Source organism: Muscardinus avellanarius, assembly GCF_963383645.1.
Source record: "Muscardinus avellanarius genome assembly, chromosome: 11".
Classification (NCBI taxonomy): domain Eukaryota; kingdom Metazoa; phylum Chordata; class Mammalia; order Rodentia; family Gliridae; genus Muscardinus; species Muscardinus avellanarius.
The window spans coordinates 71,524,336-71,594,414 of record NC_137797.1 but is presented as its reverse complement, the minus strand read 5'-3'; the positions used below and the strand labels follow the sequence as shown (position 1 = coordinate 71,594,414).

The following is a 70,079-nucleotide window of genomic DNA, read 5'->3' as shown; positions in this document are numbered from 1 at the left end:
AATGCCCCTGGTTCCATTCCCAGACCCACAAAACAAAAGAAAAAAATAATAATAAATAAATAAATACACAAAAAAGGCTAGGTTTGTCGCTTAGGTGTAGAATGCCCCTAGGTTCAATCCCAATTCATAAAAAAGAATTTCTGATTTTTTTTTTTTAATGTTGACAGTGATCTTCACTGCTTAGGTAATATTGCCTGGTAATTAGTCACACTGGGAGTCATGCACTCAAAGTAGACAAGCATTGAAAGTCAGTTTCTCTAGCATGTATATAAAAGCAGCAGCTCACCAGAAGTCTAATGTAAATATGTTAGGGGAAGAGAAAGTAAACCTTTTCAGTGGGGAGCAAACTCTAGAAATTGGAAGAGTAATCTGTAGTTTTGTTTCCTTGATTTAAAGGAGAAACAAAAGAACAAGCCAGGCGTGGTGGTACATGCTTGTAATCCCAGTACTTGGGAGGCTGAGACAGGAGTATTGCACAGGTTCAAAGCCACCTCAGCCACTTAGTGAGGTCCTGTTTCCAAATAAAATATAACATAGGTCTAGGAGTATAGCCCGGAGGTAGAAAAGCCCCTGGGTTCCACCCCCAGTACCACCACAAAAAAAAAAGAACCAAGGCAGTGAGTGCTCTCAGTGATTTTTCCAAGTCGGTATATTAGAATTGGAGGATAAAAAAGAAATTCCATAAGGCATGAGCTTTTTGGATTATGATTAAAAACATGTACTAGTTGTCACACAGCATGACTTAACCTATGGCTCATGATATTTAGCAAAGTAGAAAATACTGATCCTTTTTTATTATTCCAAATGTTCATAATCTTAAATGCCTTCTGATCTGCAAAGTTTGGACTTGAGATAAGATACTTGTCCAATTGAGAGTTTGTAACAACTCAAATAATTTTCTTTCTTCCATATTAGCATTCTTCCTATGCTCATATAAAGAGAAATAAAGTACTCTATAGGAGAGGCCTAGGCGTGAGAAACAAGGAAAGATTAGTAGAAGATGTATTAATTGTGAAAGAGTGACTAGGTCAGATTGGCTGACAGAATTCTCTGAATCCTAAACATGGGATACCATGAGTATACGTTCAGATTACTCCTGTAAACTAAGCTAGAACAAAAGGGGCACTATAATGCCAAAGCACCTGAACACTATATTCTTTTATCCTTAGGTGTTGCCTGGGAACAGACGAGGAGGACAAGGCTACAGGTCACAAGGCCAAAAGTCCAGTGACTCCGTGAACCAAGGGAGACATGATAGTGTGGGTCGTTACAAAAACAGCTCCTGGTATTCATCTGGTTCCAGGTATCAGAGCGCTCCACCCCAGGCACCAGGAAATACTAACGAATGGGGCCAGGCTCACTCTGCAGGGATCAATGGAACTGGAGCCAGCATGGAGTCTTGCCCACCCAATCCCTTATCCAAAAGGGGACTCCCCCAGCGCAAACCCAGGACCTCTCAGCCTGAAGCTGTGAACTCTTGAGAGAATTTCCAGTTGGCCTTTCTTCTGTCTCACACAATTCAACTTGATAACTGGACTTTAGGAAACATATAGGTAGATTTAATAACAAAGAGAAGTTTATGCCTCTTTTTGTGCCATTCTAAATATCTTTTGTTCTTTCCTTATTTCCTCTTTATCATTTTTGGAGGGGAAACTGTTCTTTCCCTTGACCTTTCCCAGTGACATGGACTGATTCTGATTGGTCATTTCAGCCAGGATTCAGGGGCAACTATTTCTACGTTTCTCAAGGGTAGGAAACATTCTTCCCAGTGTACCAGGTCTTCCAGCTACCTGCAGAGGCCTTACTCAGCAAGTCCCCATTGTTGAGGCTGTCTCAGGAGGAAGTGGGTCAGAGCTAGTCCTATCACCTTTTCATCCTAACCAGAAGCCACAGAAGCCTGCCAGGTTCCCTCTAGACAGTAGTTTGACCAGGAGAGGCAGTGAGGGGATTGTATACTGAGCAGGATTAGACAGAAAAGGGAAATGTTAGCTGGTGAAAAGATGAGAATCTGCCTCTCTCCCAGTATGTGCCTGAGATTTGACACTTGAATCAGGGTTTCAGTCCCCTGCTTGGCATCGTAGCTTAACCTGCATTTTCTTCAGAATGCCCAAAGCCATGTTTCCTGTTACCTTAGGCTATACCTTAGGCTGCAAACCAGTCCAGGGAAGTCTATAGGAAAGTAGCATTTAATTAAAGTTTTTTAAAAGTTTAAAGAAAAGTCTTTCTTTGTTGTAAGTGTTTGGGGATTTTATAATTGATGTTCTCCCCCTTTACTGAATCCTGTTCTGATCCTGAACCAAATTTATAGCAATATAATTAGTATTATTCTAAAATGTTACCCATCAATAATTGCTACAGCCAATCTTTATAGATAAATAAAAGCAACTGCATAAATGTTGCCACATTTGTGTCACAGCAGCAAGCCACTTCATTTCAATATCTGTTTTGCTTTTAGCCACATGGGGTAGAAGTCACTCGGACAGCTTGTTCTGTGTTTAAATGAAAATGTCTGATTCCCAAGTCGTTTGTCCACTGTTGCTTAGCTTCGGGAACAAATTAAAATGTAAAAGCCAGCAGATGCATCTGTTCCTTGTGGGCAAGGATCCTTAGGATAGGGAATGGTGACGTTGCAAAGGAGGATTTAGCAGGTTAGAAAAACCACAGCTGCTAACCGCTCTCCCAGGCAACCAGAGGTTATCGTGGCACCCTTCTCCCTGCCTCTCTGCCCTTGACAGGCTGTATAATTGAGCTCCTACAAGTAGCAGGTGGTGCCAGAGCTGGACCCTCCACCCCAACTCACCCCCAGCATCTATGATTTAATAAGTTTTCCTTCCTCCAGCATGTGTTCTCCCGAGCCCAGCACAATGGCAGTGGTGCAGAACGTAGCTGCCTCAGGGCTTCCCATAGCTCTTTGGCTGAAGCTGAGCTGCCAGGGTTCAGGTTGGTTGAGCAGATTGAAAGAGAGAGCTTGTGTGTATGTGTGGGGGTGGGGTGGGAGTTTATGTCTGTGTTTGCATAAAGAAAACAATAGTCAAACCCTGTGTGGTGGTGCACGCTTGTAATACCAGTATTTGGGAGGCTGGGACAGGAGGGTCATGGTTCGCAGCCAGACTCAGCTACTTAGTGAGGCCCTCTGCAACTCAGTGAGACCGTGTTTTAAGATAAAGAATAAAAAAAATAGGGCTGGGGGTGTAGCTTGGAGGTAGAATCCCCCTGGGTTCAGTCCCTGGGAAGACCATTTTCCATGGGGTTGATCACCTATTTGGGGGAATTTGTTCAATACCACCATCAGCCTGCTAGGTGTCAGGGAAAAACCCTGCCTTCCTGATTAATTGCTTACCTATACTTCATAGGAAATACAGGTATTGAAGCAATCTTAAAGGATTAAGAGGCCTGTCGCTATTTACAGGCAAGACTGTATTTAACCACCCAGACAGATGGGAAAACACGTATTTGTCTAAATGATCTTGAAATTGAAATTAAAACCTTACAGAAAAATATTTTATTGTGTGTGTGTGTGTGTGTGTGTGTGGTACTGGGGTTCCTGGAAACCCTTCTACCTCCAGTCTACACTCCCAGACCTTCACCACGCCTGGCTGAAGATTTTTTTAATGACCATAAAAACATTGAAGATAAGCCTATGTGGTGGTACACGTTTGTAATCCCAATACAGCCAACCTCAGCTGCTAGTGAGGCCCTCTGCAACTTAGTGAGACCTTTTAAAAATAAAGAATAAGCTAGGAGTGGTGGCGCATGCTTGTAATCCCCGTGTTTGGGAGGCGGAGATAGGAGGATTGCGCAGGTTCGAAGCCAGTCGCGCTGGCTTAAGAGACCTTGTTTCCAAATTTTAAAGTATTAAAATAGGTCTGGGAGTTTAGCCCGGAGGTAGAAGGGTTTCCAGGAACCCCGGTACCACCAAAAAATAAAGAGAATAAAAAATAGAACTGGGGGTGTAGCTTGGAGGTAGAAAGCCCTGAGTTCAATTCCCAGTAACACACACACACAATCCCTAGTATCATAAAAAATTAAAATAGGCTGAGCATGGTGGCGTTCACTTGTAATCCCAGTACTTGAAAGGCTGAGACAGAAGGATTGTAGGTACAAGGACAGCCTCAGTAAATAGTGAGACTCTCATTAACCTAGTGAGACTCTGTTTCGAAATTAAAATTGCCCTGGAGGTGCTGGGCGTGGTGGCACACACTTATAATCCCAGCGCTTGGGAGGCTGAGTCAGGAGGATTGCACAGGTTTGAAGCCAGTCTAAGCTACTGAGTGAGACTCCCAGCAACCTAGTGAGACCGTTTCCAAATAAAGTATAAAATAGGTATGAGAGTATAGCCCAGAGGTAGAAAAGCCCCTGGGTTCTACTCCCAGTACCACACACATAGAAAAAATTGGGCTGGGGGTGTGGCTTGGAGGTAAAATGCCCCTGGGTTCAATCCCAGTGCCACAAAAAAAAAATAAAAATAGGAAGCTGGGCGTGGTGGCACCGGCTTGTAATCCCTGCCCTTGGGAGGCAGAGACAGGAGGATTGCGCAGGTTCAAAGCCAGCCACACTGGCTTGGCTTAAGAGACCCTGTTTCCAGCCAGGTGTGGTGGTGCACGCTTGTAATCTCCGCGTTTGGGAGGTGGAGACAGGAGGATCGTGCAGGTTCAAAGCCAGCAGTGCTGGCTTAAGAGACCCTTTTTCCAAATTTAAAAAAAAAAAAGTATAAAAAATAGGTCTGGGAGTGTAGCCCAGAGGGGTAGAAGGGCTTCCAGGAACCCCAGTACACAAAGAGACAGAGAGAGAGAGAGAGAGAGAGAGAGAGAGAGAGAGAGAGAGAGAGAAAGAGAGAGAGAAAGAGAGAGAGAAGGGAGAGAGGGAGGAGGGAGAGAGAGAGACACCCCCTGTTTCCAAATAAAAAAGTATAAAAATAGGTCTGGGAGTGTAGCCCGGAGGTAGAAGGGTTTCCAGGAACCCCAGTACCACCAAAAATATATATATATATATAATAAAAATAGGGCTAGGGGTATAGCTCAGAGGAAGGATGCTACTAGATTTTATTCTCAGTAACACATACACACACACACACACACACACACACACACACACACACACTACCACCACCACCACCACCATCACCACCATCAAATAATACAGAAATATAAAGCCGGGCGTGGTGGCGCACGCTTGTAATCCCAGCATTCAGGAGGCTGAGACCTGGAGGATCACAGTTCGTGGACAGCCTCAGCTACTTAGTGAGGCCCTCTGCAACTCAGTGAGACCCGGTTTCAAAATAAAGAATAAAAAATAGGGCAGGGAGTGTAGCTCGGAGGTCAAATGCCCCTGGGTTCCATCCCCAGACCCGCAAAAAAAAAAATAATAGTAATAATACAGAAATAGAAAAAGAATATTTTTACTTATTTTTTTTATTTCACTCCTCAGGGCTAATGACTATTAATAACTTAGCATACATCCTTCTAGACCTTTTTCAAAGCATAAATGTCATACACAAAAATATACAGGTTTAAAAATGTTTCTTTATTAAAAGAGATCTTAGCCAAGTGTGACACATGTAATCTCAGTATTTGGGAGGCTAAAACAGGAGGACCATAGGTTCAAAGCCAGCCATAGCTACTCAGTGAGCCTTTCAGCAAATTAGTAAGACTGTTTACAAATAAAAAAATAAAATAGGTCAGAGGTACCATAGCCTGGAGTTAGAAGGCCGCTGGGTTCCATCGCCATTAACACACACACACACACACACAAATTGTATGTAGTGTGTATGTGTGTGTGTGTGTGTGTGTGTGTGTGTGTGTACATGTGTATATATCAGTGTTAGAAATTGAACCCGGGGTTTGTTTTTTTAAATAACATGTCTAATACCATAATGCATTTAGGATCTCATGCTATATATATTCTCCTAAATTTTCCAGTTTGACTTTTCTTCAGTGAAGAGAAATTAGGTTTATCTTAAATTTGATTTACGTAGCCAGTAATAGCTCTGGGCTTCACAAGGAAAGGAGCACTACCACTGCTGCTCAAAGTAGCCTCACGTAACCATGACTTTTTCTTCTATTTTCCTTATAGACAAATGTCTTATCATTCACTAGAGATAGAACTGGAACTCCAAGTTATTTAACTGTCAGTTATATGCCACATGATAGGTTAAAAAAAAAATTTTTTTTTCCTGTGTGTGTGTGTGAGAGAGAGAGACAGACAGACTGGGGTGGAACCCAGGAGCTCTCCTACATCCGGGCCATACTCCCAGACCTATTTTATACTTTATTTGGAAACAGGGTCTCACTAAGTTGCTGAGAGCCTCACTAAGTAGCTGAGACTGGCTTCGAACCTGTGCCATCCTCCTGTCTTAGCCTCCCAAGTGATGGGATTACAAGTGTGCGCCACCACGCCCGGCTGATAGGTAAAATTTAAATTAGCCTAGTAGGAATGGGGATATAGCTCAGTGGTAGAATGCTAGTTTGGCATGCCTGAGGTCCTGGGTTTATTCCTCAGCACTACAAATAATAATAATAATTAGTTTAGCTTCATGAACATCAAAAATTTTCTGGATCCATAATTTTTTTGTATGTGTTGTACTGGGGATGGAACCTAGGGGCATTCTATCTCTGAGATATACCCCTAGCCTAATATTTTATTCTTGTTGGGGGGTACTAGGGATGGAACCCAGGGACTCTCTACCTCCAGGCTACACTCCCAGGCCTATTTTATATTTTATTTGGAAACAGGGTCTCACTAAGTTGCTGATAGCCTCACTAAGTAGCTGAGGCTGGCTTCGAACCTGTGCAATCCTCCTGTCTCAGCCTCCCAAGTACTGGGATTACAAGTGTGTGCCACCGTGCCCAGCTTATTCTTTATTTTGAAACAGGGTCTCAGTTGCAAAGGGCTTCACCAAGTAGCTAAGGTTGTCCACGATCCACCTCTCAGCCTCCCAAATGCTGGGATTACAAGCGTGTACCATAACACCTGGCCCATAATTAATTTATAGCCGTGTGAAAAGTACCAGTTGGCCAGGCTTGGGGCCCACATTTATAATCCCAGTACTTGGGAGTGTGAGACAGGAGTATATAGATTTGAAAACAGCCTGGCCAATTTAGTTAGACCCTCCTATTTTATTTTTATTTTGAAATAGGGTCTTGCTAGGTTAATGAGTCTCACTGCTTGCTGAAGCTGGCCTCAAACCTACAATCCTCCTGTCTTAGCCTCCTAAGTACTAGGATTACCTGGCCAAGGCCCTAAATTTAATCTCTAGCCACCAAAAGAAAAAAAAAAGATACATGGTAGAAAGTAAAAAGTATGCCGGGCGTGGTGGCGCACGCTTGTAATCCCCGCACTTGGGAGGCAGACAGGAGGATCGCGCAGGTTCAAAGCTAGCCGCGCGCGCTGGCTTAGGAGACCCTGTTTCCAAATAAAAATGTAAAAATAGGTCTGGGAGTGTAGCCCGGAGGTAGAAGGGTTTCCAGAAACCCCAGTACCACCAAACACACACACACACACACACACACACACACACACACACACACCCTAGCATGAAAAGAAAAGAAAAATATATTGGGCATGGTGGTGGACACTTGAAATGCTAGTACTTAGAAAACTGAGATGGTAGGAGGATCACAGGTTCACTGCCAGCCTTCATAACTTACTGAGACTCTGTTTCAAAAACTAGAAGTCAGTCATGGTGGCACACAGCTGTAATCCCAGTACTTGGGAGACTAAGGAGGATCACAGAGTCAGGAACATCCTCAGCAAGTAGTGAGACTCTACTTTGAAATAAAACAGTAAAATAGGGCTGGCAGATATAGCTTGGGGGTAGAATGTCTCTCAGTTAAATCCCCAATACCACACACAAAAAATAGAGCTTGGAAGCCAGGTGTGGTGGTTCATGCTTGTAAACCTAGCATTTGAGAGCCTGAGACCAGAGGATGGTAGTTCACAGACTGCCTCAGCTACTTAGCAAGGCCCTTCACAACTCAGTGAGAACCTGTTTCAAAAATAAAAAGACTAGCCGGGCGTGGTGGCGCACGCTTGTAATCCCCGCGCTTGGAAGGCGGAGACAGGATGATCGCGCTGGTTAGGAGCCAGCCTTGCTGGTTTAAGAGACCCTGTTTCCACATAAAAAGTTACAAAAAATAAAAAGACTGGCCGGGCGTGGTGGCGCAGGCTTGTAATCCCCGCGCTTGGGAGGTGGAGACAGGAGGATCACGCAGGTTTGAAGCTAGCCATGCTTGCTTAAGAGACCCTGTTTCCAAATAAAAATATAAAAATAGACTGGGAGTGTATCCCATAGGTAGAAGGGTTTCCTGGGGTTCCAATAAATAAATAAATAAATAAAAATAAAAAGACTATGCCAGGCGTGGTGGCGCACGCTTGTAATCCCCACGCTTGGGAGGTGGAGACAGGATCGTGCAGGTTCGAAGCAAGCAGTGCTGGCTTAAGAGACCCTATTTCCAAATAAAAAGTATAAAAAATAGGTTTGGGAGTGTAGCCTGGAGGTAGAAGGGTTTCCAGGAACCCCAGTACCACCAAAAAAAAAAAAAAAAAAAAAGACTAAAGCCAGGTGTGGTGGCACATGCTTATAATCCCAGCATTTGGGAGGCTAAAACAGGACCGTTGCAATGCGCAGACAGCCTAAGCTACTTAGGCCCTTTGCAACTCAGTGAGACCCTATTTAATACTAAATAATAAAAATAGGGGTGTAGCTTGGAGGTACAATGCCCCTGAATTCCATCCCCAGTACCACAAATAAACAAATAAAATAGAGCTTGGAGCAGGCGTGGTGGCGCATGCTTGTAATCCCAGTATTTGGGAGACGGAAACAGGAGAATCCAGGTTCTCAGCCAGCCTCACCTATTTAGTGAGGCCCTGTTTAAAAATAAACAATAGAGCTGGGTATGGTGGCAAACTCTTGTAATCCCAGCATTTAGGAGGCTGATTCAGGAGGATCTTGGTTTGAGGACAGCCTCAGCTATTTTGTGAGCCCCTTTGAAACTCAGCAAGACCCTGTTTCAAAATAAAGAATAAAAATAGGGCTGGAGCTATAGCTCGGAAGTAGAATGCCCCTGGGTTCCATCCCCAGTGCCACAAAAATAAAGAATAAAGCCAGGCATGGCACGCGCTTGTAATCCCAGCATTTGGGAGGCTGAGACAGGAGGATTGCGGTTCTCAGAAAGCCTTGGCTAGTCAGTGAAGCCCTTTACAACTCAGTGAAACCAAGTTTCAAAATAAAGAATAAAAAATAGGGCTGGAGTTGTAGCTCAGAGGTAGAATGCCTCTGGGTTCCATCCCCAGTATGGCGAAAGAAGGAAAGAAAGAGAAAGAAAGGAAAGAAAGAAAGAAAGAAAGAAAGAAAGAAAGAAAGAAAGAAAGAAAGAAAGAAAGAGAAAGAAAGGACAGGCTGGAGCCAGGTATGATGGCACACACTTGTAATCCCAGCACGGGAGGATTGCAGTTCGTGGACAGCCTCTACTACTTAGGCTCTGTTTCAAAATAAAGAATAAAAAATAGGGCTGGGGGTGTAGGTCGGAGGTAGAATGCTCCTGAGTTCGATCCCCAGCTCCACAAAATGGGGGGGGGGGAGGTGGGAGTATAGCTTGGAGGTAGAACGCCCTTGGGTTCAATCCCCAGCGCGCGCGCGCGCGCGCGCGCGCGCGCGCACACACACACACACACACACACACACACACACACACACACACAGCATGGTGGTGTATCCTGGTAATCCCAGTACTTGGAAGGCTGAGATGGGAGGATCTCAGGTTTAAGGCAAGCCTTAACAATTTAGCAAGACCCTGTTTCAAAACAGATTGAGGCCAGGCGTGGTGGCGCACACTTGTAATCCCCATGCTTGGGAGGAGGAGACAGGAGGATCTCGCAGGTTTGAAGCCAGCCTCATTGGTTTAAGAGACCCTGTTTCCAAATATAAAATAGGTCTGGAAGTGTAGCCTGGGAGTAGAAGGGTTCCATCCCCCCCAGTACCACCAAAAGAAAAAGCAAGCCAGGTGTGATAGTGCATGTCTGTAATCCCCAGTTAATTTGAAGTTGAGGTGGAAGAATTATAGGCTTGAGGCCCATTTTTGCAATTTAGTGAGACCCCATTTCAAAAAATAATGGGAGGCTGAGATGAGGATTGCAGATTCACAGCCAGCCTCAGCTACTTGAGGCCCTGTTTCAAAATAAAGAACAAAAATTATGTTTTATTGGGTTGGGGGTGTAGCTTGGAGATAGACCCTGAGTTCCATCCCCAATACTGGGGAAAAAAAATAGGGCTATGAATATAGTTCAGAATAGATCAACCATAGGTTCAATTGCCTGCACCAAAAAAAAAAAAAAAAAGCCTCAGCTACTTAGCAAGGCCCTTTGCAACTCAGTAAAACTGTTTCAAAAAATAAAAAGAGCTGGGCATGATGGTGCAGGTTTGTAATCCCAGCATTCAGGAGACAGAGACAATTCGCGGACAGCCTCAGCTATTTAGTGAGGCCCTTTGCAACTCAGTGAGCCCCTGTTTCAAAAATTAAAAGCCTAAAAACTAGGACTGGGGGTTTAGCTCGGAGGTACAATGGCCATAGGCTCCATCCGGGGTACCACAAAAATAAATAAATAAAAAGCCAGGCATGGTGGCGCATGCTTGTAATCCCTGCACTTGGGAGACAGGAGGCTCGCGCAGGTTTGAAGCCAACCACTCTGGTTTAAGAGACCCTGTTTCCAAATAAAATATAAAAAGTAGGTCTGGGAGTGTAGCCCGGAGGTAGAAGAGCTTCCAGGAACCCCAGTACCACCTAAACAAACAACAAAAAAACTGAAAAATAGGACTGGGGAGCCAGATATGTTGCCACACCCTTGTAATCCTAGCATTCGTAGGCTCAGACAGGAGGATCGCAGTTCGTGGACAGCCTCAGCTACTTAGGGAGGCTTTTTGCAACTTTGTGAGACCCTGTTTCAAAATAAAGAATAAAAAATAGGGCTGGGGGTGTTGCTCAGAAGTAGAATGCCCCTGGGTTGTCCCCTCCCCAGAGGCAACCACTGTTAAGTTTCTTGTATATTCCTTGAGATGTTCTATGCTAGTACAAGTATATCATAAGAATGTATACCATTCAGACCTCCTTTGATGTTGGTATTTATAAACATATCTGGTTCTTTCTGTAGCTGCATAGTATTGTGTTGTACAAATATTTTATAAGTTTAACCAGTCCCTAATTATGGTTTTCAGTTTTGAAAGTACATGTGCTGCTGAAATGAATATCCCATAATATATATAGTATTCTTTACATGTAAGTATACAGGATAAATTCCTAGGAATGGAATTGCTGGGTCATGTAAAGTATTGATGAAGTTTTTTGTTTTTTTTTCAATCTGACACTGGAGATTGAATTCAGGGGCATTTTTGCCTCTGAGCTACATCTCCATCCTTTTTTTTAAATTTTAATTCTTTTGGTGTGTGTGAAGGGGGTACTGGGGTTAAACCCAGGGACATTCTACCTCCAAGCTACACCCCCAGCCCTATTTTATTTTTATTTTAAACAGAGTCTAAGTTGATGAGAGTCTCACTACTTGTTGAGCCTGTCCTCAAACCTGAAATTCTCCTGTGTTAGCCTCCCAAGTACTGGGATTACAGGCATGTACCACTGCTCTTGGCATTTATTTATTTATTTATTTATTTATTTATTTATTTATTTATTGTGTGTGGTACTGGGGATGGAACCTAGGGGCCTTCTACCTCCGGGCTATACCTCCAGACCTATTTTATATTTTATTTGGAAACAGGGTCTCACTAAGTTGCCAAGAGGGTCACTAAGATGCTGAGGCTGGCTTCGAACCTGTGATTGTCCTGTCTCTCAGCCTCACAAGTACTGGGATTACAAGCATGTACCCAATTTAACTTTTCTTTCTTTCTTTCTTTCTTTCTTTCTTTCTTTCTTTCTTTCTTTCTTTCTTTCTGTGCTGGGGGTTGAATCCATACCCTCATGGTCCTGGGGATGGGACCCAGGGGCATTCTACCTCTGAACTGTACCCCCAGCCCTATTTTTTTTTTCTTTATTTTGAAACAGGGTCTCACTAAGTTGCAGAGGGCTTCACTAAGCAGCTGAGGCTGTTTGCGAACCAGGATCCTTCTATCTCAGCCTTCCAAATGCCAGGATTTTAAGTGTGCCAATACACCCGGCTTTATTCTTTATTTTGAAACAGGGTCTCACTAAGTTGTGGAGGGCCTCACTAAGTAGCTGAGGCTGGCTGTGAATCCGGATCCTATCTCAGTTGCACAGATTTACAATCTTAACCACCACTGTGTAGGGGTGCTTTGTACAGTTGCTGAGCTGTAAGCTAAACAGAAATAGAAATAACTAAAACATAGCCCCAGACTTCAAGTGGCTGATAAACTAGTTGGGAAAGGGTTGGGTATGTAGCGTAGTGGTAGAGCACTTTCCAAGCATGTGTGAGCCCCTGAGTTCTATCCGCAGTGCCTTAAAAAAAAAAAAAAAAGGCTCAGTGGTACATACCTGGCTGAGATAGGAGGACTGCAAGTTCAAGACCATCTTGGGCTATCACCCTGTCTCAAAATAAAAGGGATGGGGGATGAGAGTATAGTCCAGTGATAGGTTGTCCTCAGCAGAAAATTGGTTTGAGGCAACTTAGATATGCAGGTGAGTGCTAACAAGGGTAGTGTTGCATGATCACTGTGCTTTCTTTTTTTTTTTTTTTTTTTTTGCAGGTCTGGGGATGGAACCCAGGGGCATTCGACCTCCGAGCTACACCCCCTGCCCTATTTTTTATTCTTTATTTTGAAACAGGGTCTCACTGAGTTGTAGAGGGCCTCACTAAGTAGCTGAGGCTGTCCGCGAACTGCGATCCTCCTGTCTCAGCCTCCTGAATGCTGGGATTACAAGCGTGCGCCACCACGCCCGGCTGTGCTTTCTCTTAAGTAAGGTGGAAGAAGTGCTGCCAAAAGGGCCTAAGCTAGAATTTACTGACAGGTGTTCCCAAGCCAGAGTACAATCTTGGGAGAATACTTATGGGAGGAATAGGATAAGCTATTTGAGGTTCGGAGTGACCTGGAAAATCTGGGATGCAGGTCTTCGATCTGTAAAATAACCTGTGTACTCTTGGAGAAAGTCAGTATAGCAGTGATTTGTAGTACGTGGAAATCCTGCCACTGATCTAACAAAATGAGGGTTTATCTTATCTGATTTATAGAGTTCATCCCACCTGGTGAGGATTATATCAGTATGACAACACAATTTTTGGAAGAAACAGGTATCCAAAACACTACCTATACTAGCTGTTGGGAGGCCATTAACTGATGCAAGGAACTGTTTTGTCATCATTTTAATCAGTGAATCAGTGAGTTCAGAGTGCTGACCCTTAATGCTGGGACCAAAACAACAGACTATAAAAATCAAGTTTCTAAAAAGCCGGGCGTGGTGGCGCACGCTTGTAATCCCCGTGCTTGGGAGGCAGAGACAGGAGGATCGTGCAGGTTCGAAGCCAGCTGTGAGCGCTGGCTTAAGAGACCCTGTTTCCAAAAATAAAAAGTATAAAAAATAGGTCTGGGAGTGTAGCCCAGAGGTAGAAGGGCTTCCAGGAATCCCAGTACCACAAAAATAAATAAATAAATAAATAAATAAATAAATAAATAAATAAAAATAAACTAGCTTATGTCAAGCTAAATGTTCACTGCCTAACCTGTCCTTCTCCAGCTCTCTTATTAAAAAGAATGTTGGCCAGTTGTGGTGGTGCACGCCTGTAATCTGAGTATTTGGGAGGCTGAGACGAGAATTGCAGGTTCAAAGACAGCCTCAGCAACTTAGCGAGACCCTGTTCAAAATAAATAAAAAGCATGGTGGCACACACCTGTAATCCCAGTACATGACAGGCTGAGAGAGGAGGATCCCATGTTCAAAACCAGCCTCAGCAATATAACAATGCCCTCCACAATTTAGTGAGAGTCTGTTTCCAAATAAATAAAACAGGCTGGGGTTAATAAATAAAATGACCCTTGGGGTTAATCCCCAGTGCCATACACACACACACATACACACACGAGCTAGGAGTATAGTTCAGAGATAAAAAGCTCCTAGGTTCAATCCCTAGTACCACACACACACAAAAAGTATATATGGTGACAGTGGCCTGGTGGTGCACACCTGTAATCCCAGCACCTGGGAGGCTGAAACAGGAAGATCATGGGTTCAAAGCCAGCTTTAGCACTTAGTGACACCCTGTTTCAAAACAAAACAAAGCTGGGGGTGTAAGCATAGAGGTAGAATGCCCTGAGTTCAATCCTCCAAGCTATACCCTCAGAATCACAAAAAAAGGAGGAGGAGAAAAAATAAAAACTGTATTTATCCTAATCCATCTGGCTTTTCTCCCAGAGGTCTTATCTCTAGTATGGTGGGCTCTGTTCCCCCTCAGGAAAGTACACCTTCACCCAGTATTAATGCTGTGTGGGTGGGGCAGTTTGGGTGCTGATAGATTGACCACTATAAACCATCCCTACTACAGCAGCTTGCAGGAGTGATGCTGAGGCCAGGAGGAAGCCAAGGAAAGTTATTTCATACAGGTGATGATGGAGTTGTTTGTTTGCTTGCTTGCTTTTTTTGTGGAACGCAGAGGCATTCTACCTCCGAGCTACATCCCCAGCCCAATTTTCTTTTTTATTCTTTATTTCAAAACAGGGTCTCTGCCAGGTATGACGGCACACCCTTGTAATCCTCACACTTGGGAAGCGGAGACAGGAGGATCGCTCACAGGTTCAAAGCCAGCTGCGCTGGCTTAAGAGACCCTATTTCCAAATAAAAAAGTATAAAAATAGGTCTGGGAGTGTGGCCCGGAGGTAGAAAGGTTTCCAAAAACCCCAGTACCACAAAAAAAAAAAAAAAAAACAGGGTCTCACTAAGTTGCCTGGGGCCTCTGGTAAGGCCTCATTAAGTAGCTGAGGCTAGCTGTGAACCTGTAATCCTCCTGTAAGCCTCCCAAGTACTGGGATTACAAGCATGCTCCACCACACCCAGCAATAATGGAATTTTATTACCTGCCTTGATATTCTATACCAAGGAGGAACACCCATCTGAAGAAGATGTTTCTGGGTGAGAAAACTCACCTACCATCAGCAGCACAACTCTTCTGCCTGCCCACCCCTTCACTGCCGTCAAAACAGCAGGAACAAATACCACCCACCTCTCTGGTTCCTTAAGGAAAAGGCTGTCTCCTTTGACTCTTCAACTTAACCTAGTTAGTGGCTTTAAATTTTTTTTTTTTTTTTTTTTTTTTTTTGCGGGTCTGGGGATGGAACCCAGGGGCATTTGACCTCTGAGCTATACACCCCCTGTCCTATTTTTTATTCTTTATTTTGAAACCGGGTCTCACTGAGTTGCAGAGGGCCTCTCTAAGTAGCTGAGGCTGTCCGCAAACCATGATCCTCCAGGTCTCAGCCTCCCGAATGCTGGGATTACAAGCGTGCGCCACCACGCCCGGCTCAGTTAGTGGCTTTTAAAACTTGATTTAAAAAAAATTTTTTTTTCTGGTGCTGCTGAAAAACATGGATGGAAAGAAAGATTTCTGAGGTCAGGCACTCTCCCTTACAGATTTGAGACCAGCCTCAGCAATTTAATGAAGCCATCAATTTAGTGAGACCCCTAGGTTCACTCAGGCGTGGTGGCACACACTCGTAATCCCAGTACTTGGGAGGCTGAAACAGGAGGATCAAAGGTTCACAACCAGCCTCAGCTACTTAGTGAGACCCTCAGAAACATAGTAAGACCCTATTTCAAAACAATATCTTAGTACTTGGGAGGTTGAGACCAGAGAATCATAGGTTCACGGCCAGCTTCTGCTATTTAGGCCCTGTGCAATTTAGTGAGTCCCTATTTCAAAATAAAGAATAAAAAAAAAATAGGGCTGGGGGTGTAGCTCAGAGGTAGAATGCCCCTGAGTTCAGTCCCCAGTATCACAAAAAAGAAATAAGTAAACTCAGGCTGGGGATGTATCTCAGAACCCTGGGTTCAATCCCCAGTTCCACAAAAAAAAGTCCAGTTCCCTTTTTTTTTTGTACTCGGGATTGAACATAAGTCATTCTACCTCAGAACTACACCCAAGTACTGTAAGTACTGGGATTATAGGCATACATCACCATTTTTGGCTACTTTGTCACACACACACACACACACACACACACACACACACACTTTTGTGTGTGTGGAGTGGTTCTGGGGAGTGAACCCAGAGGCATTCTACCTTCAAGCTACACCCTCAGACCTTTTTTTTTTTTTTTTTTTAAACGGGTCTGAGAATGGAACCCAGGGGCATTCAACTTCAGAGCTACACCTCCTGACCATTTTTAATTCTTTATTTTGAAACAGGGTCTCACTAAGTTACAAAGGGCCTCACTTAGTAACTGAGGCTGTCCGCAAACCGCAATCCTCTTGTCTCAGCCTCCCAAATCCTGGGATTACAAGCGTGCACCACCATGTCTGGCTCCTGTTCTTTTTTTTTTTTTTTTTTTAATTTTGAAAGATGATCTCACTAAGTTATGGAGGGCCTCACTAAATTGTTGAGGCTGGAGGCTGTCCTCAGACCTGCAATCCTGTCTCAGCCTCCCAAGTACTAGGATTACAGGTGTGTATCACTATGCCTGACATCTTTATTCCCTTTTCCGTGTGTGTGTGTGTGTGTGTGTGTGTGTGTGTGTGTGTGTATGTGTGTGTTTGTGTGTAACTGGGGATGGAACCCAGCAGCATTCTACCATTCTACCTCCAATATATACTCCCAGCCTTATTTTTTATTCTTTATTTTTGAAGCAGGGTCTCACTAAATTGCAAAGGGCCTCACTAAGTAGCTGAGCCTGGCTGCAAATGCTGTGAACTTCCTGTCTCAGCCTCCCAAGTATTGGGATTACAAGCGTGCACCACCATGCCTGGCTTCTGTTCCCTTTTAGTAGGTAGTTTACTGCCAGCTGAGAGTAAGCACTCCTGTAGCATGTCACAAGAGTGAACTATTATCGCCCTGATCGCCCTGATCAAATTTTGGTTCAAGCCTGATTTTTTTATTATTATTTTTAAATAAATTTTTTATTTAGTGCATTATAATCATATATCTTAATGGGATAAAAATCAAGCCTGATTTTTTGGTACTGGGGATTAGGGCCAGGGGCAGGCCATTCTACCTCCAAGGTACACTTCCAGTCCTATTTTATTTTTTATTTTGAAGGTCTCTAGGTTGATGAGTTTCACTACTTACTGAGGTTGTTCTTGAACCTGCGATCATCTTGTCTCAGCTTCCCAAGTACTGAGATTATAAGTATGTGCCACCATGCCCAACTCAAGCCTGATTCTTGTACTTACTAGTCATAAAATGTATAATGGTTTATCTGTAAAACCATGTACTTTCCAGGATCCCCTTGTTTCATTTTATTTTTTTATTTTATTTTATTTTGTGTGTGTGTGTGTGTGTGTGTGTGTGTGTGTGTGTGTGTGTGTGTCTTCCTGGGGGTGGAACCCAGGGGCTTTTCTGCCTCCGGGCTATACACCCAGACCTATTTTATACTTTATTTGGAAACAGGGTCTCACTAAGTTGCTGAGAGCCTCACTCAGTAGCTGAGGCTGGCTTCAAACCTGTGTGATTCTCCTGTCTCAGCCTCACACGTTCTGGGATTACAAGCATGCGCCACCACGCCCGGCTTGATCCCCTTGTTTCAAAGTTTATGGTGGTCTATTCATTCCAGAGTTTTTCACTAAAAGAAAAGGAATAGCCTAGAATGAGCTAGATAAGGGGTGGCCATACTGGAGGCCTCAAGGAATTCTAAAATGTTACGTTTTGATGGGAATGAGGAACCTTCCTCTGGGATTCATTCTGAGTTATTTTCCCATCACCCACTGCCCAGGGGACTTGTAATAACAATCACTGAGGTTCATGTCACAAATGAGGTTACTGCAAGATAAAGTAACTTCACCCCACTGGGTCACACTGCCAGTGGCAAGGCTAGAGTTTGAACCTGGAATGTTGGACTTGAAAGCCCACAGTTTTCCTATCATACAACATAAGCTTAGAAGCAGAGCCTAGCCACATTGGCTGAGAGCCAGGCTTGAAACAGACCTGGAGACCTCTAGAAAAACCGGCGAAGAGAGTGGGAAGAGGGGAGGAGAAGGGAGGAGCCCTGCACTCTGTTCCTCGACAGCCACCTGTTCCCACCCCCTGCACAAAGTGTCTGACTCCGCCTGCGCTTTGTGGTTGGGAGGGGAGCTTTCTCCATCTTTTGTGTCTTGAGCATTTTTTTTTCCTTGCTCTGCTCTTCCTTGCTCTCTCCCTCCTTGTTCCTTTTTGTAGATAATACTCCCACAGGCCTCCCACAGCAGCTCCAGAATGCAGCCTCCTGAGTTTCTTGTTGACAAAGGCTTTGAGCTGTCTGCAGGGCTCCTCCTCAGCCTTCTCCTCCTTGTAATGCACTACCGTGGCCCAAAAAGATTACAGCGAGGACAGTAGTCCCTCGCCTCCTTCCGAACCCCCATCTGACTGTCTCCTAATCATTGTAGGTCCCCTATCCTTTTGTGTGTGTGTATGTCTTGGGGGTGGGTGGAAGAAGGTAGGGCATTAATCACTAAAAGCTGAGGTAACCTATATAAACAAATAAATGCCAGGCCTGGACAGAAAGATCTGAGGAGTTGGTAAGATGAAGAGAGAGACACAGTAGAACATGCTTGTAATCCAAATATTTGCAAGGCTGAGATGGTAGGATGGCACATTTAAGACCAGCCTCAAAAACTTAGCAAGACCCTGTTTCGAAATAAAAGAATAGAAGCTAGATGTAGTGGCACACTTGTAATCCCAGTACTTGGGAGGCTGAGACTGGAGGATCGCTGGTTCTTGGCCAGTTCAGCTACTTAGTGAGGCCCTCTGCAACTCAGTGAGAAACTGTTTCAAAATATAGAATAAAAATAGGGCTGGGATAGCCGGGCGTGGTGGAGCACGCTTGTAATCCCTGTGCTTGGGAGGCTGAGACAGGAGGATCATGCAGGTTCGAAGCCAGCCTCAGCTACTTAGGCTCTCAGCAACTTAGTGAGACCCTGTTTCTAATAAAAGATAAATGGGTCTGGGAGTATAGCCCGGAGGTAGAAAGCCCCTGGGTTCCACCCCCAGTTACACCAAAAAAAAAAAAAAAAAATAGGGCTGGGAGTGTAGCTTAGAGGTAGAATGTCCCTGGGTTCAATCCCCAGTACTGAAAAAAAAAATATATATATATATATGTATATATGTATATATATGTATATGTATATGTATATATGTATATGTATATATGTATATATGTATATATGTATATGTATATATAATAGAATGGGAGGCTGAGACAGGAGAGTTGCAGGTTCGTGGCCAGCCTCAGCTACTTAGGCCCTCTGCAACTTAGTGAGACCCTGTTTCCAAATAAAATAGAAAATAGGTCTGGGAGTATAGCACGAAGGTAGAAAGCCTCTGGGTTCCACCCCTAGTACCACCAAAAACAAACAAACAAACAAACAAAAATAAAGAATAAAAAATAGGGCTGAGAGCTGGGCATGGTGGTCCATGTTTGTAATTCCAGTACTTGGGAGGCTGAGACAGGAGGATTATAGGATCACATCCAGCCTCAGCAACTTAGTGAGGCTCTCCACAATTTACTGAGAACCCCTTTCAAAATAAAGAATAAAATAGGGTTGGGGGTGTAGCTCAGGGATGACTGTCCCTGGATTCAATCCCCAGCACCACACACAAACATACACACACAAAAATTTTTATATATAATAGGGATAGGGGTGTAGCCCAGAGGTAGAACTCCCCTGGTTTCAATCCCCAGTACAGGTGTGCTGGAAGCCTAGAAATATGAACATCTTTTGTTGGCTTTTATATGACTCTGGGACCACCTGGACCTGATACACAGTCCCGGATGACTGGTGCTCTGAGTGCCCGCACAGCCTGCGCTAGCCGTTCTGGGCCCTCAGAGTGGGAGATGGCTATGCTGGAGGGAAGCAGAATCTGGAGCTGGGAGGTTGTCAGGGATGGAACCCTGGCTCTGCCAATGAGCAGCTTTGTTTTCTTGAGTGTCTGTTTCTCCCGCCCCGCCTCTGTTCCTTTATTTTTAATTTTTTTAATTTTTATTTTTTCTGGTGGTACTGGGGATGGAACCCAGGGGCATTCCAACTCTTAGCTACACCCCTAGCCCTATTTTTTATTCTTTATTTTTTATTCTTTATTTTGAAACAAGGTCGTACTGAGTTGCAGAGGGCCTCACTAAGTAGCAATCCTCTTGTCTCAGCCTCCCAAATGCTGGGATTACAAGCGTGCGCCACCCGGCTTTTATTCTTTATTTTGAAACAGATTTGCATGTGTGTGTGGCACTGGGGATGGAACTCAGGGGCATTGTACCTCCGAGTCCAATTTTTTAGTCTTTTTATTGTTTTGGAACAGAGTCTCACTGAGTTGTGAAGGGCCTCCTTAAGTAGCTGAGACTGTCCCAAACGCTGGGATTACAAGCATGCGCCACCATGCCCAGCTGTTCCTCTTTTCTTGGCTCTTTCACAGGTATCCTATGAGACTCAAAATCAGATAATTAAAGATCTGTGTGATGCAAATGTCACTCTTATAGATAATACCTTATATAATTCTCATAAAAATTATCTGAGGTAGTTAACATCCCCATTTCACAGATGAGAAAACTGAGTTACTGTAAAGTTGATAACTTGCTGGAAAAATCACCCAGACAGCAAGTAACAGAGCAGTACCCTGGTTCCCCAGCTGGTAGGTTCCTCCTCCTTAGTTTCCTCTTCCTCCTTCTTTTGTGGTACTGGGAATTGAACTCAGGGGCATTCTACATCTGAGCTATACCCCCAGCCTTATTTTTTATTTTTTATTCTTTATTTTGAAGCAGGGTTTCACTAAGTTGCGGAGGGTCTCAATAAGTAGCTGAGGCTGGCAGGGAACCTGTGATCCTCCTGGAGTCTCAGCCTTCCAAGTACTGGGGGGTTACAAGCGTGCCCCACCACGCCCAGCTCTGGTGGGTACTTCCAATCACAGCCACACCGGGTCTCAAAGTAGAATAACCCCTCGGTTTAGCAGAATTCCCGGAGGGGAAGGGATGAGGGCTGGTCCCTGGCCCACTCAGAGATGGGGGCATGCCCTACGGATTCAGGCTCACCCCTATTCCTAGGAATCAGATTCCAAGAGTCAGAGCACGGGGTGGGGGGCTGCCTCCTCTGTTTCTTCCTGAAGCACCAGCTCATTTAGTTATTTATGGTGGTACTGGGGGTGGAACCCAGAGGCCTTCTACCTCTGGGCTATACTCCCAGACCTATTTTATACTTTATTTGGAAACAGGGTCTCACTAGGTTGCTGAGAGCCTCATTAAGTAGCTGAGGCTGGCTTCGAACCTGTGCGATCCTCCTGTCTCAGCCTCCCAAGCGCGGGCGCCACCACACCCGGCTGCACTAGCTCATTTAAATACAGGTGTCTTGGGCTTTGGCTTTCCTCGCTAACGAGGGGTAGGTGGAGCGGGGGACACTTCTTTCCTTCGCTGGTGGCTGTAGGTGTACCTCCCGGGGGCGTGGGAGGCGGGGCTTGATCCTCCAGCTTCACTTGCTAGGAACAAATTGCTGTTTTGGCCCCGGCGGTTCCTACTGGGCGCGGGCGGTAGCCGCGCTCGCTGGCAAATCGTGGGAAGGGGGAGGAGCAGGCGAGGCCGCCAGGACCCCAGCGGTGCCGGAGACCAACAGGAGACGCCCCCCCCCCCGGCCCACCCCGGCTCCGCATCTCCTCCTGGCAGCCCCTCAGCTGCGCCGGTCCAAGCTCTCCGGGACTGCCGCGAGTGGGGAGCTGGCCGGGTCCTCCTCATTTCCCACTTGCCAGGCCCGCACACGCCGTTAAGTTTTTCCAGCATCTGACCTCTAGAAGTCCCTCTAGCGCGGCCTGGGAGCGGCAAAGGTGACAGAGACCAGGGAGAAGCAGAGGAACGAGACAAAGGGTTCGGTCTCCTGGCTCCACGGCATGCCTCTCCGCTCCGGGTCACACGGAGGGCGTTCGCGCATCACTCCTAGGGCTACCCGGCCTCCAGTCTCCTCACAGCGCCTGCCTGCGCCTGCCTCTCCCAGGGGCAGCAACTCGGTTTTCCAGAGGGTCGAGCGGAGGCTGGACCGCTGAGCCCCTCCCCATCTCCCTTTAGATTTCCCTTTCTCAGTTGGAGCCGCTCTGGGGGCCGACCTCCACCAGCCCCCGGCGGTCACCTCTGCCTGGTCGCCAGTCCCCTTTCGCTTGACACTTTTCCTAGGGGAGCGCATCTCTTGCCACACACACTCCCGCGCCGGAGCCCTCCTCCTCCAGGCCCTCCGGGGGAGGAAAGGCTGCCAGGCGCCTCGGAGAACCCCCAGGCTACCGAGAAGACGCCGCGCCCTGCGGCTGAGGCTGAGTCAGCCCCAGCCTGCCAGGCCGTCGTTCTCCGAGGGGCGGGCGGGGCGGCCCGCGGGGCGGGGGCCGGGGGCAGCGGCCTCCCCCGCCTCACCGAGGCCCCCAGGGGAGGGGGATCCCTCGGCGGGAGGCCTGTCCCTTTAAGGAGGCGGCCCTAGCTGGGTGTGCCCCGTCTCCATGGTTACCTCGGTGCAGGCGGCGCGGGAGGCAGGCTGCCGCTTCTCCCCGACAGACGAAGGGAGCTGCGGGGACCCGGCGCCCAGCGGAGCCCGAGCGGGAGCCGCCGCCGGCCGGGCGGGTGCGAGGTGCCCAGAGGGCGCGGCTGCGGGGCCGGGAGCCGGGGGTCCGAGGGCGCGGGGGGCGGCGCGCCATGCCCCGGGCCCCGACGGCGCGGACGGCCCCCCGCGCGCCGGCGGCTGGAGGGGCCTGCGAGCCCGGGCGGCGCCCCGCGCCTCGACGGCCGCGCTAGGGGGCGCGGGGCTCGGCCGGGGGCGGGCGCTCTCCCCCGGCGCTGAGTCCCCGCGCCCCGGAGGGATGGGGTCGGCGGCCGTGGCCGCCTAAGATGCCGGCCATGCGGGGGCTCCTGGCGCCACAGAACACCTTCCTGGACACCATCGCCACGCGCTTCGACGGCACGCGTGAGTCAGACCCTTGCCCTGTAGCCCCCGGAAAAATGGTCCCCGGCTCAGGATCCCACCGGCCCTGAACCCCCAATATCGGCTTGGCGCCCACGGGTTCTCACCTTCTCCCTCTTGAGGCTGGGACCATCGTCTCCTTCTAGAAGCAGTTTACCCCGAAAGGGTTCAGGGTCGCTCCTGGCGAGGCAACACTGGCTAGAAGGTGTCCTAAGGTGTGGGGCCAGAGCTGCTCTCCCTGGAGTTGATAATTCAGACCTAGTCAGTCTGACCCATCCCATCCCTGCATTGCAGAAACTACCCTTGTACGCGCCTGGTGGGGTGAGGGGGGGAGCAAGCTCACCGACAACCAGGAGGGCTCAAAAAACAGATTTAGAAAAGAGATTTGCAAACGCAGATAGAGTAGGCGGGACTCAGGAGAGTACCATGTGTCCAAGCTCATCTCACAGCCTAAACCCTTGGGGAGCCTTGGGGAGTCCATCCAGACCAAAGAACATGGGCTTGGTGAGAGTTCCCACCAGGACTGGGGAAATTTGGAGAAGGCGACCTAAGTGTCTGGATCCTAGGGTTCTGGGTCTCTGAGCACAGGGAAAGTCGTGAAAACCAGGTCCTTCCTCCTTCCTTCCTATCCGCGATAGGGCTTCCCAGCTCTCTGCCTAGCATTCTCCATAGTCTCCCATTCTTGATAGGAGGTGGGAGCTCATCACCGAGCTCCCCCCTCCAGGTTTCTCCATCTGCTTTGCCAGTGTATTTGGCTCTTGCAGCCTGCTGATTCAGTGGCCCCCATTCCCCAATACATGCCTGGCTCCAGGCTCTGGTATTTAGCCACCATTCTTACACCCCCATTTTTGATCATATTCACTAGTTCCTGAGCCAGGTCAGGCAGCTGGAGCTCAAATACAGAGGGCAGAGGGTGGGATGGACACTGGATTGAGTTGCTTCCCAGTCCAGGTGAGTCTCAGCGGGAGGAGCCAGACAGCTAACCTGGTTACCTAGCTAGTGGATGCGACTGGCAGAAGTAGAGGCAGGGCTGAGGCTGGCCTAGGGCAGGTGGTGCAGTCCATCAGACATCCCTTATCTCAAACTGCTCTGGACACTCCAGAGGGTTCAGCGTTCCCGCAGGGCTGCATTCACCAACCTACGTTCTCAGCCCGCTGATTTGCAAATGGACTCAAACACATGCCTCTAGGAGAGGGCCCTTGAGAGGCACTGGCATACAGGTGAAACACAGAGTCCCATTCATAGGCAGTTCTCACCTGTGCGTACACACAGGATTCCTGGGGTTTGCAAAACTCACCCTTTGGTTATAGGCATTTGGGGAAGCAGGGGCAGTACACACTTGCCCCCTCACCCCATACCTCCTCTGAGAAGTGTTCTCTTGCAGACAGTAACTTCGTGCTGGGCAACGCCCAGGTGGCAGGGCTCTTTCCTGTGGTCTACTGCTCTGATGGCTTCTGTGACCTTACGGGCTTCTCCCGGGCTGAGGTCATGCAGCGGGGCTGTGCCTGCTCCTTCCTCTATGGACCAGACACCAGTGAGCTTGTCCGCCAACAGATCCGCAAGGCCCTGGATGAGCACAAGGAGTTCAAAGCCGAATTGATTCTGTACCGGAAGAGTGGTGAGGAGCTACCTCGCCCACTTGCCTCACCTCCACAGTCTCATCCACCCAGCCACCTACCCCATCTACTCTCCCTCGTCCTCTCCTGTGTTTCCATGCACTCATCGACCCTCCCACCCCCTCTTTCTCCACCCCACCTCTTGTCCAGGGCCTTTCCCTAGTTTAGCCTCTGCTCAGTACCAAGCTTGGGTTTTCTACCTCCAAAAGAAAAATATCCCCATCTCAGCAGGATGCATGGCTGACAGTCATACTCTCCCTTGCCCCCCTTCCATCAAGCCCTGTCCCAAGAGAACCAGTACTGCTTCTCCTTCCCCAGGAAGCCTGCTCCTGTTAGGTCTTGCCCATGATGTCAGTGGAGCCGTGGCCTCCATTGCCTTAGGCAGGGCCAAGAATGGAAGGTGGGCTGAATCTGTCTTTGTGCCCAGGGCTCCCGTTCTGGTGTCTCCTGGATGTGATACCCATAAAGAATGAGAAAGGGGAGGTGGCCCTCTTCCTGGTCTCCCACAAGGACATCAGTGACACCAAAAACCGAGGGGGGCCTGACAGCTGGAAGGAGAGAGGTGGGTGCCTCTGGGGTGTTGATTTGGCTTCCGTGGCTGAGCACTGGGTACCTCGGGCCTGGGCAGTGCCTTGGCACCAGTCTGGGTTTGTGGGTCCTCCTCCCCGCTTGTATCCATTGAGTTCTGCTCTGGCTGGCTGAGAGAATTGTGCTACTCACATCTGTGCATGCCCAGGAATAGAAATCTTTTTTCCAAAGAGGCCAATTGAGACAAAGTTGGAGTTTCCAAGTTAACTTTTTTGAGAAACTGAACTGAAAGCAAACAATTCTACTCGTTCCTGTGAAGCACCCCTTTCCCATAAGTTAGTAAGGTGGAGCACAGATCCACCTGGTTCCTTTCCCCATGGCAGACCTATGTAGGGAACCCCAGCCAAAGCTCTTTTTTTTTTTTTTTTTTTTTGGTGGAACCCAGGGGCCTTCTACCTCCGGACTACACTCCCAGACCTATTTTATATTTTATTTGGAAACAGGGTCTCTTAAGCCAGCTGAGGCTGGCTTTGAACCTCCGTGATCCTCCTGTCACAGCCTCCCAAGTGCGGGAATTACAAGCGTGCACCGCCATGCCCGGCCCAAAGCTCTTTTTTAAGTTCCTGAGGTCTTTTCCCTCTTGTATTCCTCCAAGGGCTGGGACAGGCCTTTGGGCAGGACACAGAGCTGTCATCAGACACTGCACTGAGGCCTCTTTGACATCTAGTGATGCTGGGGTGTGCTCCATCCCTGCTCCCCCACCTCCAGCTGTGGATCTGCCTGTCCACTACACCATTCTTCACCCTGCACCTGGACCCTGGCTTCCTCCTCTGAGCTCCTATACCTCTGCTGAGGGCCTCCTGTTCGCTCTGCTTCCCTTCCCTGTAACTATTCTTCAAACTCCCACTCCCAGGGCTTTCCCTATAGACAATCTTTTTTGCTTTGCTTGGTCCAGACTTTATCCTCCTGGAAGCAGGCCATGGGAATAATGTGTGTAAGCATCCCTAGGACTGCTCATTGCTGGGGTTGAAAGTGGTCCCAGGAAGTGAAGAATGCCTAATCCCCCAACTCTGGACAGACAAAAAATACCAATGAGCCAGACCAGTTCATGGCCACCCAAGACCCTATATCAGGGCACGTGCCCATTATCTTCATGGGCTCCTCTTCTTTTATAGGTGGTGGCCGGCGCCGATATGGCCGGTCAGGATCCAAAGGATTTAATGCCAACCGGCGGCGGAGCAGAGCTGTACTCTACCACCTGTCTGGGCACTTGCAAAAGCAGCCCAAGGGCAAGCACAAGCTCAATAAGGTGGATTGAGCACTCTGGGTGTGTTTTGGGTTTGGGAGGCAGATAGAGGAGCGGAAGGAAGGGAACAGATTCCACCACAGAGAAAATGTCCAGGGGAGCCGGGGCCCTATCAGCACTTCAGCGGTTGAGATTAAGGGGGGGAATGTCTCATGTCTAATCTATTAAAGTTATAGAAGAAAGTCTTAGCTTTGACATCAGATGGACTTTGGTTTCACCCTGGCCTCTCCCATAAACATCTGTGTGACCTTGGTTAAGTCATTTGATTTCCCTGAACCTGTTTTCTGATCTATAAAATGGGGGCTCTAATGCTCTCACCAGAGGTAGCTGTGAGAGTGCAGGGAGAGAAAAGGCTTGAACGCCCATCCCAGACACTATCCATACTCACTCTGTGCCAATTTCCTTTCCTCCCTGCCTCGCTCAGGGGGTGTTTGGGGAGAAGCCAAACTTGCCGGAGTACAAAGTTGCTGCCATCCGGAAGTCACCCTTCATCCTGCTGCACTGTGGGGCGCTGAGAGCCACCTGGGATGGCTTCATCTTGCTTGCCACACTGTACGTGGCTGTCACCGTGCCCTACAGCGTGTGTGTGAGCACAGCCCGGGAACCTAGTGCTGCCCGTGGCCCGCCCAGTGTCTGTGACCTGGCCGTGGAGGTCCTCTTCATCCTTGGTATGTGTGCTCTGCACCTTCCGCCCCGTGCTGGGCGCCGTGGGGCTTTGATGGGGGTCATCTTCATGGCTTTCAGTGCTCCACCAGTGCTCCCCTTACTTCCCCTGTTTGTGATCCATGAGCTCTATAATCAGATCTAGATTCCAAATGTGTCTCTACTTCTAATGTGTTATAGGACCCTAAGCCAGTTACAGCCTCTCCCAGCTTCAGTTTGTTCCCCCCATAAAAGAGGCATAAGCTGAGTGTAGTGGTGCGTGCCTGTGATCCCAGTGCTCCAGAGGCTGAGACAGGAGGATGGCAGGTTTGAAATCAGCCTCAGCAACTTAGTGAGACTCTGTTTCCAAATACAAAATAAAATAGGGCTAAGGGTTTAGCCCAGATGAAGAAGGCCCCTGGGTTCCATCCCCAGTACCACAAAACAAAAAAACAAACAAGAAGCAGAATAATGTAAGCCTGCTAGAGTTACTTTGACAGCAAGATCGGGGGTGTATGTAGAGGGCCTAGGATGGTGTCAAGAACTGAGCTGGTGCTCGGCAGTGATAAAGTAGATTCCCACCCCATGCTGACTGCCACTGATTCCCTGCAGACATTGTACTGAATTTCCGCACCACATTCGTGTCCAAGTCGGGCCAGGTGGTGTTTGCCCCAAAGTCCATTTGCCTCCACTACGTCACCACCTGGTTCCTGCTGGATGTCATTGCGGCGCTGCCCTTTGACCTGCTACACGCCTTCAAGGTCAACGTGGTCAGTGTGGCAGGGCTGGGTGGTTGGGCTTTGGGCTGCTGTCATCGGAGCAGGCCTGAAATGACCTCCGTTCCCCACCTCAGTACGTCGGGGCCCACCTGCTGAAGACGGTGCGGCTGCTGCGCCTGCTGCGCCTGCTGCCAAGGCTGGACCGCTACTCACAGTACAGCGCCGTGGTGCTGACTCTGCTCATGGCTGTGTTTGCCCTGCTCGCCCACTGGGTGGCCTGCGTCTGGTTCTACATTGGCCAGCGGGAGATCGAGAGCAGTGAATCGGAGCTGCCTGAGATCGGTACTGGAGGCTGGGGTGGGGATGCATGCCAGAGGAGCGATGGCAGGTGTCGGAGATGTGTGCAGGTCCGGAGATGTGTGCTTGTCCTCGTGTGTGCTCTCAGCAAGGGTGTGAGGTGTGTGTGCTGGCCCCCACACGGCGGACCAGCTCTCTAGCAGATGGCCCTTGTGGAGACAACCTGGCGTCTGTCACTCATGTAGCCTCCTGGTGGCCAAACCTTTGTCACATTTCTTAAGCCGGGAAGGTTAGGCAGGGAGCTGTGTCCTTACATCTTCCTCTCTGAAGCTTATCCCCGTCTCCTTGGATCCCCAGGCCCTTGCCCTCTCTTGTCCCCTGCAGCCCGCCCCTCTCTGTGTTCTCTCTGAGCCCCAAAACATCTTTTCTGTGTCCCCAGCATCTCTGCCGTCCTTCCTTTCACCTCCACTGCCACGGCTCCTCCCTCTGCTCACCACCCACTCAGTCTTCACTCCTTCCGGGAGGGCTTCCGCCCCCACCTCCCACCCAGAACGTTGCCTGGAAGGTTGCAGTGACCTTCTGGGGCCAAACTCTCATCTCCTGTGAAGGCCCTACAGCACCTAGCCCAGCCAGTCACACTCCTCTTGCCATGTGAGGTGGTGCCCGGGCTGGGTCCCCTCTTTCTCAGCCCTTCTGAGCTCTGTGAACGCTAGACAGGCTTACCTCACATCCCTCCTCGCTTGGCCATCCCACTGACACCACTACATGTATATCACCCTTTCCCTTGATTGTTCTAGCCATTTCATTCTTTTTTGGGGAGGGGGGATTGAACACAGGAGCAGTCTACTTCCTAGCTACACCCCCAGTTCTATTTTTTATTCTTTATTTTGAAACAAGGTCTCACTAAGATGCAGAGGGCCTCACTAAGTGGCTGAGGCTGGCCGCAAACCTGTGATCCTCCTGTCTCAGCCTCCCAAATGCTGGGATTACAAGCGTGCGCCACCATGCCCAGCTCAACCACCTTTCTCTAGAATTCTTGCTACCCCTCTCCCAACTTTTATATGAAAAGGAAGAAGGACAGGGCCTTATAGGTGCAGCTCCAAGCCTCAGTTCACTTAAAAATATTTTTTGAATGGCTAACATAATCGTAGGCTTGCATATTCAAAAGACACAAAAGAACATATGTTGAAAAGTGTCCTACCTCTCCCTCTTCCACCAATGTCTTACATTACAGGTGTGCGCCACTGTGCCTGGCCATTCCTAATTCTTGATGCTCCCCAGGTCCCAAACAAAGCATGTCTTCTTCCTCCCACACCCTCCTTAACTCTGTCAGCTTCACAGTAACTGAGAATCCACTTCCAGCTGCCCAGGCAGCCTCTCGTGTGTGTCTGCTACTTGGTGGGGTCACCAGGCTTCTAGGTCAATCTTAGACACCTGCTCTGATCAGTTCCCCGGGATGATGAGGTTCCTGCAGATCCTCTCCACCTTGCCAAGTGCTGGGGAGATGGTGTGTGCCCAGAGGGTCCATTTGTCTATTCCCCCAAGTGCTTCAGTTGCTGAGCATGTGGAAACCGGGACAGTCGGCAGTGAGAGCTGCTTAGCACCTGTCCCAGACAGAGTCTGTGGTGGAGCCTGCCCTGGGGTCAGCAAATGCCCTAACCCTGTCTCCATCCCCACAAAGTGGCCCAAGACACAGTCCCCAGGTTTTCCCTATCCCCTGCACAGCAGGCCCCAGACACCCTTGGTCTTCAGGCCAAGGGCTCCTGTGTTCCAACCCCCCACAGAGATTGTTATCTGATATCAAGAATATCTTTGGGTTAGGCACAGTGTCGCACACTTTTTTTTTTTTTTTTTTGGTGGTGGTACTGGGGTTCCTGGAAACCCTTCTACCTCCGGGCTACACTCCCAGACCTATTTTTTATATTTTTATTTGGAAACAGGGTCTCTTAAGCCAGTGCAACTGGCTTCGAAAGAGCGTGATCCTCCCGTCTCCACCTCCCAAGCATGGGGATTACGAGCATGTGCCACCACGCCTGGCCATGTCGCACACTTTTAATCCAAATACTTGGGAGGCAGAGACAGGAGGGTGGCATGGTCAAGGCTAGTGCATGGTAACTTAGTGAGACCTTGTTTCAAAATAAAAAATAATCCTAGTACTTGGGAGACTGAGACCAGAGAGGTCTCAGGTTTGAGACCAGCCTCAGCAATTTAGTGAGACCGAGGCCCTAAGCAACTGTTTCCAAATACGAAATTAATCAGTTATTTGTTTTTGGTTTTGTTTTGTTTTGGTGGTACTGGGGGTTGAAACTCAGGGGCCTTATACCTCTGGGCTATAGCCCCAAACCTATTTTCTTTCTTTCTTTCTTTCTTTCTTTCTTTCTTTCTTTCTTTCTTTCTTTCTTTCTTTCTACTTGGAATTGAACCCAGGGACATTCTCCCCACAGCCTTATTCATTTATCTTATTTGTTTTACAGTCCTGAGAATGGAACCCAGGGGCATTCTACCTCTGAGCTATGCCCCCAGTCCTATTTTTTATTCTTTATTTTGAAATAGACTCTCACTGAGTTGCAAAGGGCCTCACTAAGTACTAGCTGAGGATGTCTGCGAACCACGATCCTCCTGTCTCAGCCTGCCAAATGCTGGGATTACAAGCGTGCACCACCATGCCTGGCTCCCCCCAGCCCTATTTTTTTTTTTATACTGGGGAACCAGTACCAAATTCCTCTTTGAATCTAGAGGCATTCTACTTCCAAGCTATGCCCTCAATACTTTTTATTTTTTTATTTGGAAAAAGGGTCTCACTAGGTTTCTGAGAGCCTCCCTCTATCACCAAGGCTGACTTTGAACCTGCAATCCTCCTGTTTCAGCCTCCAAAGTACTAGGATTACAAGCATGCATCACCACGCCTGGCTTTATTCTTTATTTTTTAAACAGGGTCCCACTAAGTTGTAGAGGGCCTTACTAAGTTGTTGAGGCTGGCCATGAACTTCTGTCTCAGCCTCCCAAGTACTGGGATTATAGGTGTGTACCTGTGCACCATCACATCTGGCAAAATTTAAAAAGGACTAGCTGGGCGTGGTGGTTTGTAATCCCAGCATTTGGGGGGCTGAGACGAAGGATTGCAGTTCGTGGACAGCCTCAGTCACTTAGTGAGGCCCTTGCAACTTAGTGAGACCCTGTTTAAAAAAAAAAATAGGGCAGGGTGTAGCTTGGAGGTTGAATGCCCCTGGATTCTATCCCTAGACCCGAAAATAAATAAATAAATAAAAAGGGCTAGAGGAGCCGGGCATGGTGGAGCACGTTTGTAATCCCTGCACTTGGGAGGTGGAGACAGGAGGATCGCGCAGGTTCGAAGCCAGCACTGGCTTAAGAGACCCTGTTTCAAAAAAAAAAAAAAAATAGGTTTGGGAGTGTAGCCCGGAGGTAGAAGGGCTTCCAGGAACCCCAGTACCACCAAAAAAAAAACAAACAAACAAAAAAAATCCTAGTACTTGGGAGACTGAGACAGGAGGATTGCAGAAGTTTCTAAGCCAGCCTCCGCAACTTAGCGAGGCCCCTCAGCAACTTTGTAAGACCCTGCTTCCAAATAAGAAATAAAATGGGGCTGCGGTATAGCTTAGACATAGAATGCCTCTGGATTCAATCCCCAGTCCAAAAATCAAAAACAAAAACAAAAATTGTGGGCACTAACTTGGGGCATTTCTCAGTGTGCAAACCACCCACCCCTACAGCAGCATGGATGGCCTGAGCCTCTTGGTGCACCATTCCCGCACCAGCTCCAGGGCTGCTGGCGCCCCGTGCCCACGACTGAGAGAAGCCACCTCTTGTCACCCTCACCCCTGCTTTGCTGCTTCTTGCCACCCAACCCCCGTGGACATCGGGGTTCACGCTCAGGCCCCGCTGAACACGATCTGAAGAGTTCCGCATCCTCCATCGCACCCTCACAGCACACCGTGGTATTGTGCTGTTAGCAGGCTGAACTCCTTGGGGCAGGAAAACCCTTAGTCTAGAAACTTGGTTCCCTCACCATTGCCCCACATTCTAAGCAAACTGAGCTACTTGATTGTCATTTTTTGTGTGTGGTACTGGTGATTGAACCTAGAGGCATTCTACCTCCAAGCTCTACTCCCAGCTCTTTTTATGCTTTGTTTTTGAAACAGGGTCTCACTGGGCTGCTGAGAGTCTAACTACTCCATGTCCAGGTTTGGCTCATGTCCTTTCCTTCTACAGGAATGACTCCCTTTTAGTATCTTTTTTTGCGGGTCTGGGGATGGAACCCAGGGGCATTCATCCTCCGGGTTACACCCCCTGCCCTGTTTTTTATTCTTTATTTTGAAACAGGGTCTCACTGAGTTGCAGAGGGCTTCACTAAGTAGCTGAGGCTGTCCTCGAACCGAGATTCTCTGGTCTCAGCCTCCTGAATGCTGGGATTACAAGCGTGCGCCACCACGCCCGGCTCCCTCTCAGTATCTTTGTGTCAAAATCCTCCCATCATGCTGGGCATGGTAGCACACTCCTGTAATTCCAGTACTTTGGAGGCTGAGACAGGAGGATCACAGGTTCAAGGCCAGCTTCAGGATTTTAGCAAGACACTCAGCAATTTAGCAAAACCTTGTTTAAAAATAAAAAAGGGCTCAGAGTATAGTTCAGAGGTAGAATTCCCCTGGGTTCAGTCCTCAGTGCCAAAACCAAACCAAACCCCTCCTATCCTTTGAGACCAAGCACATATATCCCTTCTTTTGGGAAGCCCACCCATAGCACTTAGACTTGACCCCCCTCCTCAATGAGGCCCGTCTAGTCTGTAGCTCCTGCCCTGCCAGGGATATCTGCTCTCTGACTGGAGCCCACAGGAAGGTCTGACAGGAGGGGCGTGGGGGTTGAGGTGTCAGGGGGAGTGTGGCACAGGGTCTGTGTGCTGACCTAGGGCAGCATGTGTGGAGATCTGGGTCCCGCTGCATTCTGTGACCTTGCCCTTTGCCCCATTCTCCACCTGTCAGTCTGTCCTCACCCTTTTCTTCCCCTGGCCCATCCAGCATCCCAGAGGTTTCACCACCCCACCCCACCCCCTTCCTTAGCAAGTTCAGTGACTTCTGGCAGCCATAGGCTCATGAGAGACCCCAGTACATAGCTCTTCTCCCTGCCAAGGCTGGGCCAAGAAGTGGGGTTAAGAGAGATAGGGCAAAGTCAGCCTCCACCTAAGGGCCCGGTCTGTCCACGTCTGTGTGTCCACATTCAAATGTGCATGTTCAAGTGCGAGTCACAGGTGCCTGCCTGCTGTGGCCTCGGAGTGCGTTCACCTGTGACTGTGTGTGAGCACCTGTGCGCCTCTGTCTCCCCCAAGCATGCACGGGCCTTTTCAGTGTGAGTGTCCAGGTGTCTAAGGTACTCACATGCATGTCCTCGTCCTCTGGACCGTGTGGGGCATGTGTACAGCCTCAGCAGTATGCGCACATCCACACGGGTGTACCTGAGAGTGCCTCTGTGAGGTGTGTGATTTGTGTGGTTGTGGGGGTGAAGCTGAATGGGACCTGAGGGGGGCTTTCTGGAGCAAGAAGAGTCAAAAGGAGGTGGCCTCAGTCATCCAGAATTGGGTGCTAGGCTATGGCTGATGCAGTGAGCCCCCAGTCTCTTTGCCCTTCCATCTGGTCCCACTCCCAGAGATTAGCGCCAGCCACGGGAAAGAGGGCTGGATTCTCCTTGCTCCACCCCAGTGGGAGCCAGCTGGGGATGTGGCAACCTCCTCCTGTGCTCATCTTGCTGAGAGTTGAAAGGGAGGGCTGGGCTGGCAGAGAAAGGGGGAAGGTAGTAAGCTATGGGGACTGGCTGCCTTTACATACCGTCCCTTGGTGGGGGCCATGCCCCTGCACCCTAGAGCAGCTGAGTCGTCCTGTCTGCTCAGGCCCTCCTGTTGCCCCTCCCCAGGCTGGCTGCAGGAGCTGGCCCGGCGACTGGAGACTCCCTACTACCTGGTGGGCCGGAGCCCAGCTGGAGGGAACAGCTCTGGCCAGAGCGACAACTGTACCAGCAGCGGCCAGGCCAACGGGACGGGGCTGGAGCTACTGGGTGGCCCGTCGCTGCGCAGTGCCTATATCACCTCCCTCTACTTCGCACTCAGCAGCCTCACCAGCGTAGGCTTTGGCAATGTGTCTGCCAACACGGACACCGAGAAGATTTTCTCCATCTGCACCATGCTTATTGGCGGTGAGGCCCGGCCTAAGGCTCCCTGGGCTCTCTCCCAGACTTCTGGCCCCAGGGGCTCCCTCCCTCCCCACCTGCCCAGGGGTGGTCTGCCTTAGGTGGTTGAGAGGACACAGGGCTGGGAGGGACGCTGACACAGGGCCCCCACATGCCTCGGGTAGGGTGGGGAGGGGCAGAGCACAGATGTGTGCCTGTGGTGACCCCCCTCACACCTCCCCCAGCCCTGATGCACGCGGTGGTGTTTGGGAACGTGACGGCCATCATCCAGCGCATGTACGCCCGCCGCTTTCTGTACCACAGCCGCACTCGAGACCTGCGTGACTACATCCGCATCCACCGTATCCCCAAGCCCCTCAAGCAGCGCATGCTCGAGTACTTCCAGGCCACCTGGGCTGTGAACAATGGCATCGACACCACTGAGGTGTGGCGGGGCTCTGGGCTGGCCCTTCCAGCCTCTGCCCCTTGAGGGATTTGCACTTGGCCTATGTGAATGGAATGGGGGTGGCGTAGGGGACAGAACTTTGGCCTCCCTGCTTCTGCTTTCTCTCAGGGACAGCAACATGGAACAAAGGGCAGCCAAGAGGCTTGGAGGCTCCTCTTATCCCAGTTAGGTCTGGGGGCTCTGTGCTCACTGTGTCTAAGCCGAGGCCTGAAGGAGGAAAGGGACTGCTGGGGCGGGGGCGGGCTGAAGTGATGGAGAGCAGCAAAGCCAGCCCCTTCCCTGACTGTCCCTGTGTGGAGCCTGATGTTATGTGGAGGGCTTCGAGCCTCATCCCATCCCTCCCTTTGCTCCTGAGGGCCGTGAGGATGGAGAGGGGCAGGCTGGTGGGTTCTGCTTCCTGCCACCCCATCCTTCCCACCTGTTTACCTGCAGCTGCTGCAGAGCCTCCCGGATGAACTTCGTGCAGACATTGCCATGCACCTGCACAAGGAGGTCCTGCAGCTGCCGCTGTTTGAGGCGGCCAGCCGAGGCTGCCTGCGGGCGCTGTCCCTGGCCCTGCGACCTGCCTTCTGCACGCCCGGCGAGTACCTCATCCACCAAGGCGATGCTCTCCAGGCCCTCTACTTTGTCTGCTCCGGCTCTATGGAGGTGCTCAAGGGCGGCACTGTGCTCGCCATCCTAGGTTTGTGTGTGTGGGTTTGTGTGAGAGGGCATGTGCATGCGCATGGGGGGATGCCATGGCCCTGGCCTGCAGAACGCCCAGAGAGGGGGTACACATGAAGCCATGGGGTTGAGGGGAGCAGCCAGGATGGAGTCAGAAGTAGCGGGAGTCCTGGGCAAAGCTCAGAAAAGACCCCAGTCACTGCAAGGTGGCAATATAGGAGGAGGTCATGATTTCACAGGTATTCCCAGGAAGGCTAGTCTTTTTCTTTTCTTTATTTTTTCTTGTTATGATTATACACCACGATCCCTTTTTATTTTATTATATTTTTTTAAATGTTGAAACAGGTCAGGGTGTGGTGGCACACACTTGTAATCCCAGCATTTGGGAGGCTGAGACAAGAGAATCCAGGTCCACGGCCAGCCTCAGCTACTTATTGAGGCCCTCCACAACTTAGTGAGACTCTGTTTTGAAATAAAGATTAAAAATAAAGCTGGAGCCAGGCGTGGTGGTGCATGCTTGTAATCCCAGCATTTGGGAGGCTGAGACTGTAGGATCACTGTTTGCGGACAGCCTCAGCTACTTAGTGAGGCTCTCTGCAACTTAGTGAGACCGTTTCAAAATAAAGAATAAAAAATAGGGCAGGGGGCCAGGCTGAGACAGGAGGATCTCCCAGGTTCGAAGCCAGTTCAGCTTACTTAGTGAGGCTCTCAGCAACTTAGTGAGACCCTGTTTCCAAATAAAGTATAAAATAGGTCTGGGAGTATAGCCCAGAGGTAGAAAAAGCCCCTGGGTTTCACCCGCCAGTATCACACACACACACACACACACACACACACACACACACACACACACACAAATAAAAATAAAAAAATTAAGTCTTATGATTACCTGGTGGCCCCAGGCATTGTGGGAGGAATCATGGCTGGATGGGCTCCTCGGCTTTGGGAAAGCACATTGAAACATGAAGACAGGGCCACATCCATGGAAAGCCACTAAAGGGGAGCCTCGCTCTGTGGCTGTGAGAGGCTGCTAGTGGTGACCTGAGAGAGCAAGAAACAGTGGAACCTGCTTGAGCAACTGAGGGACTCATATGGGATGCCAGGGAGGTACTAACCTGGCCATGGCTGACCACAGCTAAACCCTCACCTGGGGACAGCTGACGCCTGGAAGGGCTAAGGTTTCTCATTACTTGGCGATCCATGATGAAGACTAGGTGCTCAGAAAAGAACCAGGAAGGTGGGGTGCTGTGTCACCAGCTGCCTCCGTAGCTCCTGGGTGTCTGCCCTCGCTCCCTTAAGGAAGACATGCCACCAGGGGTCTTGGAGCCTGAGAGAGGTGGCAGGCTGTCGGGCTGTTGACACCCTTGTTGTCCATCTTTCACGAGTCTAGCTTCTGGGCCTACAAGCAATTTATGGCAGTCATGGTGGCATGTGCACGCGGTCCTAACTACTTGGGGGGCTGAGACAAGAGGATGGCTTGAGCCCAGGAATTCTAGCAAGATCCCACCTAAAAAAACATTATGCCACTTAAGTGTGGCTGTCCATCCTTAAGAAATTATAGAGACCTGGAGAGATTAGAAAGTCAGATATTGACGATTGCAGACCAGTCAATCCAGGGCAGGACTGTCTTGTGGATTATAGACAGATGTGATTCAGTTTTGAGTCAAGAAAGCAGGGTGGCTGGGAGCTGGTGCAAGGCCTCTCAGAGTAGCTTCTTTCCTGTGTCAAAAGCCAAGTGTCAGAATAGCCACAGCCAGTGTTCACTGTTCAGATGGAGCTGGGAGAATGGCCCAGACTGGCCCAGGCCTTTGCCTCTAGAACATCCCCAGCACCAGAACTTTGGCCACCTTTGATTCATCCTGTCCTGGGCCCCATGTTCTGCATGAACCATTTCCCCAGTGACTGCAGGTTCTGGACGCCCAGTAAATGCCTGGTTGACGACCCTGTCACGCTGCTTTTCTGCTTGGCCTTTACCACATCTCCCCACTTGCTTCCTTCGCTGAGCACCCTGCAGCGCCTGGGAGTGAGCAGCCTCGCCTTCACCAGGGCTGATCCTACCCCACGTGGTCTGATGGTGAATTGACTTCAGCTAAGCACTGTGAAGCCTTATGGATGAGCTGAACCTGGAGGCTCTGGCTGAGGTGCCAACCTGGGGGTAGTCTCAGTCCCTCTACCCCCGTCTTTAGTCCTGTCCTGTTCCTCACATGTCACATCTTGGATGAGGAGGGCAAAAAACATACATTATCCTATTTCAGATGATACAAGTCAGAGAGAGAGCTGAGCAAGAGGTTATTCCTTGGAGGATCTTGTTGAAATCCACATAGCTCTGAAAATGAACCAGAAGGATGGCCTGAAACCAAGAAGATACATTTTAGTGGAGTTGCATTTTGCACTTATGTTTGAGCAAAAGTCTATAAACATTTAGAGACCTCTAAGCTCTATGTGCTGCTGGCAGCCATTCATCCTTAAGGATATAGGCCTGCCTACCTTCCTTCTCCAGTCTATTTATTTATTGATAGACTGTTAAATAGACTGTTATTTATTGATAAATAGTCTATTTATTTATTTAGTGATATTGGGGGTGGAACCCAGGGGCTTTTCTACCTCCTGGCTACACTCCCAGACCTATTTTATACTTTATTTGGAAACAAGGTCTCACTAAGTAGTGAGGCTGGCTTCGAACCTGTGCGATCCTCCTGTCTCAGCCTCCCAAGTGCTGGGATTACAAGATTGTGCCACCATGATGGGCATTTATTATTTATTTATTTGCAGTACTAAGGATTGACAACAGGCCTTCTACCTAATAACTACACCCTAGCCCTATTTTTTATTGTTTTGTTTTTGTTTTAGGTACTAGGGATTAAACCCAGGGCATTCTACCTCCAGGCTACACCTCCAGCCTTATGTTTTTATTCCTTATTTTGAAATAAGGTCTCACTAAGTTGCAGAGGCCTCATAAGTACCTGAGGTTGCCCTCGAACCTGCGATCCTCCTGTCTCAGCCTCTCAAGTACTGGGATTACAGCTGGGTGTGGTGGCACGTGCTCGTAATCCCAGTGTTTGTGAGGCTGAGACAGGAGGATGGTGCAGGTTCAAAGCCAGCCTCAGCTATTTACTTAGGCTCTCAGCAACTTAGCGAGACCCTGTTTCCAAATAAAATATATTTTAAAAAAGGTCTGGGAGTGTAGCCTGTAGGTAGAAGGCCCCTAGATTTCATCCAGCACCACAAAAAAACTAAAAAGTACTGGGATTACAAGTGTGCACACCATGCCTGGCTTTGATTTTATTTCTTATTTGAAAACAGTGTCTTGCTAGGTTACTGAGATTCTCTATACTTGTTAAAGCTTGTGCTCCTCTGTCTCAGCCTCCCAAGTACTGGAATTACAGGAGTGTGCCATCATGCCCAGCCTTTCTTTCTTTCTTTCTTTCTCTCTTTCTTTCTTTCTTTCTTTCTTTCTTTCCTCCTTCCTTCCTTTCCTTCTTTCTTTTTTGTTGTATTTGGGATTGAATTCCAGGGGTTGTCTACCATTTAGCTATATCCCCAGCCTTATCTACAAATTTTATTTTGAAAAAGAGTCTTGCTAAATTGCAAGTTCAGGCCGCCCTTGAGCTTGTGATCCTCCTGCTTCAGCCTCCAGGGTAGCTTCAGTTACAGGCATGCAATGCTGCTCCCAGCCCTGTTTCATTTATTCTTTTTTTTTTTTTTTTCGGGTCTGGGGATGGAACCTAGGGGCATTCAACCTCTGAGCTACAACCCCTGCCCTATTTTTTATTCTTTATTTTGAAACCGGGTCTCACTGAGTTGCAGAGGGCCTAAGTAGCTGAGGCTGTCCGCGAACCACGATCCTTGGGTCTCAGCCTCCTGAATGCTGGGATTACAAGCGTGCGCCACCACACCCGGCTCCTGTTTCATTTATTCTAAGACACACATTCCCCCTCCCCCCTTTCCCACTCAACATCATTGAGATTGGGCTGCCATATTACAGTCACTGTCAGCCAGGTGGCAGTCTCAACTTGGTGATGGGAAAACCCTCCATGAATGCCTTCTGGTGAGATCAAGAAAACCCCAAAGCTCAGGCAGATGCAGTATCTCTTGTGTAGGAAAGGCAGCCAGGGCTAGGAAGATAAGGAACTCAGCTGCCCCACATTTCACGGTGCCACCTGGGGCACTAGACTGCGGCTTCCAGGCTGGTTCCTAGACCTGAGTCACTCTAGACCTGTTGCACCTCAGTCACCCGTGGGGCTTAAAAAAACAAAACAAAACAGATTGAGGTAGCTATGACACTAAAGGTAGGGATGAGGCCTGAAAGTCTGATCAAGTTTAACTTTCTCAGGAATTCTAATTGACAACCACTAAAACTGATGACTGTCCAACCTCTCAGAGCTAAGATCCTAAGGTTTCAGCCCAGTGGTTTTTGCTGTGTGTGTGTGGTACTGCGGATTGAACCAGGAGCACTCTACCTCCATGTTAAACTCCCAGCTCTGTTTTTTTCTCCCAGCGGTACTGGGGATGGAACCCGAAGACATTCTACCTCCAAGCTACCCACCCCCAGCCCCTATTTTTTAGTTTTTAAAATTTTATTTATTTATTTATTGCAGTACTGGGGATGGAACCCAGAGGCATTCTAAATCCGGGCTACACACCAACCCTAATTTTTTATTTATTTGGAAACAGGGTCTCACTAAGTTGCTGAGAGCCTCACTAAGTAGCTGAGGCTGGCTTCAAACCTGTGCGATCCTCCTGTCTCAGCCTCCCAAGCGCTGGGATTACAAGCATGCGCCACCACCCCCGGCTAGTCTTTTTATTTTTGAAACAGGGTCTCACTGAGTTGTGAAGGGCCTCCCTAAGTAGCTGAGGCTGTCCACAAATTGCGATCCTCTAGTCTCAGCTTCCCGAATGCTGGGATTACAAGTGTGCACCATCACGCCTGGCTTTCCCAGCCCTATTTTTATTTTATTTTGAAACAGGGTCATGGTTGATGGGGGTCTCAGTACTTGTTGAGGCTGTCTTTGGACCTGCAATCCTCCCCTCTCAGCTTCCCAAGTACCGGGAGTACAGGCATGTGCCACCACTCCTGCTGCAGTTCAGTGGTTTTGCTTCTGACAGTGTTTAAGAGCCTGGGTCCCAGTGCTCTTTACCCAGGCCTGTGTGGGGTGCCAGGGAGCCAGGCACTAGGGTCAGACTCGGGCCCTCGCCTCTGCTTCTCTGTCCTGGCTTGAAGGCTTCACAGAGGTGGTCTCAGCTAGAAAGGCCTGGCTCTGCACGGGAGGGAAGCTCTGCCCTGGCTCACCTCCCTTCTCTTAGTGGCTGAGGGTCAAGGCTCACTGACCTCTGCTTCTTTCCCCAGGGAAGGGTGATCTGATTGGCTGTGAGCTACCCCAGCGGGAGCAGGTGGTAAAGGCCAATGCCGATGTGAAGGGGCTGACGTACTGCGTCCTGCAGTGTCTGCAGCTGGCCGGCCTGCACGAGAGCCTTGCACTGTACCCTGAATTTGCCCCGCGTTTCAGCCGTGGCCTCCGAGGGGAGCTCAGCTACAACCTGGGTGCTGGGGGAGCCACTGCGGAGGTGAGGGTGCTGGGTGGGCGCATGGAGAGACAGGAGATGCCAGGGAGCCTGGTGAAGCCGACTGAGGCTGAGGTTGGAGGAGGCGTGGTTACTGAGTGCCTTCACGTGGGGGGGATCTGCATGCTTATTGCCCTTTCACATCCACACGCTGTCTTTTAGAAGCCAACCCAGCCAAGCCAGCCATCCCCCACAGCCCTTCTTGGCTCCTCTGAGACAGCCTGGCTCCAGGGCAGTCTTGGGTGAAGGAGGCCAAGTGCAGTGATAACAAAGGAACCTTGTGGGTTGCAGGTGGAGGGGTGGTCAGGTTGAGCTGGGCAGGGCAGGCAACAACCCTCTAGACTGCGTCTGGAGAGTTCTTCAGCAGGAGGCTTCTTCGTGGCAAAACAGGACTGTTTTGGGGGCTTTTGAGTTTTCTTGGTTATGTCACTAGTTCTAAACCAATTTTTTTCCCCCCCCTTTGGTGGTACTGGGGATGGAACCCTTCTCTGGGCTACACTCCCAGACCTATTTTTTAAATATATTTTTATTTGGAAACAGGGTCTCTTAAGCCAGTGAGGCTGGCTTTGAACCTGCGTAATCCTTCTGTCTCCGCCTCCCAAGTGCGGGGATTACAAGTGTGCGCCACCACGCCCGGCTTAAACCAATTTTGAGTACTGCATGCATTCTCTTGGATGATTCCATTAGCCTGAGGGACTGAAGAGAGGGGTGGTGGGTCCATATTTGGCTAGAATTTTGGGGGGCAGCTAATGCTGGTAACTTCATGGTGGTGGCAGAAAAACAGGATACTCCTTCTGGCTGGGTGTCTTCCTCTGCAGGGTGGCAGACACTGTGTATTCTGATTAAGAAAGATGGCTCAACCCGGGCATGGTGGCGCACGCTTGTAATTCCCGCACTTGGGAGCCGTAGACAGGAGGATTGCGCAGGTTCGAATCCAGCCTTGCTGGCTTAAGAGACCCTGTTTCCAAATAAAAATATAAAAATAGATCTGGGAGTGTAGCCTGGAGGTAGAAGTGTTTCCAGGAACCCCAGTACCACAAAAAAAAAAAAAAAAAAAGAAAGAAAGAAAGAAAGAAAGGAAGGAAGGAAGAAAGAAAGCAAGAAAGCAAGCAAGCAAGCAGGCTCATTTGTTCTGGAGAAGATGATGAGCCGGGCATGGTGGCGCACACTTATAATCCCAGCATTCGGGAGGCTGAGACAGGAGGATCTCGGTTCCCAGACAGCCTCAGCTACTTAGTGAGGCCCTCCGCAACTTAGTGAGACCCTGTTTCAAAATAAAGAATAATAATAATAATAATAAAAGGCAGGGGTGTAGCTTGGAGGTTGAATGCCCCTGGGTTCCATCCCCAGACCCGCAAAAAAAAAAAAAAAAAAAAAAAAAAGATGATGCCTTGGTAGGACAGGTGGATGAGACACAACAATTGCTATCCATGGTGATCCCTGTCCCCAGGTGGACACCAGCTCCCTGAGTGGGGACAATACCCTCATGTCCACGCTGGAGGAGAAGGAGACGGACGGGGAGCAGGGCCCTGCAGCCTCATCAGCCACAGCCGACGAGCCCTCCAGCCCCCTCCTGTCCCCTGGCTGCACCTCCTCATCCTCCGCTGCCAAGCTGCTCTCCCCACGTCGAACTGCACCCCGGCCCCGCTTGGGTGGCAGGGGACGGCCAAGCAGGGCAGGGGCTTTGAAAGCTGAGGCTGGCCCCTCTGCCCACCCACGGACCCTAGAGGGACTTCGGCTGCCCCCCATGACATGGAACGTACCTCCGGATCTGAGCCCCAGGTGAGCAAGTGCCCCGGGCCCCTGGCACGGTGGCAGTGATAAGGCAGGGGCTCCAGCCAGGCACACCTACGTCCTGAGTGCCCATCCTTTATCTAACTCTGCCCAGCCTGCATGGTCCAAGCCTACCTCCTCCACGAAAGCTTCCTTGACCCCTATCCTCACCTATTAGTGTGCGGCACACCCTGCTCCAAGCTCTTGCTGTTTCATAGGGTTCAAGCTTGGCTTTCCAGCTCAAATGCAAGTTACTAGAGAAAGTAGCCAAGTGTTAGCTTTCTCTTGGGACGCCCTGGCTAGCTCCAAGCTGCTGTAGCTTCTGAATGGAGACAGTGGAGCGGAGCGTCCTATCCCCTGTAACACCACAGTGGCTGCCTGTCAACTGACTTGTCCTGCTTGCTCATTGATTTGTTGGGCCCACAGGGTCGTAGATGGCATTGAAGATGGCTGTGGCTCTGACCAGCCCAAGTTCTCTTTCCGTGTGGGCCAGTCTGGCCCAGAATGTAGCAGCAGCCCCTCCCCTGGACCAGGTACTGGGCCCAGGGATGGAGTATGTCAGGGGGGTGGTCCCCTTTGTCCCTCTGGGCCTGGTGTTTAGAGAAGCTGGCAAGGGGCAGACGCCTGGCAGCCTTCTTGCCCTCACTCACCTGTGAACCACTGGGTGAGGAGGCTGGTTGTGACGACTGCCCTGGGGTCAGATCCCTGCTGTCAGCTGTCTAGCAGTGTCAACCTGGCTTCTCCGGCCCCAGCTTCCTGTCTATAAAATGGGTTGTTATGCATGCTAAGTAAGATGTTACTAAAACCCTGACCACAGTGTCTGGCTCACTCCAAGGATAACGGACTAGGGAACCAGGGTTGCAGTGGGATCTAGACACGCAGTCCTGGGAAGTGGACAGAGTAAAGGGGTCTTGGGAATGTCCATTACCTGAAGGATGGAACAAGGGACAGGCAGATAGAAAGACTTCTGAGGGGAAGGAGCATGCTGGAGAGTGTGGCCCAGGACTACTAGGAAGGTTTTCCTGACCTTGGCAGTTTGGACAAAATCCAGCACTTTGGGCAAGGTCAGAAGTGTTTTTTTCTTGGAGTCACGTACTACCTCAACGAGGACTGTTCTAATGGGGACCGAGGCCTGGACCCCAAGCTTTTACCAGCCCTGCTGGTAACCCCATCCTATCCACAGAGAGCGGCCTTCTCACTGTCCCTCTTGGGCCCAGTGAGGCAAGGAGTACAGACACACTGGACAAGCTGCGGCAGGCGGTGAGTGACAGGCAGGTGGGGCTGGGAGAGGGAGGGCCAGGCACTGCTGGAGCCTGAGGTTGCTCATCACTGGCCTCAACTCCTCCCTCTCCTGAAGGTAATGGAGCTGTCAGAGCAGGTGCTGCAGATGCGGGAGGGCCTGCAGTCACTTCGCCAGGCTGTGCAGCTGGTTCTGGTGCCCCACGGGGAGGGCCCATACCCTCAGGCTTCAGGAGAGGGGCCCTGCACGGCCAGTGCCTCTGGGCTCCTGCAACCTCTGCGTGTGGACACTGGGGCATCCTCCTACTGCCTGCAGCCCCCAGCCGGCTCTGTCTTGAGTGGAACCTGGCCTCACCCTCGCCCTGGCCCCCCTCCCCTTATGGCACCCTGGCCCTGGGGCCCCCCAGCATCTCAGAGCTCTCCTTGGCCTCGGGCCACTCCGTTATGGACCTCCACCTCAGACTCCGAGCCCCCAGGCTCAGGAGAACTCTGCTCTGAGCCCAGCACCCCCGCCTCACCTCCTCTGGAGGAAGGGGCTAGTATAGTGGCCCCCGAACCTGTGAGCCAAGATGAGGCTACCAGTACTGGAGAGCCCCCGCCAGGGTCAGGGAGCCGGGCCTTGCCCTGGGACCCCCACAGCTTAGAGATGGTGCTTATTGGCTGCCACGGCCCTGGCACAGTCCAGTGGAGCCAGGAAGAAGGCACGGGGGTCTGACTGCCGGCCTGAGCTCAGCACTGCAGACACGCTCCCCTCTGCTGCTCCACCCAACTTCAGGACTCCATGTTGCCCGCTGGCTCAGGGCAGAGAACCTGAAAATGAAGGTGGGCTTGGCCCCAACTCTCAGAGGTAGGCTGGAGCCTCAGGGGCAGGCCGCAGGACTAGGAACTTATGGTCCCTACTCCTGGGGCCCTTCCTCAGCCTGCTCTGCTGACCTTGTCCTCTCAGGCTGGGGGCAGAGCCTGAGGACAAGGAGGGGTTCTGCCATCCCTTGCATGTGCCCGTCTCTACCTGTCCTTACATTTTTTATATTAAAAAAGCATAATAATAAAAGAAACTAATTTGGAACGCAGTGCTTTTTATTTACAAAAGAAACAATAAAAGAAGTGTGAAGCGAATCTGCTGGAGACACGGGTGTGAAGGTGGCAATCAGGAGGAGTGGTCTGCAGAGGGGCAGGGGCTCTGGCTCTAGGGAAGCACAAGGTCTCAGCCTCCCTGGCTCCCTCCAAGGGCCAGCAGCTGCGCCTCCTGTAACCCTCCCTGGCAGGTTCTCCCAGGAGCTTGAGTTCCCAGCTCAAGGGGCTGGAATGACGGGGGAGCCGAAGCCAGAGCCCCCAGGTTCCTGCTGTCCTGTCCTCACTGTGGTGTGACTTTGGCAGCCTCTGCCCGGATGAGGGCAATGAGATCCTGGTTGATGAGGAAGACGAACCGTAGGCTGGCAATCTGGGGAGAGAAAGGTGGCTCCAGACAGAGGTGGGGCTGGGGCGAGGCCCACATCCAGCTCACCGTGCCCCAGTCCCAGCCTGGCCTCTTCACCCACTCCCGGCTCACCTCCACCACAGAGTTGTTGCTGAGGCGCCACTTGGAGCCACACAGTACAGGCCGTCCATCAATATAGATGGGCCTCCGGCCCTCATTGGCAATGAAGAAGTCACCATTGTTCTTCAACTTGATGACACCTGTGGATGCAGAGTCAAAGGTGTGATGGGATGGAAGGAAGCCAGAAGACAGCCGGGTCCTCCAGTTACCCTTCTGCTCCTGGGGACAGGGGCTTGAAGGCACCAGGAACCCCAAGTTAGAGATCTTGAAGTGGTCTTCAGCCAGCCTCAGTGGATCCATGAGGGGTTCCACAGACACCAACCTCCAGGGTGGCAAGAGGCTGGGCAAACATCTCCACATGGCCCCGCACTGCGGCGGCAGTGTGTGCTGTGTGGGGTACCTTGCTTCCGGGAGATCTTCCAGGCTGGACCCTCCAGAGACAGATCCACGTCAATCTGGTTATCCTTGGTTGCTCTGCCCAGGGTGATCTGGAGAAATGGGGCAGGCGAGGGCTGAGCCTGGAAGGAGGGATGGGTCCCCATAGCCAGGGAAAGAGGAGTCAAGGACCAGACAGAGAAAGGGCAGCCACAGAGAGGAGCGGAGGAAAGGCGGGGCGGGGAGAGCCTCACCTCACGTGAGCGCATCAGGTACCGCACCATGCGGCCCCGCAGCACTGCCAGCGTCTGGTTGTCGAAGTCCGGAGAGCTCATGCCTGAGGGAAGAGCAGGTGAGGAAGGGCTGAGTGCGAGGCAGGAGCCCGGGCCTGGAAACCAGGCACCTGCCTGCCCTGGGCAACAAGGGGCTAAGGGCCACGCGGCCGGGCAGCCTCACCTGTGATGCTGTCCACTAGCACCTGCCACTTATGCAGCTCCTGCTCCAGCTGCCGGATCTCTCGCTTCTGGCGCCGGTCTGCCACTGTCAGCTCTGGGGCAGGTGGGTGGTAAGGACATCTGAGGCCCCGGCACCTCGTACTGGCCCTCTCTTATTTAGGCAGGAACTTCCATCCCCTCACTGTCCTCACCAGAGCACACTTACCATGTTCCAGGACTTCATCTCGCATGTCTCTGAAGGGCGAAAAGAAAGAATCAGGTCTTTTGGCTCACCTGCTGCTTGGCTCATTAGGATGTCCCTGCCCTCAGCCAAGTGGCACTGCTGGCTGTCCACCAAGCCCTGGCCTCGCCTCCCTCCCTGGGACTGGGATGGGGATAAGGGTAGGCACGGGAGGAGGCGCACCAAGGAGGCCAAGCATGGCGGTTGCTACTGGAGCTGGGGGCGGAGTCGGCGGGCGGCCTGGGGTGCTCTACCACAGGATTCAGCTCTCTCCACCCTGCCTGGGGCCCCAGCCACTCACTTGAGCTTACTGTCATCTATCAGGTCCTCTGCGTCAGAGAAGTTCAGCACTTGGTCCCCCTTTGGCAGCGGCTGCACTGAACAATGACAGAAGAAAGGTGAGCACTAAGGCCCCTGCTCCAGCCCGAGCTGCTGAGCAGGTCGCTGAGCCACAGGGACACACGGCAAGGACAGAGCCCAGATGAGTGGAACTGGCAAGGAAACACTCCCAAACAGACAGCACTGTGATTTGGTGCAAAGCATCTTGTGCTTAGCTGAGAGCAGAGATGGTGCTAGACAGGGAAGGAAATGTACAGTGACCTTTTGCACGGGCCTCCCCTCCCCCCGATACCGGAGGTGGAACTCAGGGGCATTCTACTCCCAAGCTACATCCCCAGCCCTATTTTCTTATTCTTTATTTTGAAACAGGATCTCATAGTTGCAGAGGGCCTCATTAAAGAGCTGAGGCTGGCCAGAAACTTGTGATCCTCCTGTTTCAGCCTCCCAAATACTGGAATTACAAGTACGTGACACTATGCCGGGCTTTTTTTTTTTGGTGGTACTGGGGTTCCTGGAAGCCCTTCTATCTCCGGGCTACACTCCCAGACCTATTTTTACATTTTTATTTGGAAACAGGGTCTCCTAAGCCAGCGCGCGCGGCTAGCTTCGAACCTGCGCGATCCTCCTGTCTCTGCCTCCCAAGCGCAGGGATTACAAACGTGCGCCACCACGCCCGGCTATGCCGGGCTTTTGGCAGTGCTTTTCAATCTGTGGGTCATGACCTGCTCTTAGGTCATGAAATTAGCTTCATTTTTTCAAATAAATAGAATATGAAGCCGGGTGTGGTGGCGCACGCTTGTAATCCCAGCATTCGGGAGGCTGAGACCGGAGGATTGCGGTTCGCAGACAGCCTCAGCTACTTAGTGAGGCCCTCTGCAACTCAGTGAGACCCGGTTTTAAAATAAAGAATAAAAATAGGGCAGGGGGTGTAGCTTGGAGGTCAAATGCCCCTGGGTTCCATCCCCAGACATGCAAAAAAATAAAAAATAAAAAAAAGAATATGAAGTGGAACAGGATAATCAATACCAAAGCCTATCTATTATGTATCTATTATGTCTGGGATAAATATTGTTTTATACGTTTTTCAAATTTTTCTGGTGAAAACATTAAAAATTTGGGTGCCCCCAATCTGAATTTATACCTTTATTATTATTATTTGGTAGTGGATGCTAAATCCAGGTACATTTATCTCCAACCTATAATCCCAGCCCTATTTTATTTTTTATTTTGAGATAGTCTTGCTAAGTTGCTGAAGCTGGCCTCGAACCTGTGATCCTCCTGTCTCAGCCTCCCAGGCACTGGCATTATAGGCATGCATCACCACGCCCAGCTAAACTTGTGCCTTTAGGCCAGCGATCCCAAGCCTGCAGTGTGACCGGGAAGGCAGGGCTGAGTAAAGCCATATCTGCTCCCTTCTCAACGTGGTGCCTCGTAAGAAAGACTGTGGGGAGATGGGGTGGGTTGGGGTGGTCACCCCCAACCCCAACCAGGCCACCTGAAATCCCACCACTCTAATGTGCAAACGACTTGATAAGAGCCATGTTGACTACCTGGTCCAAGAGACTCCCAGCTTTTAAGCAGCAAAGGAAATGCCAAGTTCCCATATAGACTTGAAGGAAAAAATTAACCAAATAATTTCCAAAACACTGATAAAGAGCTAGCTTTAGCAGTAAAAATAAACTTTATTCAGCGTCTATTACCTCTTTGGGAATTCAGTGATAACTGAGTCTAGGGAAACAGCAAATTTCTGGAAGCTGAAGGAATAAAAAGAGCTACCCCTATACCTCTAAAACCAGAGGTCCTTGAGAAGGAAAGATGGGGCTCCCCTTCTGTGAAGCAGATTTCCTAAAACCTTCTTACAGGAGTATCTTTCCCAACCAGAAGCTGCAGGCCCCTGACAGTGAAGTAGGGTACAGCTAAAGCTTCATTTTCAGAACAATGTGGAAACCCAGGTGTGGTGGCACATGTCTGTATTCCCAGTACTTGGGAGGCTAAGAAAGGAGGACCATAGGTTTGCGACCAGCCTCATCAATTAAGCAAGGCATCAGCAACTTAATGAGACCCTGTTTCAAAACAAAAAATAAAATAGGGCTAGCCGGGCATGGTGGCACACATTTGTAATCCCAGTATTTGGGAAACTAAGACAGGAGGATCACAGGTTCATAGTCAGCCTCAATAATTTAGTGAGGCCCTCTGCAACTGAGTGAGACCTTGTTTCAAAATAGAGTAAAATAGAGCTGCAGGTGTAGCTCAGAGGTAGAACGCCCTGGGTCCATCCCTAGTAAACTTGCCCTCCGCTCCCCGCCACCGACACCAGACAAGTGGTGACAGGCAGGAAGAGTGCCTATATGTGGAGATCAGAACCTGAGAATCAAATCCTTTTATTAAGCAGACTGCTTTCCCTAGTGCTTGCCACTAGGAGAGAGCTTGGTGGTGGGGAAGAGGGCAGCAGAGAGCATTCTGGACCTTGGAGGAGGAGAAATATAGGTATGCTGGGTGTGAAGTCCCACTGGGGACCTCTGAATGGCTCGAGGGCCACCTGAAAGCACAACTGCTTGGCGAGAGAAGAGGGCAAAGAAGAGAGCGAGGGGCAGGGCTTGGGAGGCTAACACAGGAGGATCACAGGTTCCAGGACAGCCTCAGCAACGCAGCAAGTCCAGCAATCCAGTAAGACTTTTCCAAAACAAGAATAAAACTAACTGGGGGTGTAGCTCAGAGGTAGGATGCCCCTGGATTCAATCCCCGGTACAAAAAAAAATTATATATATATATATATATATATATAGTGGTTATTATTTCTAGAGTGGGAAATAAGGAGAAGGGTAAGCAGAGATGGAAACTTTTATTCTTGTTTGAAATCTACCCGTAAAGTATATATATATGAGCTAGGTGTGGTAGCACATGCCTATAATCTTAGCATTTGGAAGGCTGAGACAGAGGATCACAAGTTCGAGGCTTACATGGTAACGTAGCGAGACCCTGTTTTACAATAAGAAATAAAAAGGGCTAGAAGTGTAGCTCACTGATAGAATACCCGTGAATTTAATCCCCGGTACCAAAAAGACAAGTAAGTAAGTAAATAAATAAGGAAAAGAATATACTAATTGTTATTTATGTAAAAGCAAAATATGTCAAGACAAAACAACAACAACAAAAAAACAAAAACAAACAAACAAAAAACAAACAAGAAATGAGCCAGGTGTGGTGATGTACACTTGTAATCCCAGTACTTGGGAGGCTGAGACAGGAGGATCACAGGTTTGCGGCCAGTCTCAGCTACTTAATGAGGCTTTCTGCCACGTAGTGAGACCCTATTTCAAAATAAGGAATAAATAATAGGGCTGGGGCCCCTGCATTCAATCCCTGGGTTCCACCCCCAGTACCGAAAAGAAAAAAAAAAAAAAAAAAAGCGCGCGCGCACACGAGAGAGAGAGAGAGAGAGAGAGAGAGAGAGAGAGAGAGAGAGAGAGAGAGAGAAACAAACAAACAAGAACAAGAAGTAAGGGTTGCTCTCTTTCAGGAACCCCTTCCTCCCACATTTGGGGAAGGGAGCAGAGAGCTGCTTTTGTCTTCTATCATTTCTTGACTTAAACTTTCATATTTCAAGCCAGGCGTGGTGGGGCACGCTTGTAATCCCCGCGCTTGGGAGGCGGAAACAGGAGGATCGCGCAGGTTTAAAGTTAGCCACGCTGGCTTAAGAGACCCTGTTTCCAAAGAAAAAGTATAAAATAGGTCTGGGAGTGTAGCCCGGTGTAGCCCGGAGGTAGAAGGGCTTCCAGGAACCCCAGTACCACCAAAACAAAAAAACAAAACAACAACAAAAAACCACACAAAACAAAACTTTCATATTTCTATACTTTTTTTTTTTTTTTTGCAGTACTGGGGATGGAACCCAGGGGTATTCTACCTCCAAGCTACACCGTCAGCCCTATTTTTCATTCTTTATATTGAAAATGAGTTGCAAAGGGCCCATGTAGTAGCTGAGGCTGTCCAGGAACCTCAATCCTCCTGTCTCAGCCTCCCAAATGCTGGGGTTACAAGTGTGGCCACCACGGCCGGCTCTATACTTTAAAAAAAACAAAAACAAAAAACAAAAAACCAAGAAGTGGTAAATGACTCTACTGGGACATTCTGCCCAGGATTCCAGGCAATCCGGGCTACCCTTACCATAATGCCGAAGACTATCCCAACTATTCTTTCCCTACTGGAAGGAAGTAGGTTTTGCTGCAAAGTGTGGTGAACAAAACACTAGGGGCTGCTGAGGAATTTGTTACAGGGCATCTAAGGGCAGCCATGCCCAGAGCACTTCCTGCATGCATGCAAGCACACCTGCTCACTCTGCCAGCTCCTGGGGTGTTACCTGTCTGGTCCTCCAGAAGGTAATACTGCTTCATGAGCTGCCAGTGGGCCTGCAGAGCCTTGGCAGTACGGGCCAGGTAGAAGGCGTCAGGGTGTCTGTGCAGCAAGTCCTGGAAGGTCTCCAAGGTGGGCTGGCTGGTCTGGAGGTGAGAAGCATGCTCCATGCATCTGGGTTTTCTCACCCCACCTCTGCCTTCTCCCCCTGCCCTTGCCCCAGGAACCCCAGGAGCTGGAAGTTTTAAAAGCAATAGATTTACGCAGGGAACCAGGCCTGTGCAGACATGCATGTGCTTGCATGTCCTGCATGCAGTGGGTGGGGCTAGAGGGACTCCCACGGCAGTCATCTTCCCGGTGGTCCAGCTTACATCTGTCCTGATCCTCAGCCTTCCTAGACCCCAGTCTTACCGATCCCACTTTGCTAAGCAGTTGCTCCTCAGCCTTGCTGAACAGAGCCTTGCTCTGGATGGCTGCGATGGCCTCTGGGTGTAGCTGCCTCATGGCCTGGCAGGCCAGCCTGTACACAAGAAAAGACAGATGGCAGAGTTGAAGGAAAGGTGTTAAGCAATCTGAAGATCCTACTTCCCCCAAACCTGGAGGCCTTTGAGATCCATGACCTATAAGTCAGGTCTTCAATAGGAAAGGTCCAATTTTAACATAACACACAGGGCTTTATGTGTTTGTAAAATGAATGGACAGGCCACTGAGGAAACTCTAGGCTTCTATGTCCCTAAAGGTCCAGTCCTGCTGCTTGCTCCCTCAGCCCTTGTGCTTACTTGGCCAAAGCTGCTACCCACTAGCTATTGCCTACTACCTCTTCTTCCTCAAGCTGAGACCAGTCTACTTCCTGGTTATCAGGGCTGTGGCTATAGCTGAAGTGGTGGCAGGAACTGCCAAGGATTAGAAGATGGGTGTTCAACATCCAACCAAGTTTTGAACAGACTGAAGAGGAAATAGAGTGTGTTGTGTTGTGCATGAGTTTATTTGGAACTGGCTGTTAAAGCTAGAAAGAGCCAGGCATAGTGGTGCACACTTGTAATCCCAGTACTTGGGAGGCTGAGACAAGAGGATCGCAGGTTCGCGGCCAGCCTCAGCTACTTCGTAAGGCCCTCCACAACTTAGTGAGAACCTGTTTCAAAAGGAAGAATAAAAAATCTCAGAGGTAGAATGCCTCTGGGTTCAAGCCCCAGTGCCATAAACAAAAAAATAAGTAAATAAATAAAGGCAGAAAGAGCCTTGATAATCTTCTGTTTCAATTCCCTCTTTTGTGTGTGTATGTGTGTGTGACTGGGGATTGAACCCGGGGCATTCTACCTCTGAGCTACACCTCACCTCCAGCCCATTGAGAGGGAGGGAGGGAGGGAGGGAGGGAGGGAGGGAGGGAGGGAGAGGGAGAGGGAGAGAGAGAGAGAGAGAGAGTGTGTGTGTGTGTGTGTGTGTGTGTTACTGGAGATTGAACCAAGAGGCATTCTATCTTCAAGCTACACCTCCAGACTGGTTTTATTTCTTTTTCTTCCTTCCTTTCTTCCTTTCTTTTGGTGCTGGGGATTGAACCCAGGGGCACTTAAACTCCGAGTGATACCCCCAGCTCTATTTTTATTCTTTATTTTGAAACAGGGTCTCACTAAGTTGCAAAGGGCCTCACTAACTAGATGAGGCTGGCCGCAAACTGCAATCCTTCTGTTGCAGCCTCTCAAATGCTGGGATTAATCAGCATGCACTACCATGCCTGGTTTTGGTTTTATTTTTTATTTGGAAATAGGTCTTGCTAGACTTCTCAAAGCCTCACTAAATTGCTGAGGCTGACTTTGAACCTGTGATCTTCCTATCTCAGTCTCCAAAGTATTGGAATTACAGGCATATACTACCATGCCCAGCTTTTTAAAAAAATATTTTTTTGGGGGGGGGTACTGGGGTTCCTGGAAGCCCTTCTACCTCCGGGCTACACTCCCAGACCTATTTTTTTACATTTTTATTTGGAATCAGGGTTTCCTAAGCCAGCGCGCGCGGCTAGCTTTGAACCTGTGCAATCCTCCTATCTCTGCCTCCCAAACGCGGGGATTACAAGCGTGCGCCACCACGCCCGGCTTTTTAAAAATTTTAAATAGGGTCTAGCAGGGCATGGTGACATACACTTGTAATCTCAGAACTTGGGAGGCTAAGCTAGAATGATTGAAGGTTCAAGGACAGCCTCAGCTACTTAGGCCCTCTGCAACTTAGTGAGACCCTGTTTTTAAAATAGAGAATAAAATATAGGGCTGGGAGTGTAGTCCAGAGGTAGAATGCCGTGGGTTCAAACAACAGTACCACAAAAGGAAGGAAAGGCAAGAAAATAAAAGGAAAAGAAAAGAGAAAAGAAAAGAAAAAAAGACAGTCTAAGTGCAGAGTCTCTAGGGTCTTGCTAAATTGCTGAGGCTGGCCATGAACCTAAAATCCTCCAGTTTTATCCTCCCAAGTACTGGGATTACAAGCATGTGCCACCACACCCAGCTTAACTCTATCTCCTTCTCCTTCTCCTTCTTCTTCTTCTTCTTTTTTTTTTTTTTTTTTAGGTACTGGAGATTGAACCCAGGGGCATTCTACTATGCCCCTGGGTTCTATGCCCCCAGCCTTGTTTTTTATTCTCTATTTTGAAACAGAGTCTCACTAAGTTGTGGAGGGCCTCACTAAGTAGCCGAGGTGGCTGACAACCAGCAATCCTCCTGTCTCAGCCTCCCAAGTACTGAGATTACAAGTGTGCACCACCATGCCCAACTTAATGTGTGTGTGTGTGTGTGTGTGTGTGTGTGTGTGTGTTTCTGGGTGGGGATTGAATCCAGGGCACTTTACCTCCAAGCTATACCCCAGACCTATTTTTTATTCTTTACTTTGAAACAGGGTCTCACTAAGTTGTAGAGAGCCTCACTGGATTGCTGAGGCTGGCGGAGAACCTGCCATCCTCCTCTCACCCTGCCAAGTACTGGATTACAAGTAGCAGGCCTGGCTAACTCCTTCTTCTTATGAAAAAGTAACTGGGAAGTCAGTGTGGAAAGGCTAGGAGGTGGCCTGCCCAAAGCCCCAACGCACACACTGAGGCTCCTGGCATTCACATGGACGTTTTCTCCCATGTAACTTCCTCTGTTTTCATACTGCCCTGCTTCAAGCATCAAGCCAAGACTAGCAGGTTAGAGGCAGAAAAGGCTTCCCTGTAAAGCCCAGCAAGTTCCCACATCATCCCAGATAGGAGCCCTCCCTTCCAAACCCAACCCTTGGGCCTTGTACAAAATTTGGCCCCAGAAGCCAAGTCTGGCATGCCCAGTACCTCCCAACACTGGAGCCAGTCCCACTCACTTGGAGATGACAGGGTCGTAGAGCAGGGCGTACCAGCGCTCCTGGACTTCCCGAAGGGTAAAGCGGCAGCTGAACTTCACGCCCAGATGAACAGATGTCAGGTCGTTGGTCTGCAAGGTGCCAGAGGGGTTTGCTCCAGTCCTAGCAATGGGAAGAACCCTTCCCAGGCCACCCTCTGAGCTCTGTGGGCCAGTGTGGGGGGTGGGAACTGGAGCCTACAGTAGAAGAGGACCTAATCCGTGGTGCAAGCACTACCTGCAATACAGCATTGATGAGCAAGAGGTCATCTGCAGGCTTCCATCGGCCCAGATCCTTGGTCACCTGCAGTGGCTGTTTGCTCTTCTTCACACGCTTGGTGAGTCCAGGGGCTGGGGCAGGGCTGGGAGGCACAGGAGTGCTGGGGACCTTGGATACCTGGGTGCAGAGGAGGATGGGAGTGACCTCAAAGCAGGCATCAGGGCAGCTGGGCTTTAGGCCTAGAGCTTCATACACTGTGTGGCAGCTGCAGCCCAGCTGACAAGAGGAAGCCAGGCAGGAAGCTCAGCTTTCTAATATCCACCTCCACCAAATTGCTTCTGCACAATCCTTAACCATATGGGGTCTCTCTCTACTGGTGGTACCCCCATCCCCATAATGGAGGGTGGGTGGGGAGAATACCAGGAAAACACTCTTGTTAGTTCAGTGTCTGGGGCCAGAGCAATGCCACCTGGGGGTTATTTTTACACCCTGCAATGCTGGGAACAGGCTGTCTGCTCCCAGAATAGATACATGCTCCATGCCTCCCACACGGAATGTGATACAGGATGCACTGACAGGATGGGGGTGCAGCAAGAAAGGGGAGTAGGGAGAGATGGGAGGGAGGTATTTGGGGTGGGGGATGGAGAGCCTTTCAAAAGCCTCCTCTGCAGGGCCCTTGGCAGCCAGCAAAAGTTCTAGGGAAATAAAAAATCTGGCACTGCCCACCCCCATCTCTTCCTTTTCCTCACCTTCTTCTTCTCACTGGAGGAGGGTTCACTCCCCGAACAGCGCCCTGGTTCCACCCCACTGGCCCCCTTCGCCCGGGTAGAGGACTTTGCCAAGCTGCTTTCCACCAGCTCATCATCAAACTTCTTCCTCTTTATGAACCTGTGGAGAGTTCCACCCAGTGAGCATCTTTACCCCACCCTGGTGCGTAGGTACACACACACACACACACACACAAAAAAAAAAAAAACAACACACACACACACACACACGCCTCCAGAATGGAGCAGGGTCCCAGCAGAGCTAACTGATCTGCTGCTTTCACTTTTTTTTTTTTTTTTTTAGTAGTACTGGAGATGGAACCCAAGGGCCTTCTACCTCTGGGCTACACTCTCAGACCTATTTTGTATTTTATTTGGAAACAGGGTCTCTTAAACCAGCTGAGGCTGGCTTCGAACCTGCACGATCCTCCTTTCTCAGCCCCCCAAGCGCGGGGATTACAAGCATGCACCACCACGCCCGGCTGCTTTCACTTTCCATCAGAGCTGAGCTCAGTGGATACAGATGTGCCACACTCTAGCCCTCTAAGAAGGGACCACACCAGAGATCAGAAGAGAATGAAGATCTCTCTGGCCCTCAGTGCGTTGGAGGACTTGGTAGGGACAGAAAAAGCACAAGGCTCCTCTTAGGCTACAGTGTGGTTCATGTAGCCACTCCCAATAGAAGTGAAGGCATGTAGCACCTAATGCCACAGGCCTTGTCCTTCCCAGTTCCTCTGAAATCTGACTACCTGGAGGAGCTTCTCCGTTTAGGGATGGTGCCCAACGCCTGGGAGGAGGCTCGCTTCTGCCCTGCCAGCGACTCTTCATCCTCTGAGCGGCTGGCAGTACCTGATGCCATCAGGGAGGAATCTAGTAGCCCCTGAGAATCTGGAAAAAGAGAAATAGTGAACTCAGATCTCCCAAGTGTCTAACAGAGCCCTGAGCCTCTGCACATGGGCCCTCCTGAGCCACACACCTCTATCAGCCGTCTTCGCCCTTCCCCTGCCTCCTTCAGATTTTTTTGTTTTTCACCTGTACTGGGGATGGAACCCAGGGGCATTCTACCTCTGAGCTACATGCTCAGCCCTATTTTTTATTCTTTATTTTGAAAGAGGGTCTCACTAAGTAGCTGATGCTGGCCTCAATCCTGTGATCTTCATATCTCAGCCTCCCAAGTACTGGGATTACAAGTGTGCGATACCATACCCGGCTCAGATTTTAAGGTGAGAGTTCCTTGGCTATACAGATCCCACCTAGGATCAGACCTGACCTACACCTCCCATGGTGGGCAGTTCTCCCAGTGCCATGTGTCATGTCATGCAGCACATGTGACGCTAACACATCAGGCTCTGGGCAAAAATGCTCCCTGTGCTATCAAAATGCAACATGCCAAAGGACAGCCAATCAACAGCAAGTCAGTCAACTGTGGCTCTGCCAAGAGGCCCGTGGGTGGTTGCTGCTCCAGGGGGAGATGGCAATGCCCAGCCAGGACTGAAAGACACTTGTGCTAGGCATGGGATGGAATCAGCAGACTTGGTGATTCAGCATTTGGGGAGCTGGCCTGGCCTCATACTACCTTTGTCCATCCTCTTATAGTCCCAAAGCCACTGGTTCCAAACCACTGGGCTAGGAGGAAGGGTCCCACAGGCTCATCCAAGGATTCTGACCAGGTGAGCTTAGAAGCTGAGAGGAGATTCTGTAAAGGAGAAACGAGGTTCCCTAAGGCTCCAGGTTTCCACATGGCCAGTTTCACCTCCTTATACTGCCTTAGGTCCCCCAGGGTCCCATAAGCTAGGGAAGACACAAGTGTGGAAAAGGCATAAGGCTCTACTCTATTAAACTTACAAACCTTGTGAGTAGCCTTGTGAGTAGCCTTGTGAGTCACTGACACCTTTGAGAACATATTAAGAGCTATGGACTCCAGAAAAATACACAAACAAGTCCTAGGTTAACCGTGACTAAACTACCAATAAAGAGTTTTTGGGGTTTTTTTTTTTGTTTGTTTGTTTGTTTGTTTTTGCCATATTGGGGATGGAACCCAGGGCATTCTACCTCCCAGCTACACCCCCAGCCCTATTTTTTTATTTTGAAAAATGGTCTCACTGAGTTGCAAAGGGCTTCACACACTGAGATCCTCCTGTCTCAGCCTCTCAAATGCTGGGATTACAAGGATCCTCCTGTCTCAGCCTCCCAAATACTGGGATTATAAGCATTATAACCACGCCTGGCTTGATAAGAGACGCTTGGCTCAAGTTTTTCCTCAACTGCCCCACTCAGCTCAGCAGCACCACTCCTTTCCCAGGCCAAAGCAGGAAAAAGGCAAGAGAGAACTCCAACCAGTCCATCTCTCTGTCTCTGTCATTCACTTTTCCACTTAAAGCTTTTGCTTTAGTGGGCTGTATCTTGTGAAAGCTAAAAAGTGGCTTGCAAACTGCGTGAATACCTTCCCCTCTCACCCCCATCCCCAGAGAACTCAGGAACTCAGGTACAGCACTTCCTGGGACTCTCTGCTTATGGTCCCGCCTCTTCTGAAAAGGGTGGATCTAAACCCAGCTTTCAGGACCTACCCCTAGATATGCTAATAGCGCCGCTCTAGAGAATATGATATCTTGAGCATAAGAAATCTTGATTCCTGGGGAGAGGGTGAGTGCCACGGGCCCCAAATGTCGATTGGGCCATAGTCTGCACCCTTCTTCCCGAGCCCCTCCTCCCGCAAGAACATGTGGGATCGGTCTAGGTCTGTTTCAGGGACTCAAGGTAGGAGGGAAGTCAGCTGTACAACTCAAAGCACAGCACCAAGTGAATCTTGATGCTCTCGGAGTCTCGGTTTAACCCCCACAGGCGGTGGGGGTACGGAGGTCAACTCCCAGGTCAGTTCTCACCCCACCTTCTTCGCCACACCTTTGCGCATGCGTACCACCTCCGGCCAGTTTCTGGGCCAGTCCAGCCCACGCATGCGCACATTTTCGGGGCGCTACCGAGGCGGGGCCCCAGGCCTGGTGGGGGTCTGTCCCCCGTGGCACTCTGGGAAACTCTACTTCACCCCCAACTCCACTCGGAACCATCAAGGACGAAACACGAAGTCTCACCATTCCTAGGCTGCCAGCTCCAACAATTTCTCCGCGGCAAGAGCAGCAGCCGCAGGGCCAAAGCCGGCTTCCGTGAGGCACGCCCACTTCCGGGTTGCGAGCCCGGGCTGCGCAACCTCTTCCGGTTCGTCCTGGAAACGGGCGTGGAGGGGCGTGGCCCCGGCCGTGAAGGTGCGTCGTTTTGTTTAGAGCCTAAAGCGAAACTTTCCCAATTGGTATAACATACAGGAAACTTCAGGGATTATAGGCACTACAAAGGTTATCCGGTTTGAAAGAATGACTTAAGAAAGACGGGACCTGGAGCGAAACTGAGACTGAGCAGCCGGCGCGGGGCGGCGCGGGCCGAGTGTGTAACCTGAGGGTTTCCCGTGTGTGTGTGTGTGTGTGTGTGTGTGTGTGTGTGTGTGTGTGTGTGTGTGTGTGTGTGTAATTGAGTTTCCCAGCGTGTGTGTGTGTGTCCGCCAGCGGGACGGGGCTGGCACCGACTAGATTTGGCTTTGAACTTGAGGGTTTCCAACACCAGAGAGAGTGTGTGTTGTGTGTGTGTGTGTGTGTGTGTGTGTGTGTGTGTGTGTGTGTGTGTGTTATCAGGGACTGAGGCTTCTGGGCCAACCGCCCACTCCTATTTTATTTTTAATTTTGAAACAGGATTTCCCCAAATTGCTGAGGCTGGTCTTGAATCTGCAACCCTCCAGTTTCAGCCTCTTAAGTACTGGGATTACAGGCGTGAGCCACCATCCTCGGCCTCTACCAGTGGTTTTAAAGAAACTTCTTTGTCAGATCCCTAGCTAGGCACGAGACAGAGGAAGAATGCTGAGGTGCTCTAGCAGTGTAAGAGCAGGGAGGTGAATGTCTAAGAACTGTGGGCCGCTTCCTAAGAAAGTAACTGCCTGGACGTAGAGACCATATTGAAGGACTATGAGAAGAGTGCCTGGAGGGAATCTTGAGATGGGCTAATGAGCTCCCAAGGAACAGGATTTGTGGGTTGCCAGAGATGCGGAAGAAAGCTAGGAAGACTGTACTCTAGAAGGCATTGTTTGTTTTGTGCTTCCTTTGAGGCCCACAAAGTACAGTACCTAGGCCTGGGGTTGTAGGTTAGTAGTAGAGCACTTGCCTAATGCATTCAGCGCCACAAATAAAAAGTACAAAATAGGTCTGTGAGTGTAGCCCGGAGGTAGAAGGGCATCCAGGAACCCCAGTACCAACAAACAAACAAACAAACAAAACAAAAACAAAACACATATCAATCCCTGAACCACAAACAAAACATATCATGGAAGCCAGCATTTGGGAGACTGAGACAGGAGGATTGCGGTTCACAGACAGCCTCAGCTACTTAGACCCTGTTTCAAAACAAAGAATAAAAGCCAGGTGTAGTGGTGCATGATTGTAATCCCAGTACTTGGGAGGCTGAGACAGGAGGATCATGTAGGTTCAAAGCCAGCCTCAGCAGTTTAGTGAGGCTCTCAGCAACTTAGTGAGACCCTGTTTCCAAGTAAAATATAAAATAGGTCTGAGAATAAAGCCTGGAGGTAGAAGGCCCCTGGGTTCCATCCCCAGTTCCACACACATACACACACAAAAAAAATAATAATAATAAAATAGGACGCCGGGCGTGGTGGTGCACGCTTGTAATCCCCGTGCTTGGGAGGCGGAGACAGGAGGATCACGCAGGTTCGAAGCCAGCCGCGCTGGCTTAGGAGACCCCGTTTCCAAATAAAAAGTATAAAATAGGTCTGTGAGTGTAGCCCGGAGGTAGAAGGGCATCTAGGAACCCCAGTACCAACAAACAAACAAAACAAAAACAAAAAATAAAAAAATAAAATAGGACTGGTGGTGTAGCTTGGAGGCGGAATACCCCTGGGCTCAATCCCCAGTACCACTAAAAATTATGGATGCTTCTGGAGGATTCAAGTGTCAAATGGGAGACTGATCTAACAATGTATGATAGCTCTCTGCTTCAAGAATCTTCACCTTACGCCAGGCGTGGTGGCGCTCGCTTGTAATCCCAGCATTCGGGAGGCTGAGACAGGAGGATCTCAGTTTGCAGACAGCCTCAGCTACTTAGGCCCTATGCAACTCAGTGAGACCCGGTTTCAAAATAAAGAATAAAAAATAGGGCAGGGGGTGTAGCTCGGAGGTAGAATGCCCCCTGGGTTCTATCCCCAGACCCACAAATAAAAAGGACTAAAAGATAGGGCTAGGAGTGTAGCTCGGAGGCAAAATGTCCCTGGTTTCCATCCTCAGTACCGCAAAACAAAACAAAAAACTCCACCTTAGCCAGATATAGTGGTGCACACTTGTAATCCCAGCATTTGGGAGGTTGAGAACGGAGGATCGAGGATCCCTGTTTGCAGACAGCCTTAGCTCCTTAGTGAGGCCCTCCACAACTTAGTGAGACCCTGTTTCAAAATAAAGAATACAAAATAGGGCTGGGTGTGTAGCTTAGAGGTACACACCCAGGTTATTTTTTGTTTGTTTTGCAGTACAGGGGATGGAACCCAGGGGCATTCTACCTCTGAGCTGCACTTCCAGTCCTATTTTTTATTATTTATTTTGAAACAGGGTCTGGTTGCGGAGGGCCTCACTGAGTAGCCTAGGCTGGCTTCGAGCCTGTGATCCTCCTGTCACAGCCTCCCAAGTACTGGGATTACAAGTGTGCACCACCACGCCTGGCTGCAAACTTCCTGTTCTGTTGCTGTTGTTGTTTTGTTTCTTTTGTGCTACTAGGGATTGAGTCTATGGGAATTCTAACTTTGAGCTGCACCCCCAGCCCTTTTTAATTTAATTTTATTATTATTATTATTATTATTATTAATTTATTTATTTATTTTTGCGGGTCTGGGGATGGAACCCAGAGGCATTTGACCTCCAAGATATACCTCCTGCCCAATTTTTTATTCTTTATTTTGAAATAGGGTCTCACTGAGTTGCAGAGGGTCTCACGAAGTAGCTGAGGCTGTCTGCGAACCGCGAACCTCCAGTCTCAGCCTCCCAAATGCTGGGATTATAAACTTGCGCCACCATACCCGGCTCCTTTTTTATTTTAAAATAGGGTCTTGCAGGCGTGGCTCACGCTTGTAATCCCCTTGCTTGGGAGGCAGAGACAGGAGGATCATGCTGGTTCGAAGCCAGCCCCGCTGGCTTAAGAGACCCTGTTTCCAAATAAAAACATTAAAAAGTAGGTCTGGGAGTGTAGCCCGGAGGTAGAAGGGCTTCCAGGAACCCCAGTACCACCAAAAAAATAAAAAATAAAATAGGGTCTTGTACATTCCTTAGAGCCTCACTAAATTGCTAAGGGTGGCTTGGAAACTACAAAATTTCTGTCTCAGCCTCCCAAGTACTGGGATTATGGGTGTGCACCACCATGCCTTGCAACCTGCCTGGTTTTATTTATTTATTTTTTGCAGGTCTGGGGATGGAACCCAGGGGCATCAACTTCTGAGCTACACCCCGTGCCCTATTTTTCATTATTTATTTTGAAACAGGCTCTCACTAAGTTGCAGAGGGCCTAAGTAGCTGAGGCTGTCCATGAACTGTGATCCTCTTGTCTTAACCTCCCAAATGCTGGGATTACAAGTGTGCGCCAGCATTTGGGAGGCTGAGACTGGAGGATCGCAGTTTGCGGACAGCCTCAGCTACTTAGTGAGGCCCTTCACAACTCAGTGAGACCCTGTTTCAAAATAAACAATAAAAAATAGGGCAGGGGGTGTAGCTCGGAGGTCAAATGCCCCTGGGTTCCAACCCCAGACCCACACAACCAAAAAAAAAAATGTAATTAAAAGAAGAAAAAGTACCAGGTATGGTGGGGCACGCTTGTAATCCCGGTATTTGGGAGGCTGAGACAGGAGGATCACAGGTTTGTGACCAGCCTCAGCTACTTAGTGGACCCTCCACAACTTAGTGAGACCCTATTTCAAAAGAAAGAATAAAAAGTCTGGGAGCAGGTGTGGTGCCTGCTTGTAATTCCAGTACTTGAAAGCTGAGACAGGTTCAAGGACGACATCCTTAGTAACTAGTGAGAGTCTGGTCAACCTAGCAAGACCCTGTTTTAAAAACAAATTCAAAATAAGCCTGGGGATGTAGCTCAGAGGTAGGATGCCCCTGAGTTCAATCCCTAGTACTTAGTACCTAGTAGTCAGAGAGCACAGAGTCTTTCTGCTAAATGCTCAAGTGCTTTATCTTCCGTGGGAGTCAAATTTAAAAAGCTGTCAACCACCTTTTTAATTTTGCATGGATTCACCATGCAGTTTAAGTCCACATATAAGCTACTTGATATCTGTACACTTTTTTTTTCCTAAGTAAAATTATTTGCAAAGGAAGAGTCTCATACACAGACTGGACCCCTCTGAAATATCAACCACAGAGAGAACCATAGCAAAACTTTATCAAGCATTCACATACTCCCCTTTATTTTGGTTATAGAGATTGGACCCAGGGGCATCCTACTTCCGAGCTATACTCCCAGCTCTTTTTATTTTTTTATTTTGAAACGGTATCACTAAGTTGTTGAGGGTCTCCCCAAGTTGCTGAGGATGGCCTCAAACCTGAAATCCTCCTATCTCAGCCTCCCAGTCCTATTTTGTTATTACATGTGTGTGCCACCATCCAGTAGCATTCAACCTCTTTGTCGGTTGTTTTTTGTTTTGTATTGTTTTGTGATACTGGGAATTGAACCCAGAAGCATTCTACCTTTGAGCTATACCCCCAGATAAATTTTATTTCTTATCTGGAAAAAGGGTCTTACTAGGTTGATTTAAGCCTCACTACTTGCTGAGGCTATCCTTGAACCTGCAATCCTCTTGTCTCAGGCTCTCAAGTACTGGGATTACAAGCTTGTACCACAACCCCCGGCTTAACATTCAACCTCTTAACATGACAAAATTTACCCATCTCAGTACAAAGTTCAGAATCACACTTATGAAGAAACTTAGATTATTTCCATTAAAATTAGGTGTGTGAAAGGGATGACCCAGCTAGTTTTATACCATGGCTTTGGAAGTTATTGCCTACATAATTATAGAGGAGAAAGGAATGAGCTATAAAATCAGGAGAGTTAAAATACTTATGATAACCTACCTGGAAAATCTTAAGAACACCAACTGAAAAATGAATGCAAGTAAAATATTTGAGGAAATATATATATTTGAAGTATACATATATATAATATTTGAGGTATATATATATATATATATAAATATTTGAGGTATATATATATATATATTCATATAACGTGAGCATATATGAACAACAGCCAATAGCAAGTTTAAGGGAAGCTGAGCATGGCAGCACGTTTTTTGAAATCCCAATAGACAATCCAATGAGACAGGAGAATTACAGGTTTGAAGCCAGCCTCAGCAACTAAACGAGACCGTTAAAGACTGGCAGGGTGGAGGGATAGGATCTCTTGAGCTGTGCATAGTGACACCTGTAATCTCAGTACTTGGGAGGCTGAGACAGGAGGATCACAGATTCGAGCCCAGTCTCAACTCCTTAGCAAAACCCTGTTGTCGGGCACCATCTTAGGCCCGCATACTGAGATGATCATCTTAGACCAACTCAAGCTGAAGACACAGTATTGGTTGGGTGAGATTTGCCCATACGCAGACAAATTCCAGGGGACCTGATGGAATTGATAAGAGGGTGGTCTTTGATGTCTTCACCCAATAATTTTTTTTTCAGTACTGGGAATGGACCCCAGGGGCATTCTACCTCCAAACTACACCTCCAACCCTATTATTTTTTATTTTGAAACAGGGTCTCACTTTGTTGCAAAAGGCCTCACCAAGTAGCTGAGGCTGTCCTAGAACTGTGAACTTCCTATCTCAGCCTCCCAAGTCCTGCCCGGCTCCACCCAGTAATTGTTTAACCTTTCCTTCCCCTAAGCTTGTCTCATGCCTGCCTTTCCCGAAACCTGGAACCCTAAACTTAACTCGTGACCTCCTTGCTGTTTGCCTTGTTTAAGTCCTCTATAAAAGAAAGGCACTGGCCATAGGAGGACAGGAGAATTCTCAATCTCCCTCCAAGGCAATTCTCCCTGGCTCCCCCCTAGCAGACCCCAATATTAAAAATAATAATTTTTAAACCAAGTGTGGTGGCGCACGCTTGTAATCCCAGCATTCGGGAGGCTGAGACCAGAGGATCGCGGTTCACGGACAGCCTCGGCTACTACTTAGTGAGGCCCTCTGCAACTCAGTGAGACCCGGTTTCAAAATAAAGAATAAAAAATAGGGCAGGGGGTATAGCTCGGAGGTCGAATGCCCCTAGGTTCCACCCCCAGGCCCGCAAATAAATAAATAAATAAAAATAATAGAAATAAAAATAATAATTTTGGAGCCAGAGTTCTTAATGAGAAAGACTTCAGAAAGTAGCAACTTTGATATCCAGTCCAATACACCATTTTATTTAAAAAAAAAAAAAAACCCCACTGGTCATGGTGGTGTGGCACAAACCTGTAATCCCAGTACATGGGAGGCTGAGACAGAAGGATTCAGCCTAAGTAATTTAGCAAGGCCCTCAGCAACTTTGTGAGACCCTGTTTCCAAATAAAATAAAATAGGTCTGGGGATATAGCCTAGAGGTAGAATGCCCCCTGGTTCTGAGTTCAATCCTCAGAACAAAAATAAAGTCAAATAAAATAAAAACAAAATGGGCTGGGGGTGAGAATTCAGAGGTAAAGCACCCCTGGGTTCAATCTCAGTGCCCAAAACTAAAATGCTATCAAAGAATACAAAAGGAGGCTTGAATATATGAATAAATGAAAAGACATACTCTGTCTTGGCGCAGAAAGACTATCATAAAGATGTCATCTCTCCATAAATTAATCTATAAATTTAACACAACCTAATAAAATACCAACAGAGTGCATAACCTGAATATAAAGTTCAAATGAAAAATTTTGCATCAGGAATAGCCATGAGCTTTTTGAGAAAGATGGTTAATGAGAGGGAAACAACTCTACTAGATAGTAAATCATTAAAAAGTATAATAATTAAAATAGTGAAAGTCCAGGGAATGCTAGCACAAGTATCGGCAATTTCATCAAGAAAGCAGAATTGTCCAGAAATAGACCCAAGACATTAAAACTTTTAGTATATTATAAAAATAGCATTGTCTGTCAGCAGGGAAAAGATGGATTATACAGTAAGTGGTATTGTGTAGCTACCTAGAAAAAAATAATGTGGTGTCTCTACTTAAGTTCTTATACTAAAATAAATACATATAAATCAATTGTGTTTAAATAAATGTGAAAGAGTAAAACCACAAATTCATATCATAGTGAAGAGAACTTTTGCAGAACGGTACACAATTTCTCAAAGTATAAAAAAATCAATTCTGTCAACATAAAAATCTATAATTTCTTCAGAAGAAAAAAAAACAAAGACAAATGGCAAACTGGAGAATTATTTGCAACTCATAATAGAGGGGCTAATTTGCTTATACAAAAATCTCTTCAAATCAATATGAAAATAAAAATTCTATAAAAATGGGACCACTAATAGAAAAGGAAAGATAAATGACTCTTATACAAATGAAAAAATTCTCAATCTCCCTCACAAGAAAATTGAAACTACATTTATACATAATTTTTCACTTACAGGCTCACACAAAAAAAGTTAAAAAATTGACAATCTACTGTTGGCATGGCTGTGGGGAAATAAGCCCTCTTGTGTGGCCAGTAGAACTGTAAATTATCAGTACTTGTCAAAATACAAATGCATATAACTTTTGATCTAATATGCTTATACACATGCAAAATAAACTACATACAAACATAGAACATTGTTTATAGAAGCAAGTTTTGAAACCACCCCAACACTTTACACTAAAGGACTAATAAACCATGATACAGCCATATAGTGGAATATCATACAGTCAGGCTGGTATGTGTTACTGAGGACTGAACCCAGTGGCATTCTACCTTTGAGCTACACTCCCAACCTTATTTATTTTATTTTTTATTTTTTTGGTGGTACTGGGGATGGAACCCAGGGGCCTTCTACCTCCGAGCTACACTCCCAGACCTATTTTATATTTTATTTGGAAACAGGTTCTCTTAAACCAGCTGAGGCTGGCTTCAAACCTGAGCGATCCTCCTGTCTCCGCCTCCCAAGCGTGGGGATTACAAGCGGCGCCCCACTGTTTTTTTATTTTAAAACAGAGTCTCACTAATATGCTGAGAGTGTCACTAAATTGCTGAGGCTAGTTAGCCTTGAAGCTGTGATTCTCCTGTCTCAGCCTCCAAGGACTGAGATTATAAGCATTCATCATCACATTTAGTTTGTACAGTGTTTTTTTTTTAATATACCAACTCTCTATACTTATTACTCTGTCTCTACACTGGAGCATGAAAAGAGATTATGTCCCAATGTCATCATTACAAACCAAACACTTTGTACATGCACTTACAAAACAGTTGTTGAATGAATGGTGGATGGTTGGATGGATGGATGGATGGATGGATGGATGGATGGATAAATGCATTAGAAGTTCTCAGAAACCAGGCGTGGTGGCTTGTAATCCCAGTACTTAGGAGGCTGAGACAAGAGGACAGCACAGGTTCGAAGCCAGCCTCAGCTACTTAATGAGACTCTCAGCAGTTTAGTGAGACCCTGCTTCCAAATAAAATATGAAATAGGTCTGGGAATGTAGCCTGGAGGTAGAAAGTCCCTGGGTTTCATCCCCAGTACCAAAATTAAAAAAAAAAAAAAAAATTGGGACGGGTGTGGTGGCACATGCTTGTAATCTCAGCATTTGGTAGGCTGAGATAGGAGGAGTGTGGTTCTCAGACAGCCTCAGCTACTTAGTAAGGCCCTTTGCAATTCAGTGAGACCCTGTTTCAAAAATAAAGAATAAAAAAATAGGCCTGAGCCAGGCGTAGTGGTGCACCCTTGTAATCCCAGCATTCGGGAGGCTGAGACCAGAGGATCGCGGTTCGCAGAGAGCCTCAGCTACTTAGTGAGGCCTCTGCAACTCAGTGAGGCCCTGTTTCAAAATAAAGAATAAAAAATAGGGCTGGGGGCCCCTGGGTTCCAACCCCAGTACCGAAAAAAACAAAACAAAAACCTAGTTTTGTTTTTGTAACTAATTCAGTGCTTTGCATATAGTCAAAACCCTATGTTTGCAATAAGCTCACTGGAAGTTTGTTTTATTCATTTTTGTGTTCTCAGTGGCTAGAATAGAGCATGGATCCACAAAGTGTTCCATAGAGGTTTAAGAAAGCCAGGTGTGGTGGCGCACTCTTGTAATCCCAATACTTGGGAGGCGGAGACAGGAGGAACGTAGGTTCACAGCCGGCCTCAGCATCTTAGGCCCTCCACAACTAACAACTTAGTGAGACCTTGTTTCAAATAAAGAATAAAAATACGGCTGGAGTCATAGGTTGGAGGTAGAATGCCCCTGGGTTCCATCCCCAGTACAGAAAATAAATAAATAAATGTGTAAAGAATCAGTAAGTGAACAATTACTCATTTAATTTGCTCTCAAGAGCCTCCAGAGAGGCCAGCAGCTTTGGCAGACTGTTTCACGTGTGCTCCTGCCAGCTCCAGCAGGCTGCCTTTGTGGGCCAGTTTACAGGACAAACTGTCATGTAAACAAGTCTGCACCAAGGGAGTGTGACGCTGGCTGACAGGTCACATGAGAGCTGTCACAGTGGCTAAGTGTTTAATACAACGAAATGTGGATCTCCGAGCAGAAACGCAGTTTGGGACAGTAAGATGGTTCACTAAGGAGAGGTGCGGTCTCTTTCTCCTGAAGGAGAAGTTTGACTTGGTTTCTGCTGTGTGCACAGGCGTCTGAGCAGGGGAGAGGCAGCCACGGCTGTGGCGACTGGCCTTCTCTTAGAGTCTCTGGCCTTGTGAGATAAAGGACAGGCTCGCCAATAAGCCCAGAACAAAGGCAAGATTGCTGAAGCTGGAAGAGATACGTGAACCAAGGGTGGGGAGCTCTCCCACCCCCAGAGGGGAGTCTCTGGAGAATTAGGGGAGGCTTCTTGGTGGAGGTTGGTTGAGCTCACTGACTAAGCTCATCTGAATGGAAAGAGAATTGCAGTAGCTCCCAGCGGCCCCCCCGCCAGCCTCTGTCTATGCTCGTCAGCTGACGCCCCTCCAGGGAAGATCAGAAGTGTCTCCGCCAAGAGTCCACAATGGTTCCCATTTCATTCAGAATCCAGAAACGTCCCTACAGTGGCCGACAAAGCTGATGTGGTCTGCCTGCCCCTGCCGCCTTCATCCCCCCGGTTCGCTCGCACTCTCCACCCAGGCCTCGGCCGTGCCTCGACTGTGCCCGGCTCCCGCTGCGCCTGCCCCTCACCCTTCAGGTCTGTCCTCACGCTGCCCCACCGAGGCGGCCGTGACGCTCCGTGGCCAGCCACACCCTGCATCTGGACACTTATCCCTCCTGGGAAAGCTGTCTCTCTCCATAGCACCTTTACCATTTGATAATCTGTGTATTTTACTAATTTATTTCATTTATTTATTTTTGTGGTACTGGGGGTGGAACCCAGAGGCTTTCTACCTCTGGGCTATACTCCCAGACCTGTTTTATATTTTATTTGGAAACAGAGTCTCACTAAGTTGCTGAGGCTGGCTTCGAACCTGCACATTCCTCCTGTCTCAGCCTCCCAAGCGCAGGGATTACAAGCGTGTGCCACCACGCCCGGCTTACTGATTTTTGTTTCTTGTCTGCCCTCTCCCAATAAGAAGTAAGCTCCAGAAAAAGACTTTAAAAAAATCTGTGTGTGTGTATGTGTGTGTGTGTTTTGCTAGGGATTGATCCCAGAGGCATTCTACCTCCAAGCTATACCCGCAACCTTATTTTTATTCTTTATTTTGCAATAGGGTCTCACTAAGTTGCAGAGGGCCTCACTAAGTAGCCAGGACTGGCCACAAACCTATGATCCTCCTGTCTCAGCCTTCCAAGGACTGTGATTACAAGTGTGTACCACCGGGCCCAGTCATTTTTTATTTTGAAACAGGGTCTCACTAAGTTGATGAGAGTGTTACTACACTGCTGAGGCTGTCCTCAAACCTGTGATCCTCCTATCTCAGCTTCCCATATACTGGAATTACAGGTGTGCACCACCGTGCCCAACCCAGCTATTTATTTACCCACCCTTCCTTCCCCCATGCTTTGGGCATTTAACCTCCATCGCCAGCCCAATCTTATTTTTATTTTGAAACAAGGTCTCACTAACCTGATGAGAGTCTCACTACTTGCTGAGGCTGTCCTCGAATCTGTGATCCTCCTGCCTCAGCCTCCCAAGTACCAGGATTATGGGCCTATGCCACCAAATCTGGCTCCCGCATGCTTTTATTTTATTTTATTTTATTTTAGCAGT

General features: G+C 48.9%; 3 protein-coding genes across 4 annotated transcripts in view; 2 read left to right on the top strand and 1 right to left on the bottom strand.

Annotated features, from left to right (window-relative positions):
• The window catches only part of SPATS2 (spermatogenesis associated serine rich 2), a gene marked incomplete at both ends in the record, with an annotated part of 69,911 nt that extends 68,430 nt beyond the window's left edge, over positions 1–1,481 (top strand). For both annotated transcript variants that reach the window (XM_080706081.1, XM_080706080.1), the window contains one exon: positions 1,170–1,481. In XM_080706081.1, the coding sequence (XP_080562207.1) occupies positions 1,170–1,481 (312 nt within the window). The remainder of the gene's footprint in view (positions 1–1,169) is intronic.
• Positions 1,482–22,978: 21,497 nt separating this feature from the next.
• Positions 22,979–44,751, top strand: KCNH3 (potassium voltage-gated channel subfamily H member 3; the record flags this gene model as incomplete). Its single annotated transcript, XM_080706284.1, has 15 exons — positions 22,979–23,054; positions 24,436–24,669; positions 25,095–25,229; positions 26,371–26,504; positions 26,926–27,169; positions 27,756–27,913; positions 27,997–28,204; positions 34,082–34,360; positions 34,579–34,778; positions 35,232–35,481; positions 40,810–41,027; positions 42,475–42,806; positions 43,224–43,330; positions 43,981–44,057; positions 44,155–44,751. 15 exons carry the CDS (start codon positions 22,979–22,981, stop codon positions 44,749–44,751), a joined length of 3,249 nt encoding a protein of 1,082 aa, XP_080562410.1.
• A 593-nt stretch (positions 44,752–45,344) lies between these two features.
• MCRS1 (microspherule protein 1) lies at positions 45,345–56,526 on the bottom strand. The gene is made up of 13 exons (XM_080705831.1): positions 56,402–56,526; positions 55,635–55,773; positions 54,904–55,062; positions 54,649–54,758; positions 51,727–51,835; positions 51,323–51,461; positions 46,925–47,000; positions 46,609–46,637; positions 46,405–46,497; positions 46,203–46,285; positions 45,974–46,061; positions 45,586–45,713; positions 45,345–45,477 (listed from the first exon to the last, which is right to left on the bottom strand). Exons 1-13 carry the CDS (start codon positions 56,509–56,511, stop codon positions 45,391–45,393), a joined length of 1,350 nt encoding a protein of 449 aa, XP_080561957.1. The 5' UTR covers positions 56,512–56,526; the 3' UTR covers positions 45,345–45,390.
• Between the last annotated feature and the right edge of the window lie 13,553 nt (positions 56,527–70,079).

What these genes read in the sequence shown, in the direction of transcription:
- MCRS1 (XM_080705831.1), bottom strand. Translation starts at nt 56,511, where the DNA reads ATGGCATCAGGTACTGCCAGCCGCTCAGAGGATGAAGAGTCGCTGGCA. An exon ending in CCTTCTGGAGGACCAGACAG is followed by an intron (nt 47,001 to 51,322) that starts GTAACACCCCAG and finishes GTCATTGTTCAG; the next exon opens with TGCAGCCGCTGCCAAAGGGG. An exon ending in ATAGATGACAGTAAGCTCAA is followed by an intron (nt 46,638 to 46,924) that starts GTGAGTGGCTGG and finishes TTCGCCCTTCAG; the next exon opens with AGACATGCGAGATGAAGTCC.